General features: G+C 37.4%; 5 protein-coding genes and 1 long non-coding RNA gene across 9 annotated transcripts; 5 read left to right on the forward strand and 1 right to left on the reverse strand.

Annotated features, from left to right (window-relative positions):
* The first annotated feature begins 22,032 nt into the window (after positions 1-22,032).
* Positions 22,033-26,790, forward strand: LOC126698425 (inorganic phosphate transporter 1-4). Of its 2 annotated transcripts, none has more exons than XM_050395637.1 (2): positions 22,033-22,206; positions 24,888-26,790. In XM_050395637.1, the coding sequence occupies exon 2, from the start codon at positions 24,948-24,950 to the stop codon at positions 26,571-26,573; it is 1,626 nt and encodes a 541-aa protein (XP_050251594.1). In that variant the 5' UTR covers positions 22,033-22,206; positions 24,888-24,947; the 3' UTR covers positions 26,574-26,790. The 2 variants fall into 2 exon arrangements, with proteins under 2 accessions (XP_050251594.1, XP_050251595.1); XM_050395638.1 differs by lacking the exon at positions 22,033-22,206 and adding an exon at positions 22,283-23,191.
* A 3,098-nt stretch (positions 26,791-29,888) lies between these two features.
* On the reverse strand, positions 29,889-31,767 carry LOC126698426 (uncharacterized). Of its 2 annotated transcripts, none has more exons than XR_007646458.1 (2): positions 30,425-31,767; positions 29,889-30,092 (listed from the first exon to the last, which is right to left on the reverse strand). It is a non-coding gene; the product is annotated as an uncharacterized LOC126698426 (long non-coding RNA). The 2 variants fall into 2 exon arrangements; XR_007646459.1 differs by having other exon boundaries at positions 30,377-31,767.
* A 13,351-nt stretch (positions 31,768-45,118) lies between these two features.
* Positions 45,119-45,685, forward strand: LOC126701051 (uncharacterized). Its single transcript, XM_050399194.1, has one exon. The coding sequence runs from the start codon at positions 45,119-45,121 to the stop codon at positions 45,683-45,685; it is 567 nt and encodes a 188-aa protein (XP_050255151.1).
* Positions 45,686-45,913: 228 nt separating this feature from the next.
* Positions 45,914-47,161, forward strand: LOC126701052 (uncharacterized). The gene is made up of 2 exons (XM_050399195.1): positions 45,914-46,460; positions 46,590-47,161. The coding sequence occupies exons 1-2, from the start codon at positions 45,914-45,916 to the stop codon at positions 47,159-47,161; spliced, it is 1,119 nt and encodes a 372-aa protein (XP_050255152.1).
* Positions 47,162-62,282: 15,121 nt separating this feature from the next.
* LOC126701053 (protein FAR1-RELATED SEQUENCE 12-like) lies at positions 62,283-62,792 on the forward strand. The gene is made up of 2 exons (XM_050399196.1): positions 62,283-62,460; positions 62,548-62,792. Exons 1-2 carry the CDS (start codon positions 62,283-62,285, stop codon positions 62,790-62,792), a joined length of 423 nt encoding a protein of 140 aa, XP_050255153.1.
* A 4,051-nt stretch (positions 62,793-66,843) lies between these two features.
* LOC126698427 (inorganic phosphate transporter 1-4-like) lies at positions 66,844-70,219 on the forward strand. Of its 2 annotated transcripts, XM_050395639.1 has the most exons (3): positions 66,855-66,935; positions 67,033-67,063; positions 68,391-70,219. In XM_050395639.1, the coding sequence occupies exon 3, from the start codon at positions 68,449-68,451 to the stop codon at positions 70,012-70,014; it is 1,566 nt and encodes a 521-aa protein (XP_050251596.1). In that variant the 5' UTR covers positions 66,855-66,935; positions 67,033-67,063; positions 68,391-68,448; the 3' UTR covers positions 70,015-70,219. The 2 variants fall into 2 exon arrangements, with proteins under 2 accessions (XP_050251597.1, XP_050251596.1); XM_050395640.1 differs by lacking the exon at positions 67,033-67,063 and having other exon boundaries at positions 66,844-66,935.
* The last annotated feature ends 1,870 nt before the right edge of the window (positions 70,220-72,089 follow it).

Raw genomic sequence — 72,089 nt, forward strand, 5'->3', positions numbered from 1 at the left:
GCGTTTGCTATTGCTTGTGGGTTTATCTGGTATTGCTACGTGTTTTGTTGCTTGTTTAACCTTTTATGGCGTGGGTGAGTCATTGGGTCTTCATTCTTCACATCTCGTTTCTTCTTTAGGATGGGTATTGCTTGGACATAGGCCTTTTCTTCTTTAATTCAGTCCTTATCTCCTCTTACTTTCAGTTTGTGGGCTAACTGGTATTCTTGCCACACCACTGCATTATTTTTGCCATGATATTGTTTAACTTGAATTTGCTGGCTTCTTCTGTCTCTGTCTCCTCTTACTTTCGGTATATGGGCTAACTGGTATTCTTGCCACACCACTGCATTATTTCTGCCATGATATCATTTAACTTGAATTTTTCGGGCTTCTTCTGGGCTTGCCATGTATTATTCCTTCCCTCAATTTACGTTACCCAGCATTTCTGCTAGGTCAGTTCTCATATCATCTTGGGCTTCCTCACCCCATTCTATTCCTTTGGGCATCCTTGGCCCATTTCATTCTTTTGAGCATCCTCGGCTCGTTTCATTCCTTGGGGCATCCCTAGCCTATCTCATTCTTTCCTACTTCTTACATTCCTATAGGCTTTTGCTAAATCTTTTAGTCTTCCCCGACTCAATTACCATATCCTTTATTTTTGTGTTTATTGGCTTTTGAACCAATCCCATTTACTAACTCCTTTCTTTGGGCTTCTTTGGCCCATCTGTGCTTGCTTTCTATTTCTTGTGATTCTCATGGGCTTATTACTTCCTTCTTTAGGGCTCCCTTGGGCCCATTTGCTTTCTTTGGGGCCCTTTTACTATTTTATGGGTCTATGTACCATTATTCCTGCCATTTGGGTCTAATGGTTTTTTTTTCTTACTTTGCTAATTCTTCTTTCTTCACCCCTTTTATATTTTTAGGCTTCTTCTTGCCATTGGGCCTTTTTTTTTTTCTTTTTTTTTTACCAAAATTGGCCTCAACAAGGTATTAGTCTAAACTTTCTTTTTCTTTTTATGCTTTAATCTTTCTGTATCTGTTTGCTTTAGTTTTTCTTATTATGTGTTTTAATATGTCTACGTAGTTTAGGTTTTTGTAGTTTTTATGTTTTAAAGTATGTTAGGACGTTAGATTTATCATTTTGAAGCCTTGCTCTATTTGTTTTGTTGCTAGGGTTTCTGGGCTGAACCCACATGCACATAATCCTACCTGCACACGTAGGCTTGTTCATGCGTGCACATGATCCTGCCCAAAAACCCTAACCCTAGTTTTTCTAATTCTGTTTCTTTTTTCACATGTAATGCTTCTATTTGAAATCCTTATATATATATATATATATATATATATATATATATTTGAGCTTCTATTTCACATGTTTGTTGTTTGTTTGCTTTCCACATGTTTAAATTAAGGTTTATCTTGTGTTTTCTTGTTTTGATGCCATGAACACGAATTCACATGTTCATGCATTAATGCCATGGATGCTGAGATGTAGCAAAGTAAGTATGGTAAGTCATGTATTCATATGTACATGCATTTTGTTTGTAATCTTGTTTAGAATTAATGAACATGATATAATGAATAAGTATGTTGTGTTCTTAATGTTTTCAATGATCTCTTGATGATGCCATGTTTTGTTTATTACTTATGTTTTTGCCTTGAATATGATATGACAACATGGTGTTAGATGAATGTTAGGTGGATGACATGTATGATAGTAATATGCTAGGGTTTATGTTACACCATGCAAGATGAATGCTAGGATGATGTGACATGTATGCTAGATGTATGTTAGCATATGCCATGATAGATGAATGATTAGGTCTTTCTGGGATAATTGATGCCATGTTGTATGCTTAGATGTATGCTAGTGTGTGTGTGAGTTAGAATGCAATATTGAGTCTGCCTTTAAAAGGGTTAAGACATAAGACACAATGAGAGGAAGTCAGCCCTACGGTTAGACGGTTTTGGGTGCCTAACACCTTCCCAAAACTGTACCTAAACTCCGAACCCATATCTCTAGTGGTAAGATAAAAAATTAAAGGTCATTCCTCGAGAGGATGCTATATATATGGTTCTTAGATCATTACAAAAACTAGGTGATAACTCCCTCCCGTTGTGTCCACAATGCTAAGGGGGGCCATGGCCCCCCCTAGCTTTTGAAATTTTCCATTAATTTTCTTTTACATTTGGTAATAAATCTAAAAATTACACAAAAATGTATTTATTAGCCCCTGAGAAAATTTCCTGGCTCCGCCACTAACTAGAACAACTTACAAGGCATGTTTTGTTCACGACTTACCAACTAAAAGCTAAAACCTAACATAATGAAATCTCTGTCTAGATCTCAAAATTGACTCTTTTAAATTCCATATGCCAAACGCTTTAGTTAACTCTCAAATAGTGAAAATTAGTAATGATATCAAAATAAGGTACTATCCTTAGGATATGCATTATGAGGTGCACCAACACATTCCCCACATGTAACTGAATTTTCAAATCCATTTTTTGGTTCAACACATTTGCCCACTCAATTAGCTTAGGAACCCTTAGAAAAATCCTTAGTTAATTAGGTAATAAAAGAAATTAAACATGGGTGCTCAATCACAACTTAAAAACCAATGGTTGTCGGCTACCCCTAAAAAATGAACAAAATGCCTCACTCACACACACATCACCCAAGTCTACACTAGTTGCACACTTTGCGCACATTGCCACAAACTCCTAAATGATGGGGTTCAGGCTTCAAGATCAGTCAAATGTGAAAGAAAAAATAAAGAAAATGCAGAGAGAGGGAGAGAGAATTCACACATCGATAGCAGAAAGCCATTGACCACCACATATTTACTATTCTGTATTATAATGAGTAAATTATCCATACAAGAAAATGACACCATGGAGTCCAAGGACACTGGGACACAATCAACAAAATTAGCATTTTCATGTGTAGGAAAATTAAACTTTATTTTTATGATTTATGATTTGCCAAACACCCCTATATATCCCGAGTTTGAAAATCACACAGACGCTCCGACACGATAGCGTTTGAAAAAGTGAAAGTATTTCTATTCTCCAAATGCTATGACGTTCCCATGTTAGACTGTAGTAAATGGTATCTTCTGTTTTTGTTTTCTTTATTTTTTATTATTTATCTTTCCTTCTCCATCCTCGAAAATGGCTGGTTCGTATAAGCATTACGGAATACGGAAAGCCAATGAATTCATTATTTTAAATCTTTAATATATATTACATTTTTTGTTGCTTTTTACCCACTACATGTCTTTTTATATTTTATATTATTATTATTATTTGTTTTTGTTTTCCTAAATAGAATAAAGTTGGTAAAAATGCAATTAATAATTGTGATAGTGTGAATAAGGCTATAAATTTTTTTTTTTTTTTTTTTTTTGCGTGAAATAAGGCTATAAATTGAACATCACAAAAAGGCCTTAAGAGAAACTAATTATCGGGTTGTAACCGTGTCGGTGCCAACTATATATTGTATATACTGTATAATGAAAAATTATTAATAATAATAATATGTAACTACTAACAATCACGGAATCTCACCTTGTCTCTAGCTATGTAAGTATCATTATTTTATGTTGTTTAGTTTTCGATTTTTTTTTTTTTTTTGGGGTGATAATTTGATAGTTAATTAACGAAGGAAGGAGATTTGAATTCTAGATGTTTTTCTTGGAAATACAAGTGAATTTGGCTACAATTTTTTCCTTTTTAGTTTTTGCCTTTTGCCTCACCTTTATTTCTAATAATTTAATTTTCATCTTTATGAAAATAAGTTAAATTTTAGTTTTTCGTCTCATATTATGCAAATAAATTGTTTTCAAATGAATTACAACTTTACAAGGTTATTGGCAATTTCTTAAGTTTTAAGGTAGGCATGATTTTGATGTTTCGGATCATAATTTAAATGGTTTTGTTTAGATTAAATAATTTAGTTTGCCACGCAAACAGGTATGTTCATTATCAATCGAACACATGTGAACGTTTAATTAATGTCTTAAAAAACAGGCATCAATATGGATAGAGCTAAAAATAATAATTTAATAATCGTATTTGCATCTTTAAAATTTATAAATAAAATAAAAAATAAAAAAACACACACACACATCATCATATATTTAAGTTTAACGTGACGTTGAACTCGGCAAAATATATGGATAATTAAGTAAGGTTTAATTAATTCGGTAGTTTTGACTAAATTAGTAGCTAGCTTTGTTCCGATTATTAATGATGTTTGATGGTGTCTAAAAATGACCAACTCCTTATTCATCCATAGAGGTCGTCCATAGAAAGGGAAGAGAGTGAAAACTCGTCCTTAGTCCACAAGGGATACAAACTGGCCGCTCGTTCGTCGTCCATAGAGATCTCTGGACAAGATCTCCTAACTGATGAACAACCTCCCGTCCAACAGTGCTTAGGACGAGCCTAACAGCGGTTTCGATATGAAAAGATAACTACTATAGCAGTTATCATGTTATACACTCCGGACTACGTGAAAATGGGGGAAGTTATCCAACGGATAACCGTTTTCCTAAACCTATAAAAGGGCACGAATCTTTGACCAAAAAAGGGGAAGTATTTTCCAGACACTATCTCTCTTTAAGTGGAGAATTTTTTGTTTCAGAAGAAAATGCTAACTTTACCATCGAAGGGTTTGTGACTGGCCAACCCCGGTCTCCTCTGATCTCTTATTTCTTATCTTTCAGGCCTTCAACATCATCACTATCCGTGTTGTTCAACTAACTGATTCCTTGATCGTTATCAATTGGCGCCGTCTGTGGGAAGATTGTTTTACAGTTTTCTTCTCTGTGACAAAAGGTTGATGGTACGGACCAAATTGAGGGCTACTAGCCCAGGTCATCAGGGAAGCAGAGATGCTTCAAGCAACCCTCATCGCGATCACCAATCTGCACCGGTCATGCAGACTTCATCTGTCCAGCATGTGCAATCTATGGCAACCGCAATGGCGGAGTTGACTCACCAAAACCAAGAGTTAAGAATGGAAATTAATCTAAGGAGGTAGGCACGTGAAGAACGTGAAGGAGGAGGACAAAAGCAGAGTCATAATGATAGAGAGAATACTGAGATTGGAAGTCAGTTAAGAGGTACCACTTCACGAGCGGTACCACATTTGAAGGAAGAGATGGATCAAATGAAGAAAGTCATGGAGGAAATGAAAGATAATATGAGAAGGGCGAATCCAATAGAAGACTTAGTCCACCGAACTGATTCCCCCTTTACGGCTTCCATCAACGGTCACCCTCTACCATCAAAGTTCAAGTTGCCTTCTCTAGATTCGTATGATTGAACACGTGACCCATTTGATCACTTTGCCACCTTTAGGACCACCATGCATCTTCAAGGGGTTCCCGACGAAATAATGTGTAGAGCCTTCCCTACTATCCTCAAGGGCTTAGCACGAGTTTGGTTCAACAAAATACCCTCGAATTCGGTAAGTTCTTTTGAAGAGTTGAGCAAGTTGTTTGTTAATAACTTCATTGGAGGACAAAGACACAAGCGTCCCTCGTCCAGTTTGTTGACCATAGAACAGGGAAAGAATGAGAGCCTACGGTCGTTCATCACCCGTTTCAACAGAGAAGCCCTGAGTGTGGACGAGGTAGATGATAAGCTCCTATTGGCGGCTTTCCATAATGGGGTGAATTCTGATTTGTTTATACATAAACTCTATGAAAAAGAACCTCAATCTATGGCCGAGCTCGTCCATTCGGGATACAATCAGATAAGAATGGACGAGACAGACCAAGAGAAAACATCCTTTGTCACCAGTCAAGGATTATTCTATTATAAGGTGATGCCTTTTGGCTTAAAGAATGCAGGGGCAACATATCAGAGATTAGTCAATCACATGTTTCATCCACAGATCGGGCGGAATGTGGAAGTCTATGTAGATGACATGTTGGTGAAAAGTCAAGACGAGGGAAGGCATCTGGACGACCTCCAGGAGACATTTAACACATTGAGACAGTACCACATGAAGCTGAATCCTAACAAATGTGCTTTCGAAGTATCATCAGGGAAGTTTCTTGGATTTATGGTCTCCCACAGGGGAATTGAAGCGAATCCTGATAAAATACAAGGAATATTGGATATGAAACCTCCGCAAAATACCAAAGAAATCCAATCCCTCACTGGATGAGTGGCTGCACTAAACAGGTTTGTCTCTAAAACCACTGACAAATGTTTGCCATTTTTTAAGATTCTTAAAAAAGCATTTGAATGGACTAACAAGTGTTAGAAAGCTTTCGAAGATCTGAAGGCCTACCTTTCCATGGCTCCTTTGTTGAGTCCGTCCATGGTGGGAGAGGAGTTGTATTTGTACTTGGCAGTAACTTAACATGCCGTGAGTTCAGCATTGATAAGAGAGGAAAACAAAGTGCAAAGGCCTGTGTATTATATGAGTAAGGCATTGAGGGGAGCAGAAGGACGATATCCACAAATTGAGAAATTAGCCTTCGCATTGATAACCGCTTCCAGGAAGCTGAGGCATTATTTCCAAGCACATGTAATTAATGTCATGATAGATCACCCGCTCAAGAAGGCAATGAATAGACTAGAAGCTGCAGGATGATTGATCCAGCGGGCTATAGAGCTCAGCGAGTTTGACATTAGATATCTATCAAGGCATGCCATAAAAGCTCAAGCTCTAGCAGATTTCATTACGGAATTTACCCCAAATCATGATGAGAACGAAAACAGTAAAAGATGGGTCGTCCATGTGGATGGTTCGTCTACACGGCATGCAAGTGGAATTGGTGTGGTCCTACAATCCCCAGAAGGAGACAAGCTGAAACAAATGGTTTGTTTGCAGTACTAAACAACAAACAATGAAGTCGAGTATGAAGCCCTTCTCAAAGGGCTAGAATTGGGTAAGTCTGTGGACGCCAAATCTATACTCGTCCTGGGTGATTCTTAGTTAATCATGGGACAAGTGAATGGGATATATGAAGCTAAGGAAGAACGGATGAGGAGATACCTTAATAGGGTGATGCGCCTTATAAAAAGATTTGAAAAAGTTGACTTCGTTCAAATCCCTAGGGAGGAGAACGTGGAAGCTGATACCATAGCAAAGGAAGCCTCAACAAATGAAACTATGGATGAATTTGATGAAATTCGGTATATGCCAAGTATAGATATCCCATAAGTACAACAAGTGGGGAACAGAGAAAATTGGATGACCCCGATTGTATCATACTTGAAAGACGGATGACTCCCAGAAGAGAAGGACGAAGCCAGGAAGTTAAGGGTAAGATCGGCTAGGTACATTCTAATAAATGAGGTGCTATACAAAAGAGGTTTTTCTCAACCTTATCTTAGATGCTTAGCCCCAGATGAGGCAAACTACGTGTTAAGAGAAGTTCATGAAGGTGCCTGCGGCAATCACTCAGGATCTAGGTCGCTTGTCCACATAGTCGTCCGTGCGGGGTATTATTGGCCAAACATGCAAGCTAATGCTAAGGCATACGTCAAAGTTTGCGACCAATGCCAACGGTTTAGCAACATCCCCAGACAACCATCAGAGTACCTCACCCCGATGATGGCACCGTGGCCCTTTGCGCAATGGGGACTAAACATTTTGGGTCCTTTCTCGCTGGGCACAAGGCAAATGAAGTTTCTAGTTGTGGGCATCGATTACTTCACCAAATGGGTGGAAGCTGATCCGTTAACAAGTATCACACAACAGAATGTTAAAAATTTCATGTGGAAGAACATTATGTGTAGATTTGGAGTGCCCAAGGTATAGGTGTCTGATTACGAACGACAATTTGACAATGCACTCTTTAGGGACTTCTGCGCACACTTTGGAATATAGAATCACTATTCCTCACCCGCTCATCCCCAAGTAAATGGCCAAGCTGAAGTAGCAAACCGATCCTTTTTGAAAATCATCAAGAGTCGACTTTAGGGGGCAAAGGGGGTATAGCTAGATGAATTGCCTGGTGTTCTATGGGCGTACAGGACGACAGTGAGAACCCCTACAGGGGAAACTCCTTTCAAGCTAGCTTATGGAAGCGAAGCAGTCATACCTGCAGAAGTACATATGGCCAATCACAGGGTGATAATGTATCAAGATAAGGACAATGAGGAGCAACTCCATCTGAACCTCGATCTAATAGACAAGGTAAGGGCAGATGCAGAACACAGGACAACAAAGTACAAGAACCTCATGGCTAGGCAATATGATGCAATGGTGAAGCCAAGGCGTTTCAACATAGGAGATCTTGTCCTGAGAAAGGTCTCTTTGGCAACCAAAAACCCAGCTCATGGGAAATTGGGCCCAAATTAGGAAGGACCCTATAGAGTGATCAACTATAAAAGGCAAGGATCCTACTACTTGGAGGCCCTAGACATGAGGAAATTGGAACACCCTTGGAATGTGGAGCACCTAAGAAGGTACTATCAGTAAAAGTGAGTCTGGACGAAGTATGACTATGGACGAGCTTGGACCTTGTCTGTTTACTTATGTTCTACTTATGTTTAATGCTGTTTGTGTTTGATACTACTACTTTACTATTTATGTTGTGTTGTGATTATGGACGAAGTTATGGAGTTTGTACTTATTAAATAAAAAGAAAGGCATTAATATGTATATGCCTTATCTGTAAACAATATTTATGTTATGTGCAAAATGTTGTGTAAATTTCTAATCTCCATGCTATTTTTGTTCGAACTAACCCACAACGAGACCGAAAAACCCAAGACGAGGAAATTCTCCGAACGCGGAGATATAACTTCAATAAACTAGGGAAATGTATGCACGTCCAAGTATAGACAAGAAAACTTTCCCCAAGAAATTGCACGTCCACAAAATGTTCATCCCTGAAACAGAGGATGAAACATAGTACGTCCACACATGGACGGATAATGGCACATCCACAAAATGTTCGTCCCTGAAACAGACAGGATGAAACATAGTACATGTCTACACATGGATGGATAAATGCAAAGGCAAGATGTTTTGACTTATAAACTAAAGCATTTTAAAGCAATCTAGTTTATGGATGTATGCAAGGTTGTCTTATTTGCATTGGAAATGAAAAAATAGCAATGTCTCAAGACGAGTGATGCTGGTAATTATTATTTCACCAAGACAAGTATTTCACCAAGACGAGTTATATCTTAAAAGTTTATAAGGTATTACTTTCATGGACAAGTAGAAATTTAAAACGAAACCACAAATAACTTTCGTCCATGTTATAACAGAAAAACAAGTAAAGCAATTGTTTTAAAGGTGGATGACCAACGTCCAAATACCCTTGAAAAGTAAAACTTATTGATAACTTGTCTGAAAGATATGGACGAGATTAATATAAAATTACAACAAGTCTTAAGATTAAAAACCAAACAAAAAAGTAAAAGCATAATCAAAATATTAGAAGATCATCTTCAGGCTGGAGGGGCGTCTGTGTTCTGGTCGTCCTGGGGTGGCTAGGTTGTAGCATCATCCTCTATGTTAACATCTTCTGAGCTCGTCTGGAGGAGGGAACTGGTAGGAGCACCACTAAGATTAAGTTTGATAGAACTAAAGTCAATATTGGGGAAGTTCTCCACGATGTCTAACCTGAAGTCCTCAAACCCAGCTGCATAGTTGGTATCCAGTAGGTTCGTAAACTACTTGGATGCCTTAAACTCTATAACTGCGTCTTCCTTGGCCTTCTTGAGAAGATCACTCAACTCGTCATTCTTCTTTGTAAGTGATCAAGACGAGTGTCCTTCTCCACAACATCAGTCTTCAACTCTTCAATTTGATTTTGTAGCTCTTTTGCCCCTTCATTGGCCTTAGCAACTGCCTCAGCCCACCGTTTGCTCTCGTCCTTCACTTCCTTGATTCTCCTCTCCAACAAGACCCTCGTCTTGTCCAGATCAGCTGCTTGCCTGGACGCAGCAATGAACTTAGACATAGCCTGAATCAACGTTTTTGTTAGGAATCTTCTCAAAAAGGACGAGACAAAAAAGAAAAAGAAAGGGAAAGTATACATACTTTGAAAAGGTCATGAACCCCAGAATACTCGAAGTCCTTCAAAGACATGTTATAGCAGGCAATCACGTCCGCATCAGTCACAGACATCCCAAATCTTTCCCAAGCTAGATCCTCGTTCCCAATAAGGTGTTGAGGTACTTGGTGAGAAGGCTGAAACGAGGAAGGCGCCTTAACTGTGGACAGGGCTTGCATAGGAACGGGGCTTGCATAGGAGAGTCCTTGGGTTCTGAATCAAGGATCTGGACGTCTTCAGGCTCATGAACAGGAATAGGTGAGGATTGAACGTCCTTAGGCTTAGACGACTTGTGTTTGACCTTTTTCTCCTTGCGCCTGCTTGGAAGGTTCCCCAAGTCAACCCCTAGGGATAAATTCTTTCTTTTATCACCTACTGACGGATGAAATTGATGTGGTGCCTCCTGCCCAACTGCCTCATTCACAACTTATTTGCCTTTGTTTTCCTTCATTGTAGCTATTCCTGAAAAGAAAGATCTTAAAAAAAAAAAAAAAAAAAAGGGTGAGAAGGAAAAGGGGAAACAGTTAGGTGAGCTTACGTCTACGGATGGTAAGCTCGTGTGCAAGGGCCTCAGTAGACGGGTTAGGACCCAAACCCCAAGTGGCAAGGCATTGGAGACTAACCAAAGAATGGAAAGCCCTGTCAGTATGCAGACGAACTTTTTGAATCCGTTCAATGTAAAACCTGCCTAAGTGAGGCCGTCTAGCACCTAAAAAAAAAAATTAAAAAAAAATTTCCAACAACCGTCTACAAAGGTAAATACAATACAAAACAAAGCAACAACCATAAGCATACCTTCAGGACGAAGGTTCCCTAACTCTCCTATGTAGGGAGGAAACGGGTCTTGAGAAACCTCGAAGGGGCGTCCAGCCCAGAAACTTGAGACGAAGAAGAACTCCGTCTTCCAGTTCCTATCCGAGGAAACTATAGACTTAATCAACCTATAATCCTTCCCTCTGGCTGTGAATTGATAAAAGCCAAGGGACTAATTAATCTCGAAAGGCTTGTAACAATAAAGGAACTCCTCCACGGTAAAAGGACGGTTCCCCTCAAATACCTCCCTCCACAAAACTTGCATGGAGACAATTAACCTCCATGCATTGGGGTTAAGTTGACAAACACCTATACCTAACCTGGTAAGTAATTCTCTGGCAAAAATATTCAAAGGTAACCTAAGTCCACCTAAAAGATAGGCTTCATAAATACCTATCCCAAAATGTGGCTGACAGCACCACTCCCCACGAACTGCTAACCTAGGTTTGAGGTCATCTGGGATTTGGTACCACTTCTTAAGTAAATCTAATCTCCTGTCATCCGTCTTGGATTATATTCCCATAGTACAACTGTACACTACCTCAACCTTGTCCTGAACTACAGACGAAGGAGCACTTGTACCAGCCTGGGATCCAGACTCGATCCTCGTCTTAAGTCCTTGGAGAACCTCTAAAGGAACCCCAGGGACACCGGACACATACTCGTCCGTGGTGTTTCCTCTACTACTAGTGCTGCTATTACTACTATCACTAGAGCCACTAAAACTACTTGGGTCATGATACTCGTCTATGGCTTTGCCCAAACTATTACTAGACAAGGAAAGAACGGTCTCAGACATTTTTAAGAAAACTTAAAATCTGAGGACGAGGATTAAAGAAATACCTGAAATCTAGACGAGGAAACTAAGGACGAGAGGATACTTCTAGACGAGGCGCTAAGACGAGGATGCTCAAGGAAGGAAATCTCATAAATGTGAAGGGTACTGGAGGAATTCTACTATTTATAGGCTGTAAACTTTAGTATATGAAACGACGCATCCAACCAAAATACGACACGTGGTATACTCCTCGAAAAAATAACTCGACGCGTTAGTTTATCAATAAGATTGTGACACATGGCACGCCCAGTTGCTAGCATTAAGTGTATATTTTGAAAATTGCCTAAAATTATCCTAGAGACGACCCATGGACAAGGGAGCAACTGATGGTGTCTAAAAATGACCAACTCCTTATTCATCCATAGAGTTCGTCCATAGAAAGGGAAGAGAGTGAAAACTCGTCCTTAGTCCACAAGGAATACAGACTGGCCGCTCGTCCGTCCTCCATAGAGATCTCTGGACGAGATCTGCTAACTGATGAATAACCTCCCGTCCAACAGTGCTTAGGACAAGCCTAACAGCGGTTTCGATATGAAAAGATAACTGCTATAGCAGTTATCATGTTATACACTCCGGACTACGTGAAAATTGGGGAAGTTATCCAACGGATAACCATTTTCCTAAACCTATAAAAGGGCACGAATCTCCTACCAAAAAAGGGGAAGTATTTTCCAGACACTATCTCTCTTTAAATGAAGAATTCTTTGTTTTAGAAGAAAAGGCTAACTTTACCATCGGAGGGTTTGTGACCGGCCAACCCCGGTCTCCTCTGATCTCTTGTTTCTTATCCTTCAGGCCCTCAACATCATCACTATCCGTGCTGTTCAACTAACTAATTCCTTGATCGTTATTAATGTTAATTAAGTACCAACTTCCTCTATTATTGCCCTCTAATCTCTTCTGTGTATTATAAACAGGTATAGCACATGTGAACCTATAATATCAGCTGTCTTTATTTCATTAGGTTGGCACGTACATTGTAGACTCTCTTCTTTTTTTTTTCTTTTTTTCTTTTTTAAATGCTAATTAGTACATTTTTTTTAATGCTAATCTGTACATTGTAGACTTAATTGAATGAGTTTAAGATAACTTAACGATGTGTAGCTTCATAATTGCCTTTTGAGCAATTCAATGTCAAAACAACCTAATTAATTAGGTCGTTTTATATTTTCTTTTTAGATGGGAACGGATTGAATAGTGGAATCCCCAGCCACATTATCCCAGTCCCAAATCCTAACCCTTACTTTACGCAAACTCAATTTGATAAATGACTGAAACCTATATTTTCTTGCAGATTTTGACAGTCAACGAGCAAACCGACCAAAAGTACTAGGTTTACAAAGAAGACAAATGTATATCCAAAACAAAAAATAATAATAATATATGGAAACAACTTTTGCGAGAAAACCTACGATTGTGAATGATAGAAAAAAAAAATGGTGAGTTTATATGAAAATGATGATTTATTAATTCCAATTATCTGTATTACCAAGTTGTGACAAAATGTATGATACTAGATGAACAAGATAACAACATTTACAAATTGTTCAAACATATTTTACTTTGTTTTCCAAGGACTTGTGGACGAGGTACAAACCTACACGATGAGGATGACAATTTCTTGAAGGATTTAATAAATCACAGTTACTCGTGTTATTAAATTATGACAAAGTATATGATAGTTGAAAGAAGAAGAAGATAACAATAATTACAAGTCGTCTAAGCATATTTTACTTTGTTTGTCTAGGACTTGTGGATGGACGGAAAGGTACACACACATGGCAATTTGTTGGAGGGTTTAATAAATGGAAGTCAACAAGCAAAGTCGAGATGTGCGCGGTTTCACATGGAGTACGATGGTCAACGGGCAATATCATGGAAATCTTGCCGACAAGGCTATGAATTTTAACAAGTTGTGGGGTACTGATCAAAGCTGAACAAACCATTGAGATTTTGAGATAGGTTAGGTTAGTTGCTGTAAGGGGGAAAAAAATTGATAGGTTCGTCAATGGCTATAGAAAAGCATGACAATGGCTATAGAAAAGCATGACAATTGCTTATACAAGTTTGGCCAAAAAAAATCAAACCTAAATAATTTACATGACTAAACTGCCACAACGAAGTTCACATATTTTGACAAAGAACTAAAGTTATAGAAGAAAACCTCTGTCATGATTAAGTTCATGGAATATATATATATATATGTGAGAGAGAGAGAGAGAGAGAGAGATACTGTGTTGATAACGAAAACAAATTTTTTGTTTACACAAATAGTGGGGTAGATGATTTCTATTCACTTGATGACATTCTACTATTCTTTAATAAAAATCTTCTATACATAATACTTTTTGTGTTTCATTTTATGCTTCACCAATTACAAGTTATCACATAATCTTCCTTTTTTTCCTTATAAAATAATCAAATTTTAAAATGAAAAAATAAAAATAAAAAATAAAAAAGTTAAACACATACTAAGTTATGATTGGTACTAAAGTATAAAGTGAAACAAATGTTTTCTTTTTGTTAGGAAGATGATTTCTATTCTTATGTTAGGTTTGTTTAGGATAAAGTTTGGTTACAACTCCACTCAATATTTCTTTTTGGGACATAGAAATCCACCATTGGATTAAATTTATTCCTATATATATCTTTCATATTTGCAAAATTTTAAGAAAATCAGAGATTAATAGTTATATCATCAATAAATTGTTTAAATTTCAAACTTTTTTAGTATAAAATTATACATAAAAATCAAGTTTATAAATTGAATAGTAAATAACATCCAATTGTCACAAAATTTGATATACGTGTTAAGAACAAAAAAACATGTAATTTAACGGTTAAATTTTCAAAATATGTAACAATGTTATTTTTTTTTAGTGGGCATTGTAGCCACTAGCTAGAACCAAGTTTGTAGCCAAATTTTGTCCGTCTGCTTATAGGTGAAATCATTCTCTATTAATTTATTTGTAAATAAGTTAAATAAAATTTATAGCGTCCATTCTAGATAATTTTCTTTATCATAAGGTCAAAAGACTCAAAACATCTTTCTTGTTTTGTATAGATGGAATCTGAAATCAAATTCTTTTACTTGAGAACAAAAGGCTTTACCAATGCGTAATTATTCACTACTTTTAGAATTAAGAACCGCTATCTTATCTTTATTGGGGAAAAAAATCATGACAGAAAAATATATGGTTAATGGACAATAATTAATAGCTGGCGTGTTGAATTTACATGTAAAATATCATTTTAATTTGACAATCAAGCTAATTTGGTGATCATTTGAAACTGTTTAAAGAACAATAAGAGAGCATCATTCCCAAAAAAAAAAAAAAAAATCCTAGTTGTTATCTTGATAGAATTTGGTAGTCCCTTAAGTCCAACTAAGGTTTGGTATATCTATTTGTAATAACTTTTTCCCCCTAATAGTTAGACTATACAATAGGTAATCCTTCCTTTCCCCCTTTTTTTGTTAGGGGGGGTAGGGTAAAACCTTTCCCTTATATCTCACCCATGATATGAGTGGAATTTGATTCTAAGTTTTTACTATGATGACACAAAAACCTCACCAATTAACCAGCTTGTACCCTTTATAAAATAAAATAAACCGCAGTACTTCCTATATATTTTGGGGACTGGGTTCAAGCACTTCTACTTATGGATGAAAGGTCTCAAGCCCAACTAGTCCAATACAATAAATTTGTAGAAAATGGGCTCAAGAACTAGGTCTTAGTCTGAACTACAACTACTAGACACGGTTATGTATGAGCTAAGTAACAAGAATATGGTTTAAAGCATGAAATTTTGTCCTCGGTCGTTTCATCCAAGGGACTTAGTATTCTTCTTCTTCCTTCGATACTTGGTTCAAGAGATTTCCAAGATCATGCAAACTACTACCGTCTTCTCCTTTTTCCCTCCTCCTGCCCTTCTTTTTTTGTGATCCCCCATTCTTGGAGGGTCACTCACATTATATACTTCTCTCAGTCGATCTTGACCCTCTACCTGTTGATCATGCAAGTCATTACTCGAGTGCTCGTCTCATCAGCCACCTTCCCAAACCCTCTGTGAGTTGCGGCAACCAAGGCCGCACTGTTCAGGGGTCATTTCCTCATTAATGCGGCCAGAACGTTAGTTGGATGCATTCAATACGGAGGTGATAGTTTCTCCTTGAATTGTTCCTACACCATACGCCCATGGGTATCCTATTGTACTTGTCCTTCTCCTGGGGGCACTCTGGAAGGCTGCCTTTGCTGGCGTGCTGCTCTTTCCTCCTGGGATTTGGGATGCCGAGAGCAGGATCGTCCTCGACAATGTTTCTAGGCTATTTGGGCTTTCTTTGTTTGTCCTCGGCCATTTCTCCCTCCTCGGCGTGGGTCTCGAGCTCAGTATAAAGTGGGCCGGGGTTGTCAAATTCTTTGGCCCCACAATAGCCCCTCAAAATCCTACTGTCCAGCTCCTCGGACGAAGATGAGGGTTTTGGTGACATCGGGCCTTTGTCATGGCTTGTCAAGTCTTGTCATCCATCAATACCAGAGCCTCTTCACTAGCCTGAGGCACGTTCTTGACGCCTTGGTATATGAAGCGTGTCTTCATTAAATTCTAGCGGCTCTGTGCTCCCCACGTTCAACGGTACGATGATAATCTAACGGTGGAGATTTCCTTACCTTTATGGGCGGGAAAACCCACACAGTTACTTTTAATGGGAGGTATAAATACCCATTTGAACTGAGTTGTCTCTTTACCTTTGCACTTAAGAGTTATTGCGCACATATCCTGAGTTCAATCAAACTTCCAGCCAAACTCAAGTCTCTTTCCAGTATAAAAAGCCTGTCCGAGGAGCTTTTCCTCCTTTCTGTAAGTTTTCTTCTCTCTCCAATTCACATTTTCTCTCTTTTAAGTTTCTTCTTCTCTAAAGTAACTAGTTTCCTCATAGGTTTGAGTCCGAAGACCATGCGAGACCTTGGTTCTGTCTAGCACTTAGATTCTTCATGAAGTAACTAGTTTCCCCATAGGTTTGAGTCCGAGAACCATGCAAGACCTTGGTTCTGTCTAGCATTTAGATTCTTCATGAAGTAACTAGTTTCCCCATAAGTTTGAGTCTGAGGACCATGCAAGACCTTGGTTCTGTCTAACACTTAGATTCTTCTTTGAAGTAACTAGTTTCCCCATAAGTTTGAGTCTGAGGACCATGCAAGACCTTGGTTCTGTCTAGTACTTAGTCATTTAGAAAGTTGTCAGTGTGCGTTAATTTCTCCAAAACCGGAGGTCCGAGGACCCAACATAGCTAAGTTTCTGTTTAACCACTTCAAAAGATTCTGGTACGTGTTAATTTCTCCAAAGCAGGAGGTCCGAGGATCCGACATAGCTAAGGTTCTGTTTAACCGCTTCGGAAGATTTTGGTGCGTGTTAATTTCCCCAAAGCAGGAGGTCTGAGGACCCGACATAGCTAAGGTTCTGTTTAACCGCTTCAAAAGATTCTGCTTTGGCCCTCGGCTTTTTTCTCCAAAGGGAATTCAGCGAACCGAACTACTAGACCCGCGAGAACTAGCCCTTTGACAAGTGCACGGGGCACATACTTGACGTCAGAAGCCCCTAGAACTGCACTTCGTTTAGCAATCCTTTCTGCGTAATCAGTACTTCGAGGTGTAGACCTAAGCGGAAGCTGAGTTATGACAACGACAATGTGTTTTTGGAAATAATAGGGAAGCTTTCGTGTAGCTTACGCCACTGCCAAAATGGTCTTCTCGAGGGACTCTTGCTTATAGGAGCTTGATCCCACCATGATTAACCGTTGCATTCACTAACGCACAAACTCTTCCCACAGACGACACCAATTGTAGGGACTGGGTTCGAGCACTTCTACTTATGGATGAAAGGTCTCAAGCCCAACTAGCCCAATACAATAAATTTGTAGAGAATGAGTTCAAGAACTAGGTCTTAGTCTGAACTACAACTACTAGACACGGTTATGTATGAGTTGAGTAACAAGGATATGGTTTAAAGCATGAAATTTTGTCCTCGGGCATTTCGTCCGAGGGACTTAGTATTCTTCTTCTTCCTTCGATACTTGGTTACAGAGGTTTCCAAGATCATGTAGACTACTACTGTCTTCTCCTTTTTCTCTCCTCCTGCCTTTCTTTTTTTGTGATCCCCCATTCTTGGAGGGTCTCTCACATTATATACTTCTCCCAGTCGATCTTGACCCTCCACCTGTTGATCATGCAGGTCATTACTCGAGTGTTCGTCCTATCAGCTACCTTCCTAAACCCTCTGTGAATTGCGGCAACCAAGGCCGTACTGCTCAGGGGCCATTTCCTCATTAATGCAGCCAGAACGTTAGTTGGGTGCATTCAATGCGAAGGTGACAGTTTCTCCTTGAATTGTTCCTACACCATATGCCCATAGGTATCCTATTGTACTTGTCCTTTTCCTGGGGGCGCTCTGGGAGGTTGCCTTTGCCGGCGTGCTGCTCTTTCCTCCTAGGATTTGGGATGCTGAGAGCAGGATCGTCCTCGGCAACGTTTCTAGGCTATTTGGGCTTTCTTTGTTCGTCCTTGGCCATTTCTCCCTCCTCGGCGTGGGTCTTGAGCTCAGTATAAAGTGGGCCGAGGTTGTCAAATTCTTTGGCCTCACAGTAAATAACATCCAATTGTCACAAAATTTGATATACGTGTTAAGAACATAAAAAACATGTAATTTAACGGTTAAATTTTCAAAATATGTAACAATGTTATTTTTTTTAGTGGGCATTGTAGCCACTAGCTAGAACCAAGTTTGTAGCCAAATTTTGTCCGTCTACTTATAGGTGAAATCATTCTCTATTAATTTATTTGTAAATAAGTTAAATAAAATTTATAGCGTCCATTCTAGATAATTTTCTTTATCATAAGGTCAAAAGACTCAAAACATCTTTCTTGTTTTGTATAGATGGAATCTGAAATCAAATTCTTTTACTTGAGAACAAAAGGCTTTACCAATGCGTAATTATTCACTACTTTTAGAATTAAGAACCGCTATCTTATCTTTATTGGGGAAAAAAATCATGACAGAAAAATATATGGTTAATGGACAAAAATTAATAGCTGGCGTGTTGAATTTACATGTAAAATATCATTTTAATTTGACAATCAAGCTAATTTGGTGATCATTTGAAACTGTTTAAAGAACAATAAGAGAGCATCATTCCCAAAAAAAAAAAAAAAAATCCTAGTTGTTATCTTGATAGAATTTGGTAGTCCCTTAAGTCCAACTAAGGTTTGGTATATCTATTTGTAATAACTTTTTCCCCCTAATAGTTAGACTATACAATAGGTTATCCTTCCTTTCCCTTTTTTTTTTTTTTTTTTCTTTTTTTTTTTTTTAGGGGGGGGTGGGGTAAAACCTTTCCCTTATATCTCACCCATGATATGAGTGGAATTTGATTCTAAGTTTTTACTATGATGACACAAAAACCTCACCAATTAACCAGCTTGTACCCTCTATAAAATAAAATAAACCACGGTAGTTCCTATATATTTTCCTTTATTTTAATATTAAGCATCCTAGGATGGACCTCTACACGTGCTACACACACGTCTCAAATAATCTCTCTCTCTCTCTCTCTCTCTCTCTCTCTCCTATTGGCCAGTTGAAAAAAATTATAAATATAATAGAATTTTAACCCATAATGTATGTTTCATGATGATTGTTTTTTATCATCAGGTCAAGACTTAAAAGACTTGGGAGTTGAATAACGGACTTAGAGTTCAATCCATGTCTACACTAAAAACTGATTGGTATTTTGGTCTAATGATAAATAGTTATCATTAGAAGTAGATGTCATAGGTTGAAACTCTCACTTCCAAAAAAAAAAGTCAAGACTTAAGATACTAATCAATTTTTTGTGTAAACAAGATTTAAATTAGTGGGTTCCCATTAGCTCAACTAGTAAAGTCTCTGATGGTTGAATAAGAAATTTGGGGTTCAATCCCCGCATATACCAAAAACCAATTAATGTCTTGCTTTGACGATAAAGAGTTATCATCAGGAGCAAACGCCATATGTTGTAACTCTCTAAAAAAAAGGATTTAAATCATAAATATGTTATCCCATGACAAAAGACTTTATGAGTTAAACTAAATTGCTTGATAATTTAGGAGTTTATTGTCTTGAAATTCGGCTGTATGGAATTGTTTAAATTCAAATTATTCCTTTTTAAAATCCAAAAGACGTCCTAATTTATTGTTGATCCCTTTGATAGTTAGTATAAGCTCTCTCTCTCTCTCTCTCTCTCTCTCTCTCTCTCTCAAAAAAAAAAAAAAAAAAAAAAAAAAAAAAAAAAAAAAGAATGGTGGCTAAACAATCGTTTTCATGTAGCCAATTCCTAGGGCTTCAACAATGGACGGACATTGTAGCGTTCATACCATGTACCAATATGCCATTGACTTGCGTACATTGATGCAATAATGCCGTATGGAATTCTTCTTCAAATTCAATTCGCAATATCCAATATGGTATTGCTTAGAAGTCTGGTATTGCCTTGTGAAAGCATTCTAACGATTTTAGGAACATATATTGAAGGAACCCCTTTTGTTTTCAAATCTGAAAATACGAAATTGTTATGCTTAATTGCTTAGCCCAAAAGAAAATTCGCAATTGCTAACCAAAAAAATTCCTTTTATGCTAACCATAGCTTGTCTTAGTGGCTAACCGAGTTTGCAGTTCAAAATCTTTTTCCCCAAAACCTTTAAGCACTTTGTGCATACCAATTAACCTGCAAGTCCCTTGGCTAATTTACAATTTTTAATTGAGTTTAAATTCAATTCTATTTTTAAACCATCTATTAGAATTTTGGAAAAATTTTAAATAAAAAAATATTAAAAACTATCATAATGACCTATTAATAAATACCATAATTATTAAGTTTCATATGTAAACAGGAAATTTAAAAGATGATAATTATAAATGACAACTATAATTATTAAATTTTATTGCTAGACAAAAAAAAAATTAAATATTTTGTTAAATTTTCCAGTGCATTGTACAGACTTTTGAGTAATTTATAGTCTAAACAGCATTAATAGGTAATTAGAAGAATATACTAATTTGTTTATGAGAATATCTCAGGATCTACTAATTTTTGGGAATATTCTTCCTTTTTCCTTTTTGTTGAGAAAAGAATATACTAATTTATACTAAAACATCCTAACATAAGCTGGAATGCCATTTACTAACCCATTCGGGGCATTGTGTTGCTTTACTTTCCTAACTAGCACATGGGAAAAATGAAGGCTTTCCTTGAAATTACATTCCACTATGTCTATGCGTTGCGCAGCCAATTCATGTAACACACACACGCTCTGGACTCCAAGTTTGACATCGCTTGAGTTTTACTATATACATACGACTTAGAAAAAATGAAAAAGGCAAATGTTAGTGGAGGACACAAGAACTCCTATGTTGGGACCAGCTTTTAAGTAAAAAAATCAACCCCCCTAATTATGATTTCGCTAATAAATTATTATTATTAGTAATTAATCAATGAAAAACCAAAACCAAATACAAATACTAATAAAATAATTAATGGTGTAAAACTGACCAAAGTAAAAATAATTCTTCTACTTAGGGTTCGTTTAGGATCTGCTTATTTTTCTGAAACTAAAATTTTTTTTGTTGAAAGTACTATAAATAAAGGTAAAAGTTAACTGAAATAGTACAGTGAAATTCATAAATAATACCAAAAACTACCATGGGACATATGAATAATAGCAAAAATAAGCTAAATAGTCAAATAAGTTGGCAAAATAATTTTTACTAAACAAATACTTAAACTACTACCACAACTTTTATTAAAATTTGTGAAGTGATTTACTGTGAGTGATAAACAACTAATTTTATATAGACTCATTACATTTTATTTATCACACACAATCAGATAATTAAAAATTGTGACAATCTAAGGATAATACTTATTACACACAAGTTGTTACATATAATTTTACATAACCTATTTTTGAACCAAAATCATGACTTGAAATCATCGTTTTCATGTTCAAAAAGTGTGACTTTAAATTATGATATGATTTTAAAAATCGGATCGAACTGATTGATTCAATTGCGAACTAAACTCTTAATAGTTTGTGCGTAAAGACGACCCTAGCATAAAAGTTGTATTAACATACTCTCTCTAATAAAAAAAAATAATAAATAAAGAGAGGAAATGCGGCGTATGTATTAATTTGACTAAAAAAAAATTTGACTAAAAAGAGGGAGAGAAAAAGGAGTGTGGACTAAGAATTATGCTGGTGATTACTGATTGGAAGGTTATTGGGAACTGTGTGTTTAATGTTTTGGTATAAATACAAGGTTGCGCCTTCTCGTTTTCCCACCACCATCTCTAATATTTTCTTTCGCATCCTTTGCTCTGCTCACTTGCTTGCTTTCTTTCCAACAAACACACCTTCTCTCTCTCTCTCTCTCTCTCTCTCTCTCTCTCTCTCTCAGTTTTCCACTCTTTCTTTGCTTTGGATTCTCAGATACATAGAAAAGCTTCAGGTCAGTATTCTGTGTCCAAACATCCTATGATTCTTCTTTTCTTGGATATATGTTTTTGCTAATAACTTTTCCTGAATACGTAAATGTCTCCTGTAATAACATTTTATGTTGGTTTGTTTTTTCTTGTCCTAATGTCAATACTCAATGCTATAGCTTTTTTTATAATCTTAGAAAGGGGATATCTTTTTGTGTCCAATGAAAAGTTTAAGGTAAATGATTGACACCCATTTTAAATAAATAAATAAAAAGAAAGGTAAGCGATAATATGTTTTCTCTCACTCATTCATCTAAGTGATTTTCTTTTCATGGTTTTGACGTGCACATAACAATTATTAGCAAGATTAAAGGGTTGAAATTTTGTTATTTGAACTAAAGTTGGGTGTTAATCTTTCGGATTTTTCGGATCATAATCTACCTGATTTTCTTTGTAATGTTAGTCATTTTTAGCTTTACCCTGTTAATTTAAAATTTACACAGCCAAGAATCATGTAAAGCAATTAATTTTCCAGCAAGAATCTTCATTACATGTTTATTTATTCCGTTCCGTTCCGGCCGGAAATTACTGTTCCAGCAAGTAAACCGGAATGGTATACCCCTTGTTCCACCTCGGAACAAATTCCGGGGGGTTCCGGCCGTTTCGGGTGATTTCGGGAAATACCGGCCAAAATTTTGGATTCGGCCGGAATGAGTTTAATGTGAAGAAAAATTGACAGAATATAAGGAAAAATCTTATGAGCCACGGTGAGGGGGGAAAAAATAAAAGAAAGGAGGAGGAGGTGAGTATAAAAAAATCAAGGGAAAAAAACAAAAGGAAAAAGAAGATAAGAAAGAAAAAAATAAAATCAAGAAAAGTAATGAGATTTATCATTTATGTATGCTTCCTCTTAGAAGTTAGAACCCATGTCTATGCAAAGACTCTACTAGAACCCAGCTGAGAAGATCTTTGAGAAGTGAACTTGAGATGGCGTTTCAGACTTTTAGCAAGGTAAGGGGTAGCTTTTTTTTTTTTTTTATCAAAAGGGGTAGCAGTTTATTTGCTTGATTGAGTTGACCACACAACCCAAGTAATAATTAAAAAAAGATGAAATAGTATAAAAAGTAGAAATAGGAAGTCATTGAGAAGACAATCACGTGGGAAAGGTAATTTCTTGGAAGTTTCCTATTTTACAATGCCCAACATCCATGTTTATTTAATAAAAAAAAAACCATCTAACTACTTGGATAAGTTGATTAAGATTTCTTTTCAAACCTCTTTATAGAGTTCATTAGTTAATGTCAAAATAACTATAATATATATATATATATATATATATTAGTGAGTAATTTTGAAATAGTATAAAACGATACGTCGAAATATGTTGGTATCGAAATATTTCATTCCAATAAATAAACTGAAACGATCATCGAAATAGTATTCATAATATTGGTACTTTCAATTTCAACATGCTTGAAAGTTGAGACCTTCCTTGTAGCTTTGCCAATTCTACACTCATTTCCAATTTCATCAACAGGGCTTTAATTATTTGTAGAAGCTGAAGTTTTTTTTTCAGTGTCTTATCTTTCTAAAAGGAGATATATATATATATATATATATATATATTGTTTATATTTATACTTTAAAATCTTACCTTGAAATTCATAATCTTTTCTTCTAAATCTTAATCTTTATTTATGTTGTTGGTTTGCGACCACTCTCATATTTTTACCTTTTACACAAAAATTAGTGCTACCTAGTTTTTACTTTTTGGTTCTTATATTAAATGTAGAATTATATATTGGTTGGTAGATTTCTGTTGAATCTACAAGTCATGATATTTCCGTGTGCTTCTTTTATGTGGGGTTGATAAGTATGTATGTGATTATCATGAGAGAGAGAGAGTGATTTCATAGGATTTACCTTCTTTTTTTCTTTTACTTTCCTGTAGTAATGGAGGTTTGACTTTAGACACTAGAGAGAGAGAGAGAGAGAGAGAGAGTGATTCATAAGACTTCTACGGCCATAAGCTTTTCTTTTTTCTTTTTTTAAGCTTTTCCTGTAGTGATGGAGGTATGAACTGTTCCACCGCAGATAACATTTCTTGTTGCTTCATCTTCTTGAGCCTTTTCATTTGCACAATGAGTCATTTTTTGTTATGTTTTATTTAATTTTTCTGGATGAAGCTTGCTAATTATCTGAGCTTAGTGGCCCTCTAAATTTCCAAAAGAGGGGAAGAAAAAGTGGAGCAGTTGAACCTACTCTTCTTGTGTTGTTTGACTAATAATACCAATTTATTCTACTTTGACAAGTCCAGTATAACATAATTTTTTTTTCCTTTTCAAAATAGTCCAGATACAAGATCTTGAAGATTCAAAACGATTCTTTTCTCAAGCTGAGAACCATAAGAGATTTCTTTTTCAACATCTTCGTCATCATAATTTAAATAATCATATGCAATGTTTTTATATTCTACTAGGTTGTATTTATATATATCTTGTTGACCCTTAATTGTTGGGTCTTGGAATCTTAAATCAAAATTAAAACATAAGGTTATTAATGATATAATTCAATATGATTAACTAAACTAAAACCTCCCCTAGATAAGAATTTAATAAATCAGTTTGGTTGAATTCTTTCTAGTTTTGTTAAAAGATCTCATAATATGGTGGTCACTCATGAACTTACCCTTCTTCAATTTTTGCAGAGAAGCACTCTTGTGAGAAACAGAGTGAAGAGTTTTAAAGATTTTGAGTGACCAAACACCATGGCCAAGGACAATTTACAGGTGCTAAATGCGCTTGATGTAGCAAAAACACAATGGTATCATTTTACTGCAATCATCATTGCTGGAATGGGATTCTTCACCGATGCATATGATTTATTTTGCATCTCTCTTGTGACAAAGTTGCTTGGCCGCATATACTACCATGTTGATGGAGCAGCAAAGCCCGGCACGTTGCCTCCCAATGTCTCAGCTGCTGTTAATGGTGTAGCATTCTGTGGAACTCTAGCTGGTCAGCTCTTCTTCGGGTGGCTTGGAGATAAGATGGGCCGGAAGCGAGTCTATGGTATGACTCTCATGCTCATGGTTATATGCTCCGTTGCTTCAGGTCTTTCCTTCGGCCACAATGCAAAATCTGTCATGGCAACACTTTGCTTCTTCCGGTTCTGGCTTGGTTTTGGAATTGGTGGTGACTACCCACTTTCTGCCACCATCATGTCCGAATATGCTAATAAAAAGACTCGTGGTGCCTTCATTGCTGCAGTCTTTGCTATGCAGGGCTTTGGAATTATGGCTGGTGGTATATTTGCGATTATTATTTCATCCACATTTAAGGCCAGGTTTGACGCTCCAGCCTATGAGGTTGATGCACCTCGCTCAACTGTTTCACAAGCAGATTTTGTTTGGAGGATTATTCTAATGGTTGGAGCACTTCCTGCTGCACTCACTTATTACTGGAGGATGAAGATGCCTGAAACAGCCCGTTACACAGCCCTTGTTGCCAAGAATGCAAAACAGGCTGCATCTGATATGTCAAAGGTCCTTCAGGTTGACCTTGAAGCAGAACAACAAAAGGTAGAACAAATAACTGAAAAACCAGCCAATGCATTTGGTTTGTTCTCAAGGGAGTTTCTTCGTCGCCATGGACTTCACTTGCTTGGGACAACAAGCACATGGTTCTTGCTTGACATTGCATTTTACAGCCAAAATCTGTTCCAAAAGGATATTTTCAGTGCAATTGGATGGATTCCTCCTGCAAAGACCATGAATGCCATCGAGGAGGTTTATAGAATTGCAAGGGCACAAACACTGATTGCTTTGTGCAGTACTGTCCCAGGGTACTGGTTTACAGTGGCTTTCATTGACAAGATAGGAAGGTTTGCTATCCAACTGATGGGTTTCTTCTTCATGACAGTGTTTATGTTTGCCCTGGCCATTCCATACAACCACTGGACTCATAAGGATAACCGCATTGGATTTGTGATGATGTATTCGTTAACTTTCTTCTTTGCAAATTTCGGGCCTAATGCCACCACATTTGTTGTGCCAGCTGAGATTTTCCCGGCTAGATTGAGGTCTACTTGCCACGGCATATCAGCAGCATCTGGGAAACTTGGGGCTATGGTTGGTGCATTTGGGTTTTTGTATTTGGCTCAAAGCCAGGACAAGACCAAAACAGATGCAGGGTACCCTGCTGGAATTGGAGTGAAGAATTCACTCCTTGTGTTGGGTGGAATCAACTTCTTGGGAATTTTGTTTACTTTCTTGGTGCCTGAATCGAAAGGTAAATCTTTGGAGGAGATGTCTAGGGAGAATGAGGATGAAAATGGAGGTCCAGAATTGGAACAAACATCTTCTTTTAATAGCAGGACAGTTCCTGTTTATTAGGTTGGCTCAGTGAGCAATTGCTCACCATTAAACCCTTCCTACATTTTCATTGAGAGAAGGACGATTGTTATATTTTGTTCTTCTTCTTGTCCGTAAGCAGTTTCTTAGAATAAGTCATTTCACATCTTGGCAAGAGGCGTCAACTGCGTCACTTTCTTGTACTTATTGTAGTTTGTTCTTTTGCTTAATCTTGCGTAGCATAAGAACTTTTCTTTGTTGTTTCTTGCCATAAAAAAAAAAAAAAAAAAATTGAATAATTTCTTACCAGAGGGCTATCTCCAGCATTTTTTTTATTTCTTTTTTCACTTAGACATGGAGAATAGATAATATGTCCTGCATAGTCTGAAAGCAATTCAGGTGCTTGTTGATGGATCAACTAATAGGCTCCATTTGTGATTAAACAACATTGATAGGTCAAAAAGGTGGAAAAAAGCTGTACAATTTATCCAAAACATAGGTATATGATCAAGCCTTATTTAAGAGATTATTTGAATCTCTCACTCTCAGTCTCACTCTCACTCTCCCTCTCCCTCTCCCTCTTGGGGCTGAACTCACTATATAAAGAAAGAAGAAAAAACAATGTTGACAATTGACAAATCAATACTACGATTTCCAATTTCTAAACCATATTTAATATTATATGGATTAGGTGTGTAATTATTTTCCAAGCGTTTTCTTTTCTACAATCTTGACTTTGAACCTTGACATCTGCTCAAAACTACTCCACTTGGACAAAAGTAAACAACTTTTTTGGTAGTTGGTTTACTACGCAAGCTCACAGTCAAACTGAAGACTTCTGAGAAGCTGAGGTAAACACATTAGGTTCTTTTCTTCTTGGTTTTTTTTTTTTTTTTTTTTTTTTTTTTTTTTTTTTTTTGACTCGTTCTTTTCTTCTTGTTTTAAAAGATTTATTTGATAGGTTCATATTGGTCCCAATTTGCCTCAAGAAGACAAGTTTGTTTCTCTTTTATTCCTTTTTCTTCTTGGACAAAAGTAAACAACTTTTTTGGTAGTTGGTTTACTGCGCAAGCTCACAGTCAAACTGAAGACTTCTGAGAAGCTGAGGTAAACACATTAGGTTCTTTTCTTCTTGTGTTTTTTTTTTTTTTTTTTTTTTGACTCGTTCTTTTCTTCTTGTTTTAAAAGATTTATTTGATAGGTTCATATTGGTCCTAATTTGCCTCAAGAAGACAAGTTTGTTTCTCTTTTATTCCTTTTTCTTCTATTTCTTAAAGCAAAAGCATTATATTTAATTGCTGATGACAGGATCAACAAATTTACAACAAAATCTTATAGCATCTTAGAAAAGATTATACTCAATCTTACTACAACTCAAAACAAAGTTGTTGTGATAATGTTTAGAGATTTTATTGTCCCCATATACTTTTTCTCGATGAAATTAAAATTTTGCATCTTAATGTTAATGGTTGAGAGCATTCCCATCCAGCTTTATAAACCAAAAGTTTATGACAAATATGGGTAAACTTACCTTAAACCGATTTGCATTAGTTCAACAATTTGTAGACCAAATTAATTTATGAACAATACCTCAGTGCTGAGTACAGTACAGAGATGTTATTCATTAATACATCCCATATCACCGTGATATAACTGAATTTTTTTTTTTTTTTTTTTTGGGTTAATAGGCATAATATTAAACAACAAAAGAAGTTACAAACCAGCCACAGAGACCAAAGTAGAGGCTACATGCCTATAACTGTACAGACCATTTCTATCAAATACAAGTAAACCATCTAATTCATTAGAGGGGGAAACATAAAAAATAACAGAATCCTCCCTCATGTAGCACCCATTCTTAGCCAAGTAATCAGCACACCTGTTTGCCTCTCTAAACACATGAGCTACCCAAACTTGTGTGATGCTTGCCATGAGAGATCTATAGTCAAGAAGCAATGGAGACAATTTTTTATTAGCGTTGTCAGTATTATTTAACATCTCCACTATTACCTTGGCATCAAGTTCCACTTCCAACTTACTAATACCCAGCTGAATAGCGAGAGATAACCCATCTCTTAAGGCCCACAATTCAGCCATGACACTTGTAGTGTACCCAATTGATCTCGAGTAACCCCTAATCCACACTCCATCACTATTTCTAATTATACCTCCACCACCAGCTCTGCCTGGGTTTCCAAGTGAAGCACCATCTAGAGCTGGGTTTCCAAGTGAAGCACCATCTGTGTTGAGTTTGTGCCAACCCGGACTAGGCTTGCACCATTTAATAGGGATAATAGTCCTAGACGTGACTTGCTTGGCTTTACTAACACAGTAAAAATATTCCTTAGCTTGGCCAAGACACACCCTATCAAGCATTGTGTTAGGAATAGAGTTGTCAAACATAACTTTGTTCCTGTTTTTCCACAAATTCTAAACAGCAAAAAGGAAAAGGAAGTACCAAGGAGTGGATCCTTTATGCCTTACTTCACTTAAACAATTAGTCTTCAACCAAACTTCAAAATTATCAGAGAAGGAACTAACAAGAGACGGAGGAACCTCCAATTTCCTCCATAAATCACGAGCAACAACACATTCACGAAGAAGGTGGACTATAGTTTCATCCTGAACTCTACACAGAGGACAAACCTTGTCACAATTTATGCCTCTTTCCGCAAGGACAACCTTCACTGGAATACTACCATGCAAACACAGCCAAAGGAAATTTGTAATTCTCGGCAAAATATCTAATTTCCATATCCAAAGGCCATGAAATTGCGTGACAGGTTCCTCCCCTTGATTTGCCAACCGGTAGGCTGAACTAGAAGTAAATTCTCCATTATTGGAGAATTTACACATCAAAGTATCTCTCCCACTTCCATGTAATTGAATTGGAACTACTTTAATCCTTTCTTTAATAGGCTGAGGGAGATCAAACGAAATCAGCTCCCATTTCCAAATTTGACCACAACACAAATCTGCAATTGTCAAATTTTGTTCTCCTTTCCTAAGAGGCCCTTCAATCATCTCCCTAAGAGAATCACCATTAATCCAATTGTCATTCCACACCTTTACTCCAGATCCATTACCAATCCCCCAAGAAATCCCTTTTTGGAATATAGGGAAATCCAAGCGAATGGCTTTCCAATTGGGAGACAATGGAAGTTTTTCAGGAGCCCTTGATCTAATTCTTGAATAGGAGCAATATTTATGTAGAATTACTTTCGCCCACAATGCATCTTCAATAAAATTAATAATAATCCCCCAGATAAGTTCTCAAAGCGAATGACTGAAATTAATAATAATAATTATTATATAAGTGATATTTGCAATATTCAATAAAATGAGTATTCCATTAAAAAAAAAAAAAACATTGAGAATCGATGATGATAATTAAATAATAGATAATTCATGGAGAAAAAATTGAAAGAGACAGCACATTGGAAGATACAACACGGATGAGAGGAAAAAAAAAGGGGCTTACACATATACATCCCAATTAAATGTCTATTTTACCTCAACCAAAAGCTACCGCCCCCGTCAACAAAAATTTCCAGCAGATTCCTATCAAAAGAAAAAAAATTCCAGCAGGTTAATTAAAGCCAAACAAGCATGAAAAACCCAGGCCAGGCAAAGCTACACCAAAACAAAATATCAGTATCCAAAGTTTTCTTTAACAAATTAAAATTTTCTTAGAAATCAAACATAAGCTAGAAATATCAAAAAAAAAAAAAAAATACACCCACAAACTTGACAAAATCAAATTCTGATCCTACAGCTGCTAGTAGCCAAGTTTATCATTGATCCTCAACAAACCCACAAACTTCTCAAATATCAAATACCCATACCCAAATCTAAACCAAAACAGAAACCCAAAACAAATCCATTGATCTCACCCAAACTTCGACTTCAAACACAAAAATAATTCGCACAACCACAAAGCCTATCTCGCGGGATCAACAACACAACCATGAAACACAAATGCCTGCCATGGAGAGAATCAAAGAAGCCTCCTCTGTTCTTCTAAATCTTGGTTTACGTTCATTCACAACCATCAAAAGAAGCCGATCTAGATACAGAGCTGGATGGGCATAGAGTGATTGTTGTTTAAACGAAGAGGGAGAGTGAGATGAAGAAAGAAGACTTGGGTGAGAGCTGATATGGGAGAGAACGAAAATGATGAGGAAGAAGAGGAGGAGAGATACCAGTTTAAGAGAGAGAAAAAGTGACTAAATAAGATAATAATATAAAAATAGGATATTAATAAAATAATGGTTTACAAAGCTACAGTAAGAGCATCAGTACATGGTAACGCAAATGGTATACGGTGGTATTATTTAGCATCCAAGCATAAAAAAGCCCATTACTCGCCTTCTACTTGTAAAAAAATTTACAATTGTGCTACTATACTGTAGCTCAATTGTAAAAATAAAATAATCTATTTTATTTGTTCTTTCTCTTTCCCTTGACTCACTTCTCTCTCTGTCTCTCATGCAAGACCCTCTCTCTCTCTCTCTCTCTCTCTCTCTCTCTGTGAAGGCAACAAGTTTAAGGGTTGCCATATCTCTCTCTAGTTGAAGGCATCGGCATGGATCAACATGGGTTGCTCTCTCTCTTTTTGCGTGGATCGGTGGATTAGCGTTGGTTGAAAGCGGTGGTGTAGGTTGAAGGTGGTGGGTGTGGGTTGCTCTCTCTCTGCGTGGATCGATGTTTGGTGTATTATTTGGGTCGATAGGTGGTACCGGTGTGGTGGGCGTGGGTAAGTGTGGGTTGTGTGTCTAGGTTGTCGCGAGTTGTCTTAGTCATCATAGGTCGTCTCATTCTTTGCTTTCTTGGGCAAGATAACCAAAGGTTTGCTCTTTTTGGTGCTTTCAATGATTTTATTGGTAAATCGGTTGGTTTGATTTGTCTTTGAGAATTGGGTGGTGTGACTGGGAAGCTTGGCTGAATTAGGTGATTTGATTCTATTAGCAAATCAGTTGGTTTCTCATTCTTTGATTTGTCTTTGAGAATTAGGTGGTGTTACTAGGAAGCTCGGTAGTGGAGTTTGGATTTTGGGTTTGTTATGATTTGTTGGTTGATTTGGGTGGTGCAGTAGTGGTGGGGTGGTGGTTGTGTTGTTGATGATGGTGGTGGCAATTTTATTTTGTTGATGATTGGCAGGTGGTGGGATGGTTGGGTTAGGATGATGGTTGTGTTAGGTTTTTAGTGTGTTCACGATGGAGAGAGAAAGAGGGAGGAAGAGAGACAAAAATTAGAGAAAGGAGAGAGATGGTATTGGATTATATATTTTATTGTGTAAATATATTATTTTAATGCGTTAGGATGTTAGGTGTGTTGTAAAATTATATGGTATAAGAGATAAAATAGCTTTTGAGGTAGTAAAATGAGATTTTTTTTTAAGAAACTGAATGCTAATACTCTAACCGTTGACGGGGGCAGAAAAGTTTTCCCTTTGACAAATCGAAACCATGGGCTAAATCGAAACTTGACAATAGGCTTGAAGTATAGACCAAAGGCTATCGGTTAAACTTTTGAGAGATTTGTCTTTTTTATGCTTGGGCCTAGGTTAGGACCGGCAAGAATTATGGGAAGCCCCAAAACATTTCCTACAACAAACACGTCAGCATAACATAAAAGCCCACTACAATAAAGAAATAGCCTAGCAGTAAAATATTTCAGCTGTAAAATAAGTCAGTTCTAATCATTAGTTATTTCATAAATTAAAGAAAAGTATCAACATCTCCAAAGTCATCATCTGAGGGATCCATTGAAAAAAAGTCCTCCATTATAATAACATGAGAGTAAAACTCTATGGTCACAAATACATTATAGCCTTCAATTGTAAAGGAATAAACAAATACTATGGGGTCCATTATAGCAAATAATGGAAAATGCTTAGTGTGAGATGAAGGGAGAGAGAGAGAGAGATTCCAGCTAGCGTAACAAGATCATTTTAGTAATATAGTATATGAACATTTTAGCGTAGCAAGATTATTATGTCAGGATATGCTCATGGATATAGTATATATAATGAGTACTGAAAGTCATTTTAGTAATATAAGTAATGAGAGAGAGAGAGTATTTAGCAAAGTTTCTGGGACTTTCTACTGGGGGATGGACAAGAGCTTATGAATTGTGATATAAGGGGCATTTGTGATATAAAGGCTGAAAAGCTTAGCTTCTAAGTTGGAAACTAAAAATTCAGAAGCTCAGAATCTCACTAAGAACTTAAGAAGATAATTAGAGGGAGGGGGAAATAGAGAATTTTTTGAGAGAGTTGTTCTTCTCTGTTTGTGTTTCTTGAGGTGTTTGATGAAGGGCTCTATTTATAGTTGAGTTTAAGGGGTTGTTTAGCAAATAACCCTAGCCAAAATCTGTCTCAATCTTCAAAAAATTCTCAAAAATTCATTCCTAGGATTTGGCCAAGAATGGTATATTCAACTTTAAGGTGTTCTTGCTGTTTAGGGTAATAGTAGCTAGAGTTTTTACTTAATATTAAATGCTAGATTGTCCTTGGCCAATGAGATTAAAGCATGAATTAAGGCTAATGATCTTGGTAATTTGCTACTAGTGTTAGAGTTGTTAGGGTAGATTGTGTCACCCCAAGCCAATTATCAATCTTGGAGCCCTTTATTGGAAACTCTGTTGGAGATCTCCTTGGTGCCCTCCAAACCACATTTCCCTAAGTTTTCCTATTTGGGTTCATGTGCTTGGTTCATGAACCAAGAAACATACATTTTTGCAAGGTAGTGAGCTATTCATAAGTGATTCCAAAAACTTCCATGGTCTGGTTATGGCAACCCCTTGTTCCTTGGCCGATTGTATTGGAGAAGAGAGAGAGCATGGCTAGCTTCAACCTTCACAGCTTTATGTCTTGTCGATAATCATGAAAATCAGCTTGCCAAGGAAGGGTTTAAGATCAACTTGCCAAATGTTCCTCTAACCTGAATTGACAAGCTGAAGGTAATTGCAATATATCTCCTATACTCACATAATTTATTAAAATCTCATTATTTTCAGGTACCTGATCCTCTTCAAGTGACTCCTCTTTAGGAGAGTCATTTTGAGAGGGTTTATTTTCAAGAGAATTATGAATTTTGGATAGATTAATTATTTCTATTGCCTGTTTCATGGGTACTGCTTCTTTAGGAGCAACGACTTGTTTTTCTTACATTTTTCTCTTTCTAGGGATTTTATCTTTAGCCCTAACAGGTCTTCCACGCTTCAGGTGTGGTTTAGACTCATTTGTTGTTGTATTAATGGATTGTCCTACAGGAACTTCAATCATTGCTAGGGTATTAGCAGCTGGAATGTGAGATTTCACAATTTTCTTATTGTCAGTGAATACATTCGGTAATTGGTTTGCAATACTTTGCAAATAATAATCCTCTAAACTTCAAGTTCACATTGTTTTGTGCGGGGATCGAGATGAGATAACGTCAAAGTATTCCAAATTATCTCTCTTCGTGCATCTGGCAATGACTTTTCTCCCCTTAATGTCAGGAAGACTATTTTTTCAGAATGACAATCATCAAAACGTACCTTAAAAACATCACTAGTTTTTTTTTTTTTTTTTTTTTTTTTTTTTGAGAAATAAAAACATCACCAGTTGAAGGTTAAAGATATCTAATAATAGATGGAGAATCAAAACCAATATAAATTCCAAATCTACGTTTAGGACCCATTTTAGTGCGTTGTGTGTTGACAAAAACATGGTTTGTATCGCATACAAAACATACGCAGCGGAAAATTATCGGATCTACTTCATTCGCAATTGATAACATGTACTATGTAAATTTCAAAATTTAAGAACAAAAGAGCGTACCTTGGTGCGGTGAAATTCAAAACCGAAGATTAGAAGTACTTGGAAACACTTTTAATCTTCACTCCAATTCCACTTATGCCGAAGAAGTGTGGTCTCTCAATCAATTTATATGTATGTGCTCAAGCGAGAATAAGAGAGTGGCTTACACTCACATACATACCATTTTATTCTCTTACTAAATTCTATATGTTTCCCTCCTTATATATAACTGATTATCTTATTGGGTTAGCCTTTTGAACCATTCTAATTGGGCTTTAATATATGGCTTGGAGTGGGGCCAAAAGAGACAAATAAGACACTAGCTCCAATGGGTTTTGGGCCTCTCTGTCAACTCTTGACAAGCCCAGAATTACCATTAATTATATTTAATACTATTATATAAATATAATTGCACTCTAGGCCTTATTAATAAATTATATCCCAAGATTTAATTATACATTCAACCCTTTCATTAAAATATTCATAGTAATACAAAGTCATGAATGTTGACTGCCACTTTGAAGATTACTACATTTTAATCCTTGTGTACCTGGTTTAATCCTTTAAATTATTCATCATATATTTATGAAATCCAATTTCATAAATATATACTTTAGTAACTCCTTACTAAAGTGGCTAGACCTAACACTTTGAATAACCAAACCCATTAAACTTACCTCAATGGAATATTTTATATCTCTGTTAAGAGATTATGAATTCCATCTTAAGAATATATGTTCCTTCAACACTAAATGTGGCTGCCCAACATACTGAGGTTTTGATCGTGACTTTAGATCTCACTCCTGATATATCAAAGTAACACTTCATGATCAGGTTCATTATTTTCTCAGGATTAAGAGTTGATGTAAATAGAAGTCGTGAGATTTATTATTCATTTGACAGTTGTTAGTAGAATAATAAATCTCACAGCGGTCTAGTTCAATATGTCTTAACACTTAAAACATATCAACATATCAATTAGAAGTCTCCACTTCCATGTTCAAAACAAATCATCTTAGTTGATATGTTATAGTCTTCGAAGATGAAATGCCTAATTTCATCACCGACTACGAACTAAAATTATGAGTTTACAAATAATTTATGACTTATATCTTTTGTGACTAAATCACATATTATGCATATCATGGACTATATGATAATGTCCAAATATTCATGTTGCCATTATTTTAGATAATGATAAAACAATTTTATTAATCACAACATAATGTCATACATGGCATCATACAATAGGATTTAAAGGGCACATATCCTAACATTGTGGAGGTACAATTGGAACATATACAGCACAACCAAAGATTTGAAAGTGAGAAACATTTGGTTGTTGACCACAAATAAGTTGCATTGAAGAGTGTTTACGGTAAGCAGTTGGTCTAATACGAACTAATGGTGCAGCATGTAATTTGGCATGTCCCTAAGCAGAAACAGGTAATTTTGTTTTCATAAGCAAAGTAGGAGCAATCATTGGAAGTCTTTTGAACAATGATTCAACTAAACCATTTTGATTGTGTATGTGTAACAAGGTGTTCAACATCAATTCCAATTGACATGCAGTAGTCATTGAATGCTTGAGATGTAAGTTCACCTGCATTATTTAAGTGAATTTTCTTAATTGGATGATCAGGAAATTGTGCCCGCAACCTAATGATTTAAGCAAGCATTCTAGCAAATGCAACATTCCTAGTAGAAAGTAAACAAACATGTGACCATCTTATTGATGCATCTATTAACACCATAAAATATCTAAATGGTCCACAAATATCTCCTTCAATTCTTTCTAAGAAAGACGGAGATTCAATACCAATTTTTGAAGGTGATGGTCTGATAATTAATTTTCCTTAAGAATAGACACTACATGAATAGTCACCTAGTGAAAGAATCTTCTGGTTTGTTAAGGGGTGTCCATGGGAGTTTTCAATCATTCTATGCATCATTGTTGATCCCGGATGCCAAGATGATTATGCCAAAGCATAAAGATCCTTGGATCAGAGCACTTCTGGTGCACTACAACATTTGCTTCAATTGATCTCAATGTAGTATAATATAACCCAGAAGAGAAAATAGGCACTTTTTCTAGTATGAGCTTATGGCTCGAAACCATTGAAGTAATATAAAGATATTCTTCACTACCTTCATTATTGGTTTCAATATGATAACCATTACTTCGTATATCCTTAAAGCTAAGTAAATTTCTTCTAGATTTAGAAGAATACAAAGCATCATCAATACAAAATTTTGTGCCCTTAGGCAACATGAATTTTGCTCTTCCAAAGCCTTCAATTATGTTTGATGAACCAGATATGGTATTGACCATAACTTTGATTAAAGTTAAGTTTTGAAAATACTTCTTATCTTTAAGTATTGTGTGCGCTGTTGCACTGTTTGCTAGACAAAAATCTACCTCAATCATCTTGGAATGAAAGCCATGAGTAAGATCGATGTCTCTTCAAGTATGCAAAACATATACTTTGAATTTTAATACTTTGAAAGGAAATAAACACATAATGAAGCAAATTTGAACTCATTAATGATAATCAGAATACAAAGTAGAGTAATGATATTGAACAATTAACATGCAGAGATATGAAAAGATCATAAGGAGAATACAAAGGAAAAATAGGAAAATCATATTGCTAATACCAAATCTATATCTTTATAGATGTGATTTCCTAAATCATAGTTTTTTTCTAGACTAATTAATTAGTGAGATCATATATTTGAAATTTAAATTGAACTTCATTAACTTAAACACAAACATAATTTACATAACATAATGTAATGATACAATGAGAGGAAATACTTAGTATGATCATTTTGATCACCAATCAGATTCTAAGCCTCTCTATTTATATCCCTAAAGAAGTCAAAAGCTTCAAGATGAGTAATATTTACTCCATCTGAGGCATTAAGGTAATCTTCTGGATCACCAAGTTCGGCAAGGTTCACTTCAATTCTTTTTCCTTTCTCTTTCAAGAAGGCTTGGTACAAGTCTACCAAGTGCTTAAGCGTATGACATGTATGTGACCAATGCCCTTTTATGCCACACCTATAACATTTATTTTCATGGCCCTTTTGAGCTTTGTATTGTAAATCCCTACCATTTTCATGTTGTTTTATCTCATTTTGATTCAACCTTTTGTTATAAGGTGTGTTTTGCCCCTTTGAAGGATTATGACCACGTCTCCCCCGGTTTTGGATGTTTTACCACGTCCATGCCCACGACCTTTATTTCCTTCATTTTTTCAAATGATATTTGATTCACTTCAAGGAATGGTGTGGAGCCGATTGGGGGAGACTGGTGATTTCTCAATAGAAGTTCATTATTTTGTTCAGCCACTAGAAGACATGATATAAGTTTTGAATATTTTTCGAACTTACGTTCTCGATATTGCTATTGCAAGAGCATATTCAAGGCATGAAATTTAGTAAATGTTTTTTCTAACATGTCTTCCTCAGTGACCTTTTCACCACATAACTTCAATTGTGAGGTAATTTTAAGTAGTGTTGAATTATACTCACTTACACTTTTGAAACCTTGCAACCTTAGGTGCATCCAATCATAACGAGCTTTTGGGAGGTTACACTTATGTGGTTCTCATATCTCTCCTTTAGTTTTTTTCCACCGGGATAGGAGATCTCTTTCTGTGAGGTACTCAATTTTTAATTCCTCATGGAGATGATGGCAAATGAAAATCATTGCCTTTGCCTAATTTTGTGGGGATTCCTCATTGTCATCTTTAATGGTGTCTACAAGAGCCATTGCCTTTAAATGGATCTCAACTTCAAGGATCCATGATAGATAATCCTTGCCCAATATGTCAAGGGTAGCAAACTCAAGTTTTGTTAGGTTTGACATAATTTATATATAATAGAGATGATATTAATAACCACAATAAATAAGCAATTATAACATGCAAAATATTAATTTAGTAATGCAATGTTTAGTCTAGATGTAATAGACGTGTACTTATGCCATATATATATATATATATATATATATATGAATGTAAGAAGGGAGTCATAGGAATAACCTTTTTCAAGAGGTACAATGATGATAACTCCTTTGAATCTGGCTAGAGCATCGTGCTGATAACGTGTTGTAAAATAGAGGAAATATATATATATATATATAGACAAGAGAATAAAATATGAGGATGATATTATATCTAAATTGCTTCTTGTTTAGTGGTCATTTACCACAACATATTATTTCTAGAACTGATATACATATATCTCTCTTTTCCTCTCAGTGTCTCTCTAATTTCCACAGCACATTACAATGGGAGCGAAGACTCATATATATAGGCCGAAGATAAACTGATGAAGCAACTACAAAGGGGGCAAGATCCCCCAAAGTTGCAGCACCCATTTAATGTGATGGACTTACGTCTATCACCGGTGAAGAGTAAATAATTTATATCAAAAGGGAATAGTGTAAAACAAAAAGTGAGTAGTATATAAAAAGAATAGTATAGCTATGGTTTTGAAACTTCACTTTACAGCTATAGCATTCATTGAATAATATAGCCATCTATTCTGCCTCTACATTGGATTGATCCTCCTCTCCGCCAGTTTTTGCTTCATGTCTGTGCTTCCACTAGGATTATTGTTTGCTAGTTGAAGTCTTTTTCTGGATATTGTGCCAAACTACCACGGGTGTTTGTAGTAAATGATTAGCATAAGAAATCCAGATTTTGAGATTTGGTTTTTCTTGATCAAAACAAATGTTATTTCTTTGCACAAGAGGTTCGTTTATTAGAGGGGTCCTTCCTTCTAATGTTTCCCTGTGTGTCCTTTGATCCATTCCCAAATGCATTTATCAATGATAGTGAACAATATGGATTTTGTTCGTAGTGAGTGGAGAACCAAACCAAACTAGTCTTGCAAAATCACTTTTAAAGAATTATATGATTAATTCAATTGTTGCTAGTTCCTTTCCACAAAAAGTACAGTGAAATAAAGGGTTATCTATCTGAATGGATCTGTTCCAAAAATGTTGTTTCCCTTGGCAATCTTACACTTCCTTTATGTGTCAAGTGTAAATAACTAATCAAACATAATAATATCTCTTACATTCCTTAAAAATATATGTAATCTTCATCACATAAAGAAAACCAAGCACACACTAATATTCCTCAATTGCATATTCCATGCTCCAATTTTGAAGGGCTAACCAATCTTCAGACTGAAGACCAACATATTCATTGCTTTTTTTCTTTTTTCTTTTCCTTTTCCTGGTCGAAATTTGGCCTTAATGATGCATTCAATAATTTGCAAATAATAAAAATTTGTAGTGTTCCGGGAACTATCATGGTATAGAGAGAGAGAGAGAGAGAAACTATCATGGTAGGACCAATGAAACAACCTAATGCATCTTGTACTAAAAAACAAATATTCTTGCTTTAGGGGCTAATGGCTAAGAGCCTAAACTGATCTAACTAAGAAATATTTTTGTCACTAGGCACTAGGACAAAAATGACAAAAAAAAAAATGAAAAAAGGATTATGTTCGCTAAGGAATTAGCACGTATGATTGACCATAAGTCAATGACATTGCCATGTCAAATACTGCCCAACAATCCTAAGACAATAATGGTAAGTTAGGGAAAGAGTAGAACGAAGCCCCAAATAATCCCAAATTGGGTTTGATAAATGTAGTCTTCCACATGACAACAATACTTTCATGTGTACAGCAGTAGGAAACGAGAACATAATACAACCGCATAAGGCAACAATTCTTCAACAGCTTTCAATTTGGCACCCTAAAAACTATCACAGCAAAGCGTCAATAGTTGGTATAAGCAGCCATTAATTATTCTTAATCTTGAGGTGAAAAATATCTATATAAACTCTTAGGCCATTTACCCCTAAGCCATTCAGGCAATGGCATGAGCATTTGCATCAGACTATGTAAAATAGTATGAGGGCCAAATTTTGTCCAATCAACCTCAAAAAACACATACATCCGTTTATGCATCTTTTTTGTAAAATGTATTTTTAATACAATACTTTTGAAAATATACACAAGCATTGTTATTGTGCATTTTGGTATGAGTAAATGGTGGTTGTGGTATGTGAAGAAAGAGAACCAATTAAAAATCATGAAAAATCAATATCTTTTAAAGAAATAGAATCTAGAATAAATAAAATCTGGTATGAGTATTTTGAAAAATGATTAAGCAAAACTGAAAGGTAGGTTCTTAAGCTAAAATAGATAGAAAATTTTGCACAAGCTTATATGAATGCTCTAGGCCCCAATTCAATAGAATCTATATGATTATATCCATTTCCCTTGTAGTATAACAAAATAAAATTGTTAGGTTCTAAATGTTTAAGCATCAATGTTTAGGAACTAAATTTATTGTATGTTGACAAACTGAGAACAAAAACATGTCTAGTATAAAATCTTAGTGTCTGTGAAGTGTTTTAGACATTGCTCAAGTTGATACAAGTCAAGATTCAAGAATGTACAAGATGCAAAAAAGAGAATTCAAAAACTGAAGAACTCAACCAATTGAGAGAGAGCTTCAACCAATCTAATTGCAATCTATAGAATTTTAATTAAAGCCCAATAGCCCACAAAAATGTTTAGGGTTTGAGTCCAACACTCCTTTCATGTCTTGAGAGTTACTCCTATGAGATCTGTGAGGTTCTATACCTTCTAACTTTACAAGCACCTACAAGAAATCAAATCCATATTCCTAGTACCAGTGGAGTAAAGTTGCTACCAGGCCTTTAGCTATCAAGCATACTGAAGATCAAGGCATGAACAGGTAGTTCGTATGAGAACAGATATAATCAAGTAGATTTGTGGAGTTCAGAGCCCAGTTTGGTAACTATGTTAGATTTACTACGAATTGGTATTCTTGATTGTAAATCTCAACTTGATATAATGGATAGTTCTATTGATATAGTTCCCCCCAAGTTTTTTACCTTGAAACGAGTTGTTTTATTGATTTTCCTGGGTCATCACATCTTATGTCATTTACTTTTCTATTGTGTTTATTTTATGTGATGAATGTTTAACCTAGATTTGAATAATTAACCTAAGTAACAACTTGGCTAATATTTAGGTTAAACAAATTAAGGCACTTCACCTAGATAAAAATAAACAAAATTAAGGCACTTCACCTAGCTAAAAATAAACAAAAATTAAGGTCTCCTTTGTAGGCCAATAGAATACATTATCTATTTGTCTTACAGTGAAAATTTTTTAATTAAGACCCAAAAATTTAAATGAATAAAAATGAATATGTAGGGATGATAGGCCCAAAAATGTATATTGGGCCGTGGGTCCTGTTCGAGGACATTTGATGGTTCGAGGACAGGTAAACATTAGCGTGGAAGTGCAAATTAGTGGATGGAGAAAGGGGACTGGTCATGAGGGTTCAAGAAGGTTGTCCGAGGATAAATGCCTCCTCGACTTTAACGGTGTAGAGGTTAGAAGGGTTGACCTGCCATCAAGAGTAACGTTCTGGGTAGTTCTACTAGTAAAGATAAGCATCAGGAAGGAATAAAATAAGAGGAAGGTAAGAAATATCTAAGGGAAAGCTGCTACCACCGCATTAAATGCTCTGTAGCTAACTCTCTGGCCACATTAATGTGGAGGTGATGCCTGAACAGTGATGTTCAGCCTTACAGCTACCCCTAAAAACTTCAAGAAGCTGTTGATGGGACAGGAGAAAAAGCCAACCATTTGATCTACACGTGGAGGGCTAAGATGAAGAAAAGGAGGGTGATATAAAGAAGAAAAATCCCATTGCATGGGAGATCGGTAATTGGTAGTAGAAAATAATGTAGCACTAAGAACTGTAGTTGTAATAAAGTCTAACAGCAATATATTGAAGAACTACTCTTCTCGGACTTTGCCGAGGAAGAATTTGTTTGCAAAAACTTGTTTTTCTTTGTTTTTCCTTGCTTTCTTACCATCTTTAGTCCATTGTGAGTGTTGTCCAATTGATTGAAGCCTAGTTTTTAGCCCACTCTTTACAAATTCTTTGTATTGGGCTCTTTGAGCCTTAATCCTTTTACCTTTTGGGCTTAGGATCCAAAACCTGTCCTTACAGAATTTTTTAAAATTATCCTCTTTTAGAATGTTTTGCACTATGTTAATACATTTAACTCTGTTTGCGATAATTTAAGAGTGAAAAAAATTTCTATCTTCCAAATACATGGATAGACTCTTCATTTCTCTCCCTCTTTAGATAAAAATAATTAATAGTTTTCCAAAAATATTCATTACTAAAATCTAATGTTCAATACATGAAGTCCAAGGTAGCCAAGAAAGAGAATGACCGTGTCAAATTAACATGATATTTCTTCTGAAGGTTTATTTTATTTCCATAATTAAAAGTTTTAAAAGAAGTTTTACATAAATAAAAATATTCCAATTTACATACTAAATTATATAAAAATGCTAGATTCTTTTTTTGTTGCATGTGTTGGACAACTACTACACAATGTCAAAGCTTCAATTATTAGCGGATTTTGCTATTCCAAGATTTCAGTGTATTTGAGGGTAACAAAGTAGACCAGAAATCAGCAACTTGATATCAAGAAAGTTTCAAGAAAACAAATACATTTCTTTCTAAATGGAAAAAAGAAATTAAACATGTTAGCTTCTAAATGAAAATCTTGAATCCACAAGGTCATAGGGTTCTAGAATCCACCAGAGAGAAACAATAGACAAAATCTATATTTTTATTAATTTGAAAACTAAATTGCCTCGGAAGTTACAATATGTTTAAATAGTAAAAAAGGAAAACTTATGGCAATTAGGAAAATGGCCAGCCTAATTCACACTAATCACGTAATTAGGTAGCGAAATAACAAAATTGAGATAAATTAAAACTACTATCTTTAAGAGATGTCCCAAAATAGACAAGACTTTATTCTGACTTTCAAACTAAAATTTATTAAAGAAAACAAATATTACTAAAAATAGCAAAAATACTGTTTTCGAGGTCTTAACGAAGGATTTCACCTAAATTAAGGCAACCTTCGAGTCAAAGTCTCAAGTTTTGATCAAAATGTCATTTCCCTTCAACCCTCCAAATTTCATGCAATTCCAACATCCTCACTCTGAAAGCTTTTATTGACACCCTCTTAATCTTGCTCTGTGATTTTCAACAATCTTGCTAATCCAAGAAGGCATTTGCTATTTGTTCTACATCACAACTGGCCTTATATCATAATGAATACCTATTGGTATATGCCCTAATTATCAAATTAAATATTTTATATTTTATATCCACTACAATCAAAATGAATGTCTATTAATAACTGTAGGGACTAGGGCCCAAAATAATGTATTGGGCCTTAGGCCTTGTCCGAGGACATTAACAAGCCCGAGGAGGAGAAGTTAACTATTAAATGACTCCCATTAAAAGTCTCATCAATGGGGGATGAAGGGAAGGAGGTCCGAGGAGGAACTCCTCCTCGAACACGACAAATGCACACCAAGTGTGTACTCTAGCAATTGAAATGCGCCCTGTGAACATGTGAGAAGGAAGGAAACTCAAAATATCTAAGAAAAAGTTGCTACCATTGCATTAAGTGCACTGCAGCTACTTTTCTGGCCACATTAATGTGGAGAGGGCTTCTGAACAGTGTTGTCTTGGCTACCACAACTCACAAAAGGTTGAAAGGGGTGTCTGATGGGATGAGTACTCAAGTGGGGATCCAGATGATCAACAAGTGTAAGGTCTAGATAATCAAAAAGGAGCTATATAATGTGGAAGAACCCTCATGAGTGGGTGGTGGAAAAAGAGAGAGAGAGAGCACTGTAGCATGCTAAACTATCTTAATATTCAATTGTGATCAGTATACGTTAAACTTTGACCTCCTTGGACTAAAAATCCATTGACACCAATGTCTTTTATTTGCGCTTGATTGTCTCTTAACTCAACATTAGCCATTGCCCAACTCATTAAGATCTAGTTCTTTGACCCATACTCTACAAATTCATTGTATTGGGCTCATTAGACCAAGATTCCATACATTTGGGCTTGGGCCCCAAATCGTGCCCATACAATTGGTGCCGTCTGTGGGAAGAACTTGTGTGTTAGTGAGTGCAACAGTTGGACATGGAAGGATCAGGTCTAATCCAGGAAAACCCACGCCAAGCAGGTCCCCAACGGACAGAACCCATAGGGTCCCAGCGATAGGGTAACTTTCCTGGCCCAGAACTTGAACAAAATCAGGAGATTGAAAGGAATCTAGAAGGGAGTGTGCATGTCACCCAGACGAGCAAAAGCCCCTCCCAAGTGGGCAATCACATATCCCAGAGACAAAACAACCACCTAGCCATGTCGTAGGAGATAGATGACTTAAAGAGGAGACTGCGCCCTGCACAGCGGAGGCGGTCCCCTTCCAGCTCCGACATATCCTCTAATGATGAAAAGGACGACAATTACAGGCAGAGATCAAGAACTCCCCCAAGCGAAACCTTCTCTTATGAAGACAAGCACCATCATAGACGAAAGCACAAGGGCCCATCCAGTAAGGGCCTGGGTAATGTTGCCATGAATAAGGCTTTGGATCAAATCTCTAAATCACCCTTCACGCACAAGATAGAAGGGGCTAGGCTACCTCGGCGGTTCCATCAACCTACGTTTACCATTTATAATGGTTGAACGGACCCCGTAAAGCATGTGAGCCAGTTTAATCAAAGAATGGCCATTCACTCCCAAAACGAAGCTTTGATGTGCAAGGTTTTCCCATCCAGCCTAGGACCCGTAGCGATGAGGTGGTTCAACCGCTTAAAAATGGACTCCATAGATTCCTACAAGCAGCTCACCCAAGCCTTTGACTCTCATTTCATTACGAACAGCAGGGTTCCTCGGCCTCTAAGTTCGTTGTTGTCATTATCCATGCGTAAGGGAGAAACTCTAAAAGCATACTCAGACAGATATTGGGAAATTTACAATAAGATGGACGGCTACTTTGACGACGTCACCATCAGCACTTTCAAAAGCGGTCTCCCAACTAAGCACGGCTTAAGAAAATCCTTGACTGGCAAGCCTGTCACCAGCATTCGTCAACTTATGGACCGGATTGACAAATACAAAAGAGTGGAAGAGGACCAACTGCAAGAGAAAGGGAAGGAAAAGATCATCCCTCAAAAGAGGAATGATTTCAGGTCGGAACGATACAACAATAACCATCCGATGAGAGATTTCGTAGGGCACTCAGGATCAACCAACACGCAGACGGTTAACGCTGTATTCAGAGAACCGGTACACCAAGTTTTAGAGAAAGTCAAGAATGAGCCATTTTTCAAATGGCCGAATAAGATGGCTGGAGACTCCACAAAGTGCAACCTGTATTGTTAGTACCACCAGGACCACGGACATATTACAGAAGACTGTAGGAACCTTTGGAACCATTTGGATCAATTGGTCCGAGAAGGGAAACTGAGGCACCTTTTGCATCCTTCCAGTGGTCATCCAAGCTAGACAAACCAAGAACCTAGGAGAGACATATCTTTAAGACCTCCTATGGGCACGATAAACGTCATCCTTACTGCTCCGGGAAAGGCCAGTTCTTATCCTTCCAGAATAATGTCTGTGGCTCAGCTCTCCATCGAGGACAACAATCGAGAGTCCAAAAAAGCCAGGAAAGGGGCCTCGCTTGTGTTGGGATTCTCGGACGAAGATAAGATCGGAACCATCCAACCCCACGACGACGCTCTAGTAGTTACACTCAGGATCGGGGGGTTTGATGTGAAGAGAGTACTGGTAGATCAGGGTAGTGCTGTGGAAGTAATGTACCCCGACCTATACAAGGGGCTGAATTTAAAATCCGAAGACCTAACGGCGTACGATTCCCCTTTAGTAAGTTTCGAGGGGAAGATCGTTACTCCAAGGGGCCAGATCAAACTGCCCATACAAACCGGTTCAGACATGGTGGAGGTAGATTTCATTGTGGTCGATGCCTATTCACCTTACACAGCTATTGTGGCGCGACCTTGGCTTCATGCCCTAGGGGCTGTCTCTTCTACACTTCACCAGAAGGTGAAATACCCTTCAAAAGGCCGGGTTGAAGAGATTGTGGGAAATCAAACCATGGCCAGACAATGCATGGTGGCTGCCATCTCACGCCAACCCAGTGCTGAGCCCTCGGCCTCTACTAGAAAGGACTTATAGCAATCAGCCGCCCCGGCATTACCTGGTAATGAGCCAGCCGAGGAGGTAAAATGCGAAAATATAGAAAAGGTGATTGTTGACGCTGATCCAGAGAAGTTCTTTCAAGTCGGCTCAAAACTACCTCCCCAAGAGAAAGAAGAACTGATTGGGTTTTTCAGAGAAAATGTGGAAGTGTTTGCGTGGGACGCCTACGTGGCCCCAGGGATTGATCCGAGCTTCATCTGCCACCACCTAAACGTTAACCCATCCGTCATTCCCAAAAACCAACCACCCCGATGCCAGTCAAAAGAGCATGCCAACGCTGTTAGGGATGAAGTAACGAAGCTCAAAAAAGCAGGGGCTATCAAAGAGGTCTTCTACCCTGAGTGGTTAGCTAATACTGTAGTGGTAAAGAAGAAGAGTGGGAAATGGCGAATTTGCGTAGATTTCACAGACTTGAACAAGGCGTGCCCAAAAGACCCGTTTCCAATGCCTTGGATAGACCAATCAATGGATGCAACTGTAGGCCATCCTCGAATGAGCTTCTTTGATGCATTTCAAGGCTATCATCAAATACCACTAGCCCCGGGTGATCAGGAAAAAATGGCATTCGTGACTCCTATTGGGAATTACCACTACAAAGTGATGCCCTTTGGTTTGAAGAACGCAGGGTCTACCTACTAGAGGATGATGACTAGAATGTTTGAGCCGCAGGTGGGCAAGAGTATTGAAGTCTACATAGAGGACATGGTAGTAAAGAGTAAAGTGGTGTCCAAGCATGTGGAAGACCTTAGAGTCATTTTTGACATCTTAAGGAAACACAAACTGCGTCTCAAAGCCTCTAAGTGCTCATTTGGTGTCGGGTCCGGCAAATTTTTGGGCTATATGGTGACTCACAGGGGAATTGAGGTGAGCCCAGATCAGATCAAAGCCATTCATAATCTGCAACCTCCTCGGAACCCCAAAGAGGTCCAAAAACTCACTAGAATGATTACAGCCTTGAATCGGTTTATTTCCCGATCTGTAGGTAGGTGCCGACCCTTTTACCTCCTGATGAACAAATGGAAAGGATTTGAGTGATCCGAGGATTTTGCCTTAGCCTTTCAGCGACTTAAAGAATACCTATCACGACCACCCATCATGTCCAGCCCTGAGACCGACGAGGTTTTGTTCGCCTACATCGCGGTGGCCCCTCACGCTGTAAGCTTGGTATTGATACGAATTGATGGTGGCATACAACAGCCAGTTTACTATGTGAGTAAATCATTACATGAGGCCGAGGTGCGTTATTTACCATTGGAGAAGGCAATTTTGGCAATAGTGCATGCCACGCGAAAACTCCTTCATTACTTCCAAGCGCACACAGTCGTTGTTCTAACTCAGCTTCCACTTAAGTCGGTACTCCGGAGTGTCGATTACATGGGAAGAATTGCCATGTGGAGCACGGTTCTAGAGGCTTTCGATATCAAATACATGCCTCGAACCTCTATCAAGGGCCAGCTCCTCACTGATTTAATAGCCGAATTTGCCGAGCCCCCAATAGAAACAGTAGCAAATGAGGAAAACATGGATGGAAAATTGGTTGGCACAATCTCTGCACAAGGAGCCTCACACTGGAAAGTGTACATTTATGGCGCAGTAAACCAAAGGGGGTCCAGGGTGGGGCTAGTTCTAATATCCTCTAAGAAGATTACCATAGAAAAATCATTGAGACTAGGGTTCTCGGCCATGAACAACGAAGCCAAATATTAGGCTTTATTGTAAGGAATGGCCATGGTGTAGAAAATGGGCAGGAAAGCGATGGAAGTGTTCTCGGACTCCAGATTGGTTGTGGGCCAAATGAAGGGCGAGCTAGAAGCCAGAGATGTGAGAATGCAGGAGTACCTGAGTCAGGTCAGGCGCTTGCAATCGGATTTTGAATTCTTCAACTTGACACACGTCTCTAGGAGTGGAAATACGCATGCGGATTCATTGGCCACTCTTGCCACGTCCTCGGAGCAGGGTTTACCTCAAATCATCCTTGTTGAGGACTTGTACAGGGCAGATGTAGTCAAGAAGGACATGGTTCGAATCCATCAAGTCAGAGTGAGTCCGAGTTGGATGGATCTCATAGTAAGCTTTCTTAAAGTTAATGCACTACCAGAAGAGAAATCAGAAGTCGAGAAAATACGAAGAAAAGCTCCTCAGTTCTGGCTGTCCGAGGATCACAAGTTGTACAAGCGCTCCTATTCTAGGCCGTATCTGCTATGTATACACCCCGAAGTGTCAGAGCTACTACTCGAAGAGTTGCATGAGGGAATTTGCGGGAGTCACACAGGAGGAAGATCACTGACACACAGAGCCATCACTCGAGGATATTGGTGGTCGGGTAAGCAAAAGGAAGCCCAAGAATACGCCAAGAAGTGAGATCAATGCCAGAGGTTTGCTCCAAATACCCACCAACCGAGAGGGGTCCTCAACCCCCTTTCCAGTCCTTGGTCGTTCGCTCAGTGGGGCCTAGATATTGTAGGCCCTTTCCCCAAAGCGTTAGGAAATATGTTAGTCGGCACAAACTATTTCACCAAATGGGTCGAAACTGAGCCCCTGGCCAACATCAGGGACGTGGATGCAAAGAAATTTATATGGAAGAACATCGTTACTCAATTTGGAGTCCCTCATGCCCTTGTCTCGGATAATGGCCTTCAATTTGATAGCAAGGCCTTCAGGAGATACTGTTGCAACCTAGGAATTACAAACCAATATTCCACTCCGGCCTACCCCCAAGGGAATGGGCAAGTTGAGGCTGTTAATAAGGTCATAGTCAATGGGTTGAAAAAGAGATTAGATGATGCGAAGGGAAGATGGGTGGAAGAGCTGCCACACGTCCTATGGACGTATTAGACTACACCACGATGGTCAACAGGAGAGACTCCCTTTTCCATGACTTATAGGGCCAAGGCTGTCCTCCCCCTAGAGACTAGCTTCCTAACGCTAAGAACGGGCACCTTCACTCCAAGCAACAACAACGAACTACTAGGAAGGAGTTTGGATTTAATTGAAGAAAAAAGAGAAAAGGCAATGATTCAACTAGCCTATTACCACCAGAAACTCAAGCAGGGGTATGATACCAATGTAAAACTATGGCCACTAGCACTAGGAGACCTGGTGCTGAGGAAAGTTTTGGGTAATGCCAAGAACCCGTCCTGGGGAAAGCTGGGGCCCAATTGGGAAGGTCCATATCGTATCACTTCAATAGCAGGAATAGGTGCATATCATTTGGAAGACTTAGATGAGAAAGCTGTACCCCGTCCATGGAATGTAAATAACCTAAGAATGTATTATTATTAATAAAAGCAGTTTTGCTTGCACTATGATTTATTGTAATTGCACGTCATGCAGTTCGTATCTATCCATGTGTTAAACAGAACCTAAGTCCTGCATGGCTCCTTGGACCACAAGCTTAGGGGAAATTAATAACTTATGGCATCTATTCAAGTGTTAAATAAATCCTAAATCCTGCATGGCTCCTCGAACCACAAGCTTAGGGGAAATTAGTTAAATAAAACCTAAGTCCTGCATGGCTCCTTGGACCACAGGCTTAGGGGAAATTAATAACTTATAGCATCTATTCAAGTGTTAAACAAAACCAAAGTCCTGCATGGCTCCTCGGACCACAAGTTTAAGGGAAATTAATAACTTATGGCATCTATTCAAGTGTTAAACAGAACCTAAGTCCTGCATGGCTTCTCGGACCACAGGCTTAGGGGAAATTAATGACTTATGGCATCTATTCAAGTGTTAAATAGAACCCAAGTCCTGCATGGCTCCTCGGACCACAGGCTTAGGGGAAATTAATAACTTATGGCATCTATTCAGGTGCTAAACAGGTCAAACGAATCTTAAAATGGGTCAGGTCTTTTGAACCACGTGTGGGGATGAAACTATGCATTCCGTAATCTTAAAATGCATATATGTGAATTTTTAAACAGGACTTAAAGCCTAAACAGACCCAAGGCAAATTTAAACCTATACTTATGTGCAATATTCAGACTGTCTGCCCCTTTTTACTTTTCCGCATGAAATAATTCTATGCATGTCAGTCTTTATTACCTAAGATTCACTTCACAATTTTACCCTTGACACTTAGTCATATCGGCAAACAAAATATTATTGTAAACTCTAATTGAAGGCACAGTTACATCAATTCAGAGCTATGCAATAAATTTCAAATAACATCAGGCAAAAGGACAAAGGATGAAAGGAAGAGCATTCTCATTAAGTAACAAAGATAGTACATTACGCTCAGACGTGATGTCTTTAAAACAAAAACAAAGATACACTTCTACTACAAATGATATTACGAGAAAAACCCTAAGGAGCAGGAGGGTCTTCATTTTGGCCTGGTTAAGAAGGAGGAACATCCTTGGCTTGGGGGTCAACTCCATGATCCTCAGCCTCTGCAGCCTTCTCCTTGGTGGCATCCTTTGATTTGGCAGAGAGTTTTTCCCTTTGCCTTTCTCGCCCTCGGCTCCCTGGCCTTGGTCCGCAACTTGGCTAGACCCCTTTGTAGTTTCAGCTAACAGGATAGCATCTAGGATAGCCGTAGGTTGCTCGGAAGATTCTAGGGCATCGGTAGGGACCTCCCGAATCTCTGAGGGGTAGAAGATGCTTTCAGGCAGCCTCCAAACAGAGTCTACAGGGACACCCGCAACGTTGAGGGCCTTGTCCCATGTAACGCTACAGTAGTCCCTGCATACCTCTGATAGCTCCTCAGCAAGCCTTACTTGCGTCTCCTCCACGCCAAGTTGGTAGGCAGCTCTCTTCTCGGCCTCGGCTGCTTCCTTAGCCAGCCGGGTTTCTTCCTTGGCCTTCTGCAACGCAGCTTTGAGATCTAAGACAGCCTGTTTCTCAGTGGCTAGATTGATCTCAGTCACATGCAACTTCTGGCACTGATCCTCAACTTGCTTCTCCGCGGTTTTCAAGCCAACCTCGGCACTCAGACGAGATGATTGTGCCTCCTTTAGCTTCTCAGTTAGCTCGTATTGCTCCTGCTTGATAGCCCTTAGTGGTTTCTCTATCTCGGCATGAGAGAGGGCTTCAGCATTGGCCCGCGCATCCCGATACCACTCCTCGGCCACAAAAAAATTGTTGAGTAATCTGCCTAAAGATCACAAAAATACATGAGTTAGAACAAAATATGATTCAGTATTTATGTGTGTAAAGGGATAAGTTTCCTTACCATCGCAAGATCCCTCTTTAGGGATAGGAAAGGTTCATTTTGCGAGAAATGCCTGTAAGCGTCCATGTCCCTGGGAAGGAGCATGGGCTGCTCTAGGGCTTCAACAATGTATCCTGCTCGACCCCTCTGGTATTCTTGGATAGAGGCATTCCAAGGAATTGGTGCCCCATCCACCTCGAGCCGAGGACTCCAAGTAGGCTGTGCCACGTGCACTTCAGCTCTATCCTGCTCCTCATGGCTGGCCACAGACTGGGATCTCTTGTCCCGAGGTTCCTGGATCACCTTTTGATGTTTTGTGTCATGCCGAGGACCCACCTCGCCTTCCTCGAGCAACTTGGCTGGCCTCTTCTTCTTCAAGTCAGGGTTAGCATTTAGGCCGAGGTCGGCGGGGACCTGTGGAGGAGCAGGAGGAAGATTAGAGGGAGCTTGAGACTTAATGGATGCCTTCGAGCTTGACTCTTTTCCCCTGGCAGCCATGAGCTCCCTTAGGCTTTTATTGACCTTGTTCAAGGCCATGATATCTTCCTCTTCGTTAGATGAGTTGTTCGGGTAGGCGATCACAAGGAGAAGGGCGCAAATGCCGGAGTTTTTGTCTAACTTACCCTTGGCGTCCGAAAGGTTAATCAAAGGAGCCTTTGGATTGTTTTCTTCAAAATAGAACTTGTCTATCTCCTCCTCTAATGAAAGGCGAGATGAGTCAATCTCCTCTTCAATAAATGCTGCGGCTTTGAGATGGTCTTGTGGAGGTGGTTGTGCAGCTGGTGGAAGGTTTTGTGGAACTAGCAAGGTGGTTAGGCGGAAGATCCCTTCGAGCCAAAAATCCTGGCTTAGAGACATCGATCTGAGCTAACCTTGAACTCCCAGCTCTTATTGATTGGCCAATGTCCTGAAAGACGCGGGACAGAGGCTCGTAACCTAAGATCAGATAAGTGGCTCACAGTTGTCTGTCCTCACTTACAAAGATCTCCAACCTCAGAAGGTAATTAAGGGCCTGAACGTTGGTATGGCTGAGCCGCAGAGCAATGTGGGCTTTATCTGCAAAATAGCCGAGAAGGGAATTATGGTCAAAATCGCTAAAAGGATATTTTCTACCAAAAGAAGATGAAGTGCCAAGCAAAAGGAATAAAGCTAAAAGGTTAAGTCCCCTTCCAAAGGGACTGATCCTAAAGGTACCACACCTAGATCTCCTGCCCGAGTTGGACGATGAAGACCGTCGCTCCATTCCCTTGAGGCAATCAGGTAGTCATCCTTCATACCCGTATTGGACTTGGGGAGACAGGATATCAGCCTAACGTCCTCAGATCGGGATTTAAGGTAGTAACCCGTACTGGCAAGCTACTCGTACATGTGAACCACATCATGCCACGTGAGCCCTAAGCCCATCTGTTCGTTCAGGGCATCTACGAAGCCCAAGACCCTAAATAGGTTGAGGGTGCATTGGTGGGGGGTCAACCTATGGTTAATCAAGTAGTCTCGGGCTATCCTACGCATGGGAAGTGTCATTCCTCCCTCTATGAAAGCGATCATGGGAATGATGAATTGACCCATATCTCTACCGGTCAGTACTCGATCCGGGGGGCAATATTCTAAAACCACCCCTTATGGAATACGATACCTCGCTCTAAAACCCTCCATACCGACAGGGTAATATAAGATGTCCGCCGAACGTCCATTGTCTACCAACACCCTTCTAGTCGTATAATCAGCTATGAGAAAAGTGATGACGATCGCGTCGTCATATGGGTGGTGAACCCTTTTAGCATCCTCGTCGTGAACATAATGGCTTGCTCCTCTGTTACCCTCATCCTTGGGGGTCATCCAGAAAGTTGGACGTTTTGTACTACCTTCAAGTACATCTTCCTCAACTTGGAAGATTGTCCTGCTGAGGTCCCTCCTATAATAACTCTTATTTCTCCAAGTGGGGGTCATAACGACTCTTCTAGCTTTCCCTTCAACTTCTCGTCCTTGTGATCTTGTCCAAGAAAATTTCTCAATTTTCCTTGCCTGATGAGATTCTCTATCTACTGCTTCAAATCAGAACACTCGTTCATGTCATGTCCATGATCTATGTGGAAGCGGCAATACTTGTTCCTATTGCGCTTGTTGGGATCTCCTTTCATTTTTTTTCAGTCACTTCAAGGATGGATCATCCTTTATTTGCATTGATTTGCATAAGCACTTGTTCAAGTGGCATGTTCAAGGGCGTATATTGCTGACTCTGTGCTGAAGAACTTGCCCTCTTGTTGTCTCGATCTTTCTCCTCTCCCATCCGGGCCTTCTTTGGATGAGGACCCTGCTCAAGGTGGCACAGGAGATCTGCTTCCATTCGCTCAGCTCTCTTTCTCTTCTTAGTTATAATTATGTCCTCTACATTCATGAAGTTTTGGGCTGAATGGACAAGTTCATCCATGGTTTGAGGCTCTTGCTCATAAAGTTTACGGATGAATAAATCAGAATTAAATCCATTATGGAAGGCTGCCAATAACAACTTGTCGTCCATCTCATCTATCGTCAGGGCTTCCCTATTGAAACGAGTAATGAAGGATTGCAAGCTTTCATTTTGCCCTTGCTCTATGGTTAACAAGCCGGACGAGGAATGCTTATACCTTTATCCTCCGATAAAATTGTTGACAAACAACTTACTCAATTCTTCGAAAGAACCCACAGTGTTTGAAGGTATCTTGCTGAACCACACTCGTGTGGCCCTTTAAAGGTGGTAGGAAAGGCCCTACACATAATCTCGTCTGGAACCCCTTAAAGGTGCATTGTAATCTTAAAAGTAGCGATATGATCAAAAGGGTCACACGTTCTATCATATGAGTCCAAGGAAGGCATCTTGAACTTAAGAGGTAAGGGATGACTGTTGATGGAAGCCATGAAATGGGAGTCTATTCGATGAACTAAATCATCTACGAGATTCGCCCTTTTCATGTTCTCCTTCATCTTGTCCATAGCCTTCCTCATCTGATCCATTTCCCTCTCCAAGTGTGGCACCCTTCATGAAGCGGTACCCCTTGACTAGTTCTCGAGCTCAGCATTTTCTCCTTCTCTAACTTCTTGACTTTGGGCTTGTCCTTCTGCGTATCTTTCATGGCGTTGCCTCCTTAGACTGATCTCGCTAGTCAACTCTTGGTTATGACGGGTTAACTCCGCCATGGCGGCCACCATGGATTGTATGTGCTGGATGGAAGGCAGTTGCATGATAGGTGTTGACTGACGATCACGATGGGGATTACTAGAAGCATTCCTACTCTTCTAGTGGCCTAGACTAGTGGCCATTGATCTTGTCCGAACCATGCATTCTTTTTGTCGCAGGAAGATAAATTGCAAAACACAAAATTAAACTTTCCCACAGATGGCGCCAACTGATGATGCAAAGAAAATCAGTAGGCTGAATGCTCCAGGCTTCAATGGGCTAATGATTGCTTGAGAGGCCAGAAAAGAAAAAGACAAGATCAAAGGTGACCGAGATGAACCGGCCAAGAACCCTCCGATGCTTAAGTTAGTTTTTTCCTCTAGAATGTTAGAATTCCAATTTTTGGGAGTCATGAGAACTTACTTCCATTAGATGTGGATGAGTGTTTATATAGTGTGCTTTGGAGTGGTTACTTGTCTCGTAACTTCCCCAATATTTGTGGAAGTTAGAAAGTTCAAACTTAACTTCTACAAACCGTTATAGAAGTTGGAATGTTCAATCTTATCTTCTATAACTGTCATTGGAAGTTAAGTATTTAGTAGGAAATTACAGCGATGAATCAGGATCTTGCTCATGTTTCAAAATAGTAACACGTGGTTCGATTCACTAGTCTTTTGTAGGTAAATCTTTCTAGAAATTTCCCAAGTGTTGGGGGTTGTCTAGGTGTTGAGGGTAGTCCAAGCACTTTCCTGATGATTGACCTTCATGCCCATGGACGACCGTCCTACGAGGGATGACCAATCCTGTCTTCTTGACTTGGACGACACTCATGGACGAATTGGAGTTTATTCAATCTTCAGTTCACCATCAAGATTTAATTTAAATTAATCACGTGTGGTCGACTCTACCTAAACACAATGCATGCTGACCGTGCAAACTTGATTATGCGATATCTTTCGATCCAATGGTCCAATTTGGAAACCAAACACACCATTGTGACCATTAGAATCTCGAGATCATTTTTATGATATGCAATGAACAAATCAATGCATGTAATGCCAGAACAAATTGATGCATGTAATGCAATCATGATTTTTGGGGTACATGAATGATCATTCAAGTCATTCTCCTTAATTAAATCATGGGTGCAAAATTAAGTGTCTACACCACCAAAGACCCTAATCAAAGGAAGCTAAGCCCCAATTGGGAAGGTCCGTACAAAGTCATCTGTTACTCAAGAAGAGGAAGTTACTATTTGGAAGACCTTGAAGGTAAACATTTACCTTGTCATTGGCATGCAGAGCATATTAAGAAGAACTACCATTAAAAGTACTACCTACGCTAATAAATTCCAACACTTGGAATACCTCGTCCTACTCACTGACAGATAAGCAAAACTTAATTTTGTTTGCAAAGCATTTTACATTTCTAGTATTCTCTGTCAAGTTGTCTTTTCTTTTACATTGTTAAGTTTACCTTTGTAATACTTTTGTAATCAAGGGTGAATAAAGCAAATAAGGCATCATTAAGCCATATCTTTCCAAAGATCAAGTCCTTAACATGAGTACCTAGCAACTAAGCACAAGCCATGCAGAGCCAGCATATCGGCAAAGTTTAAGTTATCAAATGCATGATTAAAACTCCGTCTACTAACAAAGAGTTTAAATCATTAAAAGCATTTTAAAAAAACTCCGTCTTCTCACGATGAGTTTAAATCATCAAAAGCATGGTAAAAACTCTGTCTACTAATGACGAGTTTAAATCATCAAAAGCATGGTGAAAACTCTGTCTACTATCGATGAGTTTAAATCATCAAAAGTATGGTAGAAAACTCTGTTTACTAGCGATGAATTTAAATCATTAAAAGCATGGTAGAAAACTCCGTCTACTAACGAAGAGTTTAAATCATTAAAAGCATGGTAAAAAACTCTATCTACTAATGACGAGTTTAAATCATCAAAATCATGACAAAAACTCCGTCTACTAATGACGAGTTTAAATCATCAAAGTTCATGGTTAAAATAAATAAATAAATAAATAAAACTGTCCACCAAAGATGAGTTCAAATCATCAAACTCACGATAAAAAAATAAAAAATTAAAAAATTAAAAAAAATTTAAAAAAAAAAAAAAAAAAAAAAACCCATCTAACTGATAGGGAGTTCAAATTGTAAAGTCCATGATGAAAAATCCGTCTTTGAAATGATGAGGCTTGGTGGAGAAGTTTGTTTAAAAGACAAATTTTGAATCAAACAAGCTCAAGACACAAAATGACCCAAAGCAGATCATTAGAATCTTCTGGAAGCGAGATTTAATCACATGAGAAATCACTGATAAACGAAAAGCTTAGCCAGAATAAGGGAAAATGCGCAATAAATAAAATAATAAATAAATAAATAAAATTCAAGTATAAACATTAAAACAAAGAGGTAATTTTTGTTCTTGAACAAAGGTAAAAGCCTTAAAACAAGGAGGCAGCCATTGTTCTGAAAAAAGAAATAAAAAGTAGATTATACTAAATTGAGGGAGCCACAATCTTGTCCCCTTGGCCCAAATCAGTTCCTTCAGCAATGATAACGTCTTCCCCACCACCACCACTAGCTGTCACTTCCTCTTGTTCCTTAGCCTCATCAGCCAGAATTTCAATGTTGATAGTTTCAAAGTTGAGGTTAGAGAAATCCACGACTAGACTATGGTGCTTCATCGTCCACCTACGCAGAAGCTTAAAGCCTTTGAAGTATTGGATGAACTGGAGGTTGGAAAAATGCTCAAATTTCATAAACTGTTGGATGACCTTTTCCCGCTCAGCATCGATCTTAAGAAGAGCTACCTTTCCTCATCCTTCTGAATGATGAGCATCTTCTCCACTCTCAGGGCTTTGCTGAGTTCCTTAACCTTCTCCCTTGCTTTGTTCGCCTCGTCCATTGCCTCGTTAAGGTCCTTCCTTATCTTGGAACTTTCTGCCTCAACAGACTCCAGTTTGAACTTTAAACCTGCACCATCTTATGTTTATGACAACTAACCAACTTATGAGAAGGAATGGATAACAAACTTCTAAGCTCATTGTCAATAACCACATTAGGAGCTCATCCAAGGGCTATAGCTGGATCATCCCAAAAACTCTTCCCAACCTTGCCCTTTCCCTTCGAGCAAGTGGTGGGAGGAGTAGAAGCCGTAACTTCAGGAGACAGAGTCGAAGAAGATGGGATAATTTGGACAGATAGGGAAACCATGGCATCACCCTTCTCGTCGTGAAGCTTTCTCCTCTTCAGATCCGTGGCAAGCTGAGACAAGGTTTCATTCTTCATTCCTCTAATGTGAGCATACTTCTCCATACTATACCTAGTGGCCATTTCCGCTAGCAAAGAGAGCGAGATGAGTAATCATACAAAGTGACAAAAAGAATTTCAGAAATGAACTTACTTTTTTCCTCTCGACGAATCTTTTCTAACATGTACTCAGAAGGCTCAGGTCCAAGACAGCAATCAAACAAGTGACGAGGATCAACCATATCATCAAAATCCTCAATTTCTCGGGCAAAAGCAAGGGTAGCTTGGACTCGCTCACGGTGTTGACTCTCCAATTCAGGATGATCAAAAGCTGCAAGATCACGAAAGAAGCAATGTTATATATGTAAGAGTTAAATGAAGAAGTCAAGAAAAATGATAAAAAAAAAAAAAAAAAAAAATACTCACCCAATGTTGGGACTTCCATTTTCGCAATAACCTTGGGACTTCACCCTAGAGGTCGTCAAACATGGTTTCCCATCAGTTCCAGAGATGAAAAATATTGTGATTTCCAATCACAAAAAGAAGGAGGAAACCTAGAGATGACCCTAGATTTTCTATCCCAAGGCAAAAGCTCAAAATACCCATAATGGGTAGAAGGTATCAATGATATAAATACAGAAATTCATTCAAAGTTATCATGTCCCCCTCATAGGTGGACATCCAAATCAACATACAACTTATGATCGTCCTCTAGGCATTAAGGACGAGCTGGCTAGGGACAATTTGGAAATTCGAAAGAAGTTGCATAATAAATGGATGGATGGGAAAACGAAGACCACATAGAAAAGCAACTTCGTAGAAACACACTTCGCCATGAGCAAAACTACAAGCCTTCTCGCTAGAACAGAGCAAGCAAACAGTGGTTCCTTTGGGGAATTGAAATATTTTTCTAAAACCTTTCAATTTCTTTGCCTTTAAAGAACAAAGTTCAGAAAGGGCATGCAAGGGAGTTGAAGAAGAATACAAAGGAAATTTTGACGTAGCTTTATCAACCTCCATACAGAGAGATTCAGCATTTGATGATAGCCCTATCTCTAGCTCACTCGACCTAACATCATCTCGCCTATATTCTATAGAAGTCATTTCTAGGTGGTGTTTAATCAAGGAATGGCAGATTAAAGGATAAAGGGCGAGTAAAATGGGTTTGAAAGCAGTAAAACGAGACACAAAAAGACTTGCTTGGGGATGTCAACCAAAAGCATACTCAAGATAGACTCTTAATCTAGCAAAGAAAACGGAAATAGAGGGGCACTCCTGTCTAAAGAAATCAAAATCAACCATCAAGAAAGCATGAAGAAGAAGAACCTTACCAATAAGAGAAAGGGTTTGAAATGTGAAATCCTTCGAAGCTTTAGGCACAAAGAAAATAAGACAAAAGGAGCAAAACGGTTTTTCCTAAAAAAGGGAAAAATGAAGTTAAGGCGCGCCAAAACCTAGAAAATCTCGCACATACCACAAATAAAACAGGGACACATGTTTGTCATCTGACAAAGAGGTCATATCACATCAACTACAACAGAAGATTTTCGGGAAGCAAAAAGATGCAAACCGTCGCAACTAATCATATTCCTATTCTTGTCCCAACACTGGATGACAAAGGAATAGGGGGGCAACTAACGGAGCCATGAATAAATAGTAGTCCATTAAGATGGACGACTGTAAAGCACATTATGCCCGTCATTAAGACAAACAATCACAACACATTAAAAGCAAAAATAACTCTAGTGACCCAGTTTGCATCATTAAGACAAACAATCACAACACATTAAAAGCAAAAATAACTCTAGTGACCCAGTTTGCAATGAGCAACGGTAGAAAGACTGTTACAAAAGACTTAATGAGCCACCTAGGCATTACAAACCTCCACTTAAAGAGAGGCTGCATTGCCATCAATGTTGTAATACCCTTCAGGTGCAACGGACAAGAGCATTAACCCAAGGCATTGGCTATATAAAGCCAGCTAACTTAAGTAAGTACTCTCATAAGACATTTTCAGATATCATAGCACTTACTTGAGATTCTTAAGCTGAGAAAGAGATTGCCTAACTTAAGCATCGGAGGGCCTTTGGCTAGCACAATCCCGATGTCTTTCACTCTTACTCTTCTTTGTTTTCAACAGGCAAACAAGCTTGTCCATCAACATAGACGAGGAACATACTGACGAGGCAACTTTGTGCTTCATCAATGTCGATGGTCATGAGTGAAGTGCTTGGTTTTCATTAATCTATTATTGCTAGTTAATGTTGATGGAATTTTATATGTTTAGATGAATAAGATTTCCTCATCCAGTAGGCAAAAAGAAAATTTTCCTTGTATAACATCCAAACAATAAAACTAATATTTGACATGATTTTAATTTAGATTTTCATGCAAATGTCAATTTCTCCAAACACAACATAACTAAAGCTTTCAAGATTGCAAAAAATAAGTTAAGAAGAAGATGTAATCAATTATATTAAAATAAAAAAATAAAATCAACATTAGTTCTGATTGGATTCAGATCTTCTAGATTTCCTAGAGTGCTCTGCCAAGTAAATTTCTTTAAATCCTCACATCTCATTTAAAATTAATGGTTTAAGATGCTGTCACATCATCAATCCACTAACTTACTCTTTTAAAAACACAAAAAAAGGGATAAGCTTAGGAAGCTGCCGTGATCTTTAACGTTAGCAAACAGATCTAACCCTTTTTTTTCTTTTTTCTTTTTTGGATGGAACAAATCTCAAACTTGGTAAATTCATCAACCCACCAATTACTCCCGCCATTTTTCCCATCTAAATCCAAAAGACACTTCTAGGCAAAACAGTTCAAGAAGAAAACCGGACTTTCTTTTACAACTCTCCTACATCCTTGAAATTTTCAATACTTTCAATTACAAATGATGGATCCATCCAGCTCAATCCCTTCAAATCGTCCATGGATGACCATTGAAAGCTCAATGGAGGCCAAGTATATATATCAACTCTCTCTCTCTCTCTCTCTCTCTCTCTCTCTCTCTCTCTCTCTCTCTCTCTCTCTCGCCTTTGTTCTCTGTCTATTGTCTACTGACTAATAGTTTCTTCCTTTCTTCTTCTTCTTCTTCTTTTTTTTTTTTTTTTTTTGTTGTTTCTTTATTTCATAACTATGCTTGATATTAGATTTTTGGTTTTTTGCAATTTCACTACTGCAAAATTGTTTAATGATTGCTCAAGAAAGGCTGTGTTTTTTTGGGGTTATCCTTTACCTACAAGGTGTTTGATAATTGTTCAAGATAAGAAACAGAGCAGACAAAGAAGATAATTGTACTAGTTTGTTACCCTTAGTATAATCTTAGACAAAGAGCAAGGCCACTATAATCAGAGAGAAGAAAAGAATGATTCTTATATCATGACTGTTTCATGAATGACCTGTACTTATTTAGTTTGTGGTTTGCATCTTGCTTATGCAGTAATAATCTTTTTTCTTGTAAAATTGGTAGGGCACTTGTAGTGGGTATGTGATATCCATAGTTGGACCAGTGCCACAGGGCAGTCAATGGAATTCTTTACAAGTTTTGGCAATTGGGACTCCTTTAAGTATTGTTGATTTTTAAAATTCTTAGTCTTTACTTTGTGTTTGCCCCACTATGTTTATAATTAAAAGGCCAATGCTGGGTTACTAATTCTTATTACCCTTTATTTTCACTCAAATTATATATTAGAAAATCCTAAGTTAATTGATGATTCAATTGAATATTAATAAGTTAATCCATTATGCCTCTAACCACTTGGAATCAATTGAATATCAATTAGCATGCATCTACTTTGAATCACTCAATTGTAGTCAATATTAATATAATGTATATAATATTATTAGATTCAAGATAATTGTACTGGATCGAAAAAATATGATAGGGTTCACTACATAAAATGATATATATGTACTAGTGTAATCAATTTGCTTTGTGTTTTTGCTAATTTTTCTAATGATTTGCAAGCTGTAAGATTTGGAAATCTACTTTGGTGCTTTTCTTTTCATGTTATTGGGTTTTGCTATTGCGATGATTGTTTCAAACTTGTCTATTTAGGTTGAGTATATTAGTAATGGGACCTTGGTATATTAGTAATATTTGGAATATTAAGTTTCTTTTTTTTTTTTGTATTTTTATAGGATGATGGACAATTCTTGTCAAAACAAGGATACCATGAATGATTGTACCCCGGAGGTTGGTATGGAGTTTGATACGTTAGAGGCAACTTGGATGTTTTGGAAAAATTATGGAAAACAAATGGAGTTTAGTGTTCGAAAGCATTATGCAAATAAAAGTAAGATAGATGGAGATATAACATCGAGAAGATTTTTGTGTTCTAAAGAGGGTACTCGTAAGCCTGATAAATGAGATCATCTGACCAATCAACCTCAACAAGAAACAAGGACTAATTGTCTAATACGATTGGGTGTTTCATTAGTTTGTGGGACTGGAAAGTACAAGGTGTACAATTTTGTATCTGAGCACAACCATGTTCTTCATCTTGCAGCAACTACTTTCATGATGCGATCAGAACGAAAGATGTCTGATGTCCAAGCTTTTGCTATTGATTTAGCTTATGCTTTTGGAATTAAGCCTAAGGAGATACATAAGTTAATGAGTAGAGAGGCTGGTGGAAGGGCTACTTTTGGCTACACTAGAATTGATCAAAAAAACTATCTTTGAATTAGACGACAACAAAGCTTGATATATGGTGAAGCCGGTAGTTTATTAAGGTATTTTCAACAATAATTGGTTCAAAATCCATCATTCCATTAAGTTGTACAGTTGGATATTGAGGAGCAAAAAATTAATATATTTTGGCCTGATGCTAAAATGATAATTGAGTATGCCCATTTTGGTGATGTTTTTAGTTTTGACACTACATTTGGCACAAACAAAGAATTTATGCATTTAGCTATGTTAATTGGTTTCAATCACCACAAAGAGATGGTGATTTTTGGGGCTGCACTTTTATACGATGAGACAGCTGAATCATTCAAATGCCAATGTTACATTTTTCTTTTGTTAAGATTGTCCCTATTGTAAAAGAGAAGAGGGAATAGGCCATTGTTAATGCTGCCACTGTTACATTTTTCTTTTATTAAGATTGTCTCTGTTGTAAAAGAGAGGACGGGAAAGACCATTGTTAATGTTGCCAGTGTTACATTTTTCTTTTGTTAAGATTGTCCCTGTAACAGAATAGGGGATAGGCCTTTGATATGTAGCATTTTCTCTTCTTTAAAACAATTGTATCTTGTGCAAAGTTGAAACTTCTAGATTTTAAATCAATATTATTGGCAATTTAAATGTTTTTAGCAATAAATTACATTATATTACATGTATAGTATACAAGCATATATGAAATAACAAAGTAAGATAAGAGCGATAAAACTGATATTATTGCCAATAACTATTCATTACATATCCATAACTATTGAAACACTGGTAATACATGAAGCATTTTGGCCACTATTGATACATATTCTTCTTAAATATTGTGATCTTTGCTAGTATCTTTTTTCCAAAGAACTAAATCCTAAAAGCCACTGTGGATGCTACTCACTAATAGCCACCCGCATAATTAGTGTGCAATCATAGATCATCAACATCCAAGCTTTCAAGTGAACCTGAAATTAGAAGCTGGAAAAAAAAGTGTCTAAGTGGGACGTAAAGATCAATATGATACATTAAATTTCTAAAAGAAAGGGAAAAAATTGTCACGTTGCAAGTTGCAACATCATGCACTTGACAAAAATTGAGATTATAAACAAACCGGACTTGTTCTGAACTCTTTTTTAGGGGCAAAAGACTCAAAATATCATTTAAGTGAAAATAAAGGGTAATAAGAATTAGTAATCAGGCATTTGTTTCAATTATAAACATAATGGGGCAAACACAAAAGTAAAGACTAAGAATCATTCTTTTCTTCTCTCTGATTATAGTGGCCTCGCTCTTTGTCTAAGATTATACTAAGTACTTGTTTGGATACTGAGTCTGCATTTAGCGTTTGCATTTCACCTTTTTTTTTTTTTTTTTAGAAGAGCAGATTATGCTTTTCCAGTGGATCTCATGCACTGTTCACAGGACCGACAAGTACTTTATTCAACAACTTTTTCATTAAAAATGGGTCTCACAGCACTATTCACACATTTAAAAATTATTTTGCTATAATGTTTTCAGTTTTTAGCGATATCTAAAAGGACCCTAAAGGAGTAAAGGTAACAAACCAGTACAATTATCTTCTTTGTCTCCCCTGTTTCTTATCTTGAACAAGTACCCAAGCGTAAAAGGAATAACATCTGATCTGTTCCCATAATAGAATTGCCTCACAAGCATCATATTTGTACTCCAAAGGTTCATATATTTTAAACTGCTCATTATACTGCAATTATTAAAGCTAAAACTATCAACACTCTGTAGCTTATAAAAAAAAAATACATCATAGAGACTGAGAGCAGGGGAGAGTAGAAGAAACACACCCAGGTGCTATTAGTGCCTTCAGGGAACTTAAGAATCAATTTGCAATGGTCTATTATATGTGTAGTGAGTCCAAGCCCCTTGTTTTCCTACACCCAATTTCAAGCTGAGTACAAAACTGGCCTACTAGCAAATACAATAAATAATCATACAAGAAGAATTAAAATATCACATAGAAGAAACTAATGAGAAAAGTACAACAACAAACCCTTTGTCCCAAATTTTTTGGGGTTGGCTATGGATCCTCAACAAAGTCATTAATATTTATTCTTTTCCTTCATTCTACTCATCTAAAGTCATACTCATTGTCACTTCCTTGATTGACATGTCTTTTATTATTTCTGCTAATGTTATTTTTGCTCTTCCTTTACCTTATTCTTTTTTTTATTCCTTCAACTTGGATCAACTCATCCTTTCTTATCATACCAGTGCATTAATCGCTCTACTCTAAACAAAACTAATTGTATTGGTTTGATAATTGTTCAAGATAAGAAACTAGTACAATTATCTTCAACTTGAATCATTCTTTTCTTCTCTCTGATTATAGTGGTCTTTCTTTGTCTAAGATTATACTAAAGGTAACAAACTAATACAAAACTATCTTCTTTGTCTGCTCTGTTTCTTATCTTGAACAATTATCAAACACCTTGTAGGCATAGGGTAGCCCCAAAAAAACACAGCCTTTCTTGAGCAATCATTAAACAGTTTTGCAATAATGAAATTGCAAAAGAACAAAACTCTAATATCAAGCATAGGTATGAAAAAAAAGAAAAAAAAAAAGAAAAAAGGAAGAAGCTAGTAGTTAATAGACAATAGACAGAGAAAAAAGGCTAGAGAGAGAGTAAGATAGCTGATATACCTGGCCTCCATTGAGCTTTCAATGGTCATCCTTGGACAATTTGAAGGGATTGAGCTAGATGGATCCATCATTTGTAATTGAAAGTATTGAAAATTTCAAGGATGTAGGAGAGTTGTAAAAGAAAGTTTGGTTTTCTTCTTGAACTGTTTTGCCCAAGAGTGTCTTTTGGATTCAGATGGGAAAAATGGCGGGAGTAATTTATGGGTTGATGAATTTCTCAAGTTTGAGATTTGTTCCATCCAAAAAAAAAAGGTAAGATCCGTTTGCTAACGTTAAGGATCACGGCTACTTCCTAAACTTATCCCCTTTTTTGTGTTTTTAAAAGAGTTAGTTAGTGGATTGATGATGTGGCAGCATCTTAAAGAATTAATTTTAAATGAGAGGTGAGGATTTAAAGAAATTTACTTGATAAAGTACCGTAGGAACTCTAGAAGATCTGAATCCATTCTAATTGTACTTTATACCAATGACAGATGCAATGATAGGCTAGGGCTATTCCCACCGACTACCTGGCACTTTTTACCTAAACCTATCATATTTTCTCTACAACTCACAGTTTATTACATGATTCTAGACAATTTTGATAACTCTAGTTTTTTAATATATTATGTTGAGAAGGAGTAATGCTATAGATACAAATTTTTTTACAAACTGATGATGTGATGAGTAATTATTGATAAATGAAAATGTAATATTAATGGTGAGTCTAGATGAAAATTAATAAGAAATTGGTCACATCAACAGTTTGTAAAAATATTGTAAAATAGTCAATGGCATTACTTGTTGAGAAGTGTTAAATCCACAACATTTTCACAACACTTTTTACAACAAATTCTAGATTGTAAGTTGTTACTAGTTATAATTTTAACTCATTACTAAAATTAACTTTTTTCTCACAAGTAATAGCCAATAAAAATCTATTATTTAAGATTTATTGTGAAAGTATTGTAAATATATTGCAAGAATAACATTTCTCATATTACATTACCTCTGAGTCATAGTCGACGGTATTATCTGTTTCTCTGCAGGTTGCACGGATTTAACATTTCCCTAAAGATAAGGTAGATTTTGTCAAAATAAGGTAGATAACATTCAGAAATCTTGCATGGAACTGAAGACCAACTGACCAAGTACAGCTAGACTATGTGCCTGTACCCAAAATTAAAGTAAAGATGAATATAATATAAGAGAGATATTTATATTTGATTTGTTGGTAAAAGTCAGCAAGCTATAAATGGTAATTCTAATGCGAAAAATCCAATGGAATATACTAGTGATGATTTTAGTCAATCGGCCTGAAAATGGGGGTGACAGGTTGGTGAGAAAGAGAACTTTGGGAATATGCCGGCCACATATTCTGGTCTTAATTAAGAAAAATTCAATGCATATAAGTTCTCAATCCCATACATGGCTTTGTACCATCACTTATAATTTTCTTTCTCTCTCTTTCTCTTTCTCTCTCAACAATCTCGAGCCAAGAAAATTTTCAGGTGAGTTTATCAAACTTCTCTATGAATATAATATTATGCCTTCTTTGAGGCTGTTTTTCACGTTCGTATTAACTTTTTGTCTATTGAATATGCCCAGGTCAATTGAAGCTGTTTGTCTCTCGAATTAGGTGTCACTATCTGCTCTATATTTCATTATTTTGTACAGAAATGTTTCTACTTTTTGAGATGTAAATGGTTAGGGTTTTTAAACCAAACCCAATACGTCATTGTCGATGATATACATATACAATATTCCAGTTTAATATTTATGTATATTCTAATCCATCATTCAAAAGCCACAATAATATATTATTTTAAAGTTGTTGCTTTCGTAAATAGGATCAATAATAAACCAAATGCATGTTTTATTTCTATGATCCCTTCCCTAGCCTCTGTAATTTGCTATCTTTACATTTTTCAAATGAACCCTATTGGGATCTATCCTGTGTGAAAAAGCCGCTATATGCAGCTATTACATTTATAGCATTAGCATCAAGAAATGCTACTCTATTCTATTTTATCATCTCAAAAAGCTACTTTACCAATTATACCATCCCATTTTACAATACTTCCAACATCCCAAACTTTTATTTTTCTATTCTACCCATTAAAATAATATATCTACACAATAAAATAATATTTTCCCCAATCACCATCATTTATTCTTTCTTTCTTCCAATCACCATCACAATAAAATATTAGTTTTTTTTTTAGAATTGTGCTACAATGTAATTCTAAAGATAGAATTGCACTGTAGCACTATTACAAAAAAAATTGCAATACTTAGCAATAACATTTCCTAATGCAATACATTTTGGGGCTTGAAATGCCAAATATCCCTTACATTTGGCATTAGCATTCCCCAATGCTAATGCTCTAAGATACCACCCAATTTCTTCATACATAATTGCCAATTATGTGATTTTATGAAAATTCAACTCTTTTGCCAAAGATTTATTATTGTCACTATTTTATGTGAACTTTTGCACATAAAATTATAAGGAAAGTAATGAAATTCGATTTTCAAAAAACAGAACACATCTTTTAATTCCTTTTTTAGATGTTGAAACGTATGAGGAAAATGAGAGAGTATTTGTAGATGGAAGTTTGTATTCTAAAAGAATTTCTGGACCTTTTAATCCTCATATATTTTAAGATCAAAAGAGAGTTTTAAGTTCCTTACACTACGCTTTGAACGGTTATCCAATATTTATTTTACTTCTTCATATCTAAGTACTTATTTGATAAAAGTTACGTTATGAATTGGATGCACAGTACATAATATATATATATATATATATATATATATATATATATATTACTTTTTGTCTGTCATAAAAACAATGTGGTATATTTGGCATGCATAAATTTATGTGTGTCACATTTCTTATGAAAGATCCAATGATTCTTGTTCAAAAATTGGTTGTGTCTAAACTTGTAGTGCAATTCGCGCAGGGATTGTGTGAGAGAGAAAGAGCAAAGACAAGAAAGACAGCAAGTTAGCTAGCTAGCTATGGCAAGGGAACAGTTGAAGGTGCTGGATGCACTCGATGTTGCCAAAACTCAATGGTACCATTTCACTGCAATTATCATTGCTGGAATGGGGTTCTTCACAGACGCATATGATCTATTCTGTATATCCGTTTGCACCAAATTGCTTGGGCGCTTATACTACCATCATGAAGGTGCAGCTAAGCCTGGCACATTGCCTCCCAATGTAGCAGCAGCTGTTAATGGTGTAGCACTTTGTGGAACTCTGGCAGGGCAGCTCTTTTTTGGATGGCTTGGTGACAAGTTGGGCAGAAAGAAAGTCTATGGTATCACTCTGTTGCTCATGATCATTTGCTCCATTGGTTCAGGGCTTTCCATTGGCCATGATGCAAAAGCTGTGATGGCCACGCTTTGCTTCTTTCGGTTCTGGCTTGGATTTGGCATAGGTGGCGACTACCCACTTTCTGCTACCATCATGTCTGAATATGCTAATAAGAAGACTCGTGGAGCCTTCATTGCTGCAGTGTTCGCCATGCAAGGCTTTGGAATTTTAACTGGTGGTATATTTGCTATTATTATATCTTCCATATTCCAGAGCAGGTTCGATGCTCCTGCTTACGAAGTTGATGCACTTGGCTCAACTGTTCCCCAAGCAGATTATGTTTGGAGGATTATTGTAATGTTTGGAGCACTTCCAGCTGCACTGACTTACTACTGGAGGTTGAAGATGCCTGAAACTGCTCGTTACACGGCACTTGTTGCCAAGAATGCAAAGCAGGCTGCAAATGATATGTCAAAGGTTCTGCAGGTAGACATTGAATCAGAACCACAGAAGGTCGTTGAAAGACCAGCCAATACCTTTGGTTTGTTCTCCAAGGAGTTTCTTCGACGACATGGACTTCACTTGCTTGGTACAACAAGCACATGGTTCTTGCTTGACATTGCATTTTACAGCCAAAACCTGTTCCAAAAGGATATTTTCACTGCAATTGGATGGATTCCTCCTGCAAAGACCATGAATGCCATCGAGGAGGTTTTTAGAATTGCAAGGGCACAAACACTGATTGCTCTTTGCAGTACTGTCCCAGGCTACTGGTTTACAGTGGCTTTCATTGACAGGATGGGAAGGTTTGCTATCCAACTGATGGGTTTCTTCTTCATGACAGTGTTTATGTTCGCCCTGGCTTTTCCATACAACCACTGGACTCATAAGGATAACCGCATTGGATTTGTGGTGCTCTATTCATTGACTTTCTTCTTTGCAAATTTCGGGCCTAATGCAACCACATTTGTTGTGCCAGCTGAAATTTTCCCAGCTAGGCTTAGGTCTACTTGCCACGGCATATCAGCAGCAGCTGGGAAGCTTGGGGCTATTGTTGGTGCATTTGGGTTTTTGTATTTGGCTCAAAACAAGGATAAGGCCAAGGCTGATGCCGGGTACCCTGCAGGCATTGGGGTGAAGAATGCGCTCATTGTGTTGGGAGTGGTCAACTTCTTGGGTATGCTGTTCACTTTTCTTGTGCCTGAATCAAATGGTAGATCATTGGAGGAGATGTCCCGTGAAAACGAGGATGAAACTATGGATTAAAGACTGCTACTACCTGTGCACCATAACTTTTCCTTATCAGTTATTTTTGTATGTCTTGAGCACGATGTTGTAGCTATTTGTTTAAGTTTCTCTCAATAAGCCCCTATTTTTGTCTTTCTTTTTAAATGTTGTGATGCCCCACTAAAAGATTGTGTTATTAGCCATTAGATTGTAATATTTGTTCACTTTCCCCTTCCTGTTTTAACCGCCTTCTTGTTCTTCTTGCCATTGTTTATATGACTTATGTTGCATTCCACAGTTATATTGCTTTCTTCTTCTTCTTTTTATGGAAAGAGGTACATTGCTTTTTGGAAGCTTGAAATCATAAAATATTTTCCTAATTTTTTTTTATCCAAGTAGTAGCAATGAAAGAGGTACAACACAAGCAGTCTTCAACCTTTGGTCCTATCAGTACTTTTGAGCAACCCTTCCAAGCAAGAATATGCAACCAATATTCTCTGTTTTTTTCTTTGATCACTAGGCTACACAATGGAGCTAGTCTTTCCCCTTTTCAGACCCCATCCGTCCATCCATCCATTCGAACATAGAAGGCAGGGAAAAATGCCTACATCCCCATCACTGGTGAGTTTCATGAAACTAAGTTCATTACCGGGAAATAAGCATCAAGTTTTGAAATTGCTTGTAGATCAAAATCCAAGAGCCACATATATTATACTTCTATGGCAAAAAGTTGGCTACAACATTGTTGGTCACTATGAGTAGCAAAAAGTAAATGTTGGTCGCTAATAAAAATATCATCTGCCTGGGGAAGAACTAATTAACCAATCTGCTATATTAAATGGCAACAGGCTTGTTCGAGAAATTTTGAACATATTCTGGCAAAATAGTCTTGCCTTGCAAGAGGTTGCAGGCTTCGTTTTCGAGGCTAACCTTTCTGCATATGTAGTAGATGACAGAGTCACAGAAAGGTCTTGACAATCCACCAGTTGCAAGGCATTACAAAGCTATATTCTAATTGAACTGACTCGGTATGTTTGTCTATATGGTGGTGCATCTACCACAAGCTTTGGAGGAAATCTTTAAACATTTCCTGGTGATATTTGGTTGAAAAAGCACATTCCTCTACGAGTTACGTCTGCACCACATCATGAGTGGTGTTGGCTCCACCCATAGTCAAGTCAAAATCAACCATACAACACAATTGTTTTTATTAATAAGTAAATTACATTATCCTCTTATCAAAATGAAACTCTGGAGAATTATAAATGCAATATATTAGTCCATGACCTCTCAAACTATTATTAAACAAACAAAATTATTAAAAAAATAAAATAAAATAAATCTTACCCCAAACTTTAAACAAAATGACACCCCCCTCTTATGAGGTTTGCATGGCACTCCCTCCCACCCCAGCTATATATAAATTAATAGGAATCTTTTTAAAAAGTAAAATATTCTATAAGTAAAGACTTGTTGGATTTATATAAACTCCAAGGGAGAGAAGTGTCACTTCACAAAGTGAAATATTTAGGAGAGTCATTCTATAAAACGTCAAAAGAAGTTTGTATAGTTTAAACCTTCATCACCCCCCCCCCCCCCCCACCCCCCACCCCCACTTTTTTTCCCCCTTAAATCTCCCAAACGCTTGATAATTAGTGTTTTTACTTTGCTCTTTATCAGATAACTTTAGTTTTTATTTTTATTTTTTATTCTTTTGATAACACAATAGTTGGAAGAAGAGAAATATAAACCTTGAATATCTTTGTTGAAAATACTATGCTACGCGGTATCAGTTGATCAAGTCTTCCACGCATTTTATTCGATAACTTAAAGCTATCTGTTTTTTCTTGTGCCTCCTTGGCATAGATTTCAGAGACTATAGGGAACACCGTTCAGAACTTCTGATGGCACGCACACTGGAAGATTTCGATTTATTTAAGAAAAATTGGTCAGATGATCTAAGGCACAAAATATTCTGGTTTGCTAGGAAGACTGCCATGCATGCAAGCAAAGTTTGGGGCTATGGACCATGGTGGGTGTATTTGTTTTCTTGTATTTCTACGAACCAAAATAAGACCAATGTCTTTCTCGAAAACAATAAAAATAAGGCCAAT

The sequence above is a fragment of the Quercus robur genome, chromosome 9, assembly GCF_932294415.1.
Source record: "Quercus robur chromosome 9, dhQueRobu3.1, whole genome shotgun sequence".
Taxonomy (NCBI): Eukaryota; Viridiplantae; Streptophyta; class Magnoliopsida; order Fagales; family Fagaceae; genus Quercus; species Quercus robur.

What these genes read in the sequence shown, in the direction of transcription:
- LOC126698425 (XM_050395637.1), top strand. Translation starts at nt 24,948, where the DNA reads ATGGCCAAGGACAATTTACAGGTGCTAAATGCGCTTGATGTAGCAAAA.
- LOC126701051 (XM_050399194.1), top strand. Translation starts at nt 45,119, where the DNA reads ATGGACTCCATAGATTCCTACAAGCAGCTCACCCAAGCCTTTGACTCT.
- LOC126701052 (XM_050399195.1), top strand. Translation starts at nt 45,914, where the DNA reads ATGTCTGTGGCTCAGCTCTCCATCGAGGACAACAATCGAGAGTCCAAA. An exon ending in TGCCATCTCACGCCAACCCA is followed by an intron (nt 46,461 to 46,589) that starts GTGCTGAGCCCT and finishes ACGCTGATCCAG; the next exon opens with AGAAGTTCTTTCAAGTCGGC.
- LOC126701053 (XM_050399196.1), top strand. Translation starts at nt 62,283, where the DNA reads ATGAATGATTGTACCCCGGAGGTTGGTATGGAGTTTGATACGTTAGAG. An exon ending in GTGTTCTAAAGAGGGTACTC is followed by an intron (nt 62,461 to 62,547) that starts GTAAGCCTGATA and finishes GTGTTTCATTAG; the next exon opens with TTTGTGGGACTGGAAAGTAC.
- LOC126698427 (XM_050395640.1), top strand. Translation starts at nt 68,449, where the DNA reads ATGGCAAGGGAACAGTTGAAGGTGCTGGATGCACTCGATGTTGCCAAA.